At 34.7% G+C, this 72089-nt stretch overlaps 1 protein-coding gene and 1 long non-coding RNA gene across 5 annotated transcripts; one reads left to right on the plus strand and one right to left on the minus strand.

Moving 5' to 3' along the window:
- Positions 1-6529: 6529 nt before the first annotated feature.
- Positions 6530-17292, plus strand: LOC138895044 (uncharacterized). 4 transcript variants are annotated; one of them, XR_011409261.1, is made up of 14 exons: positions 6530-6903; positions 9269-9333; positions 9937-10009; positions 10202-10220; positions 10678-10797; positions 11444-11513; positions 11795-11838; positions 11936-11977; positions 12180-12239; positions 12398-12465; positions 13003-13060; positions 13163-13255; positions 13398-13609; positions 16872-17292. XR_011409261.1 is itself a non-coding variant. In XM_070179751.1 (13 exons), exons 1-12 carry the CDS (start codon positions 6608-6610, stop codon positions 13250-13252), a joined length of 1005 nt encoding a protein of 334 aa, XP_070035852.1. In that variant the 5' UTR covers positions 6530-6607; the 3' UTR covers positions 13253-13255; positions 13333-13657. The 4 variants fall into 4 exon arrangements, 3 of the variants coding, with proteins under 3 accessions (XP_070035852.1, XP_070035853.1, XP_070035854.1); XM_070179751.1 differs by lacking the exon at positions 16872-17292 and having other exon boundaries at positions 13333-13657; XM_070179752.1 differs by lacking the exon at positions 16872-17292 and having other exon boundaries at positions 13398-13657.
- Positions 17293-62216: 44924 nt separating this feature from the next.
- LOC138895189 (uncharacterized) lies at positions 62217-66378 on the minus strand. Its single transcript, XR_011409412.1, has 2 exons — positions 66148-66378; positions 62217-62833 (listed from the first exon to the last, which is right to left on the minus strand). It is a non-coding gene; the product is annotated as an uncharacterized lncRNA (long non-coding RNA).
- Positions 66379-72089: the final 5711 nt, after the last annotated feature.

Genomic DNA, 72089 nt, shown 5'->3' on the forward strand with positions numbered 1-72089 from the left:
TAATATTTGTATTCACAACATCTGAGGCCTCTACATCTAGTCTGGCCGGAAAAGCATAGAACCGAGCTGGAGCGCCAACTGGCTGGCCTCCGCCTGGCCGACCTCCACCTCTAGGACGGCCCCTACCCACATGTCCTCTACATCTTGGTGGTCGGACTACTGGTGGAGCAACTGGTGCGGTAATCATAGGCTGCTGACCCTACTGCACTGATCTACCCCACAGTCTGGGGCAGAATCTTCGTATGTGACTGGGATCCCCGCACTCGTAACAACTTTTCGGTGCGATAAGCTGCTGACTAGAAGTCTGGCCCTGGTGACCTGAATACCCATTAGAAGAACTCTGAATAGCTGGTGGGCGATAAGAACTCTTTGGTATAACACTAAGATAGGGTCGCACTGGAGCACCTCGAGGAGGCGGTGGTGCTAGATATGGGGGCCTGCTGGACTGCCCTCTCACGAACTGACCTTTGCCCCCAGACGGAGCACCTATGAACTCTCCAGAATACCTAAATCTCTTATCTCTAGTAACCTGCTCTCGGCTACGCTGACGTACACCCTCAATCCTCCAGGCTATCTCCACGACTAGCTCATAAGAAGTGCCCATCTCAACCTCTCGAGCCATAGTGGCTTGAATGCCAGTATGTAAACCCACAACAAACCTCCGCACTCTCTCCGCCTCATTAGGAAGTATCATTAAGTGCATGGCGAGATAACTCAGAAAACCTAGGCCTCATAATCGGTCACTGATACCTGACCCTGCTGGAGCTACTCAAACTGAAACCTCAACTCTTCCTTCTGAGGGGGTGGAATATACCTGTCCAAGAAGATACGGGTGAACCTGTCCTAAGTAATTAGAGGAGAATCTGCTGATCTTCCAAGAACATCAGACTGCCACCATCTACGGGCTCTGCCCACTAGCTGAAAAGTAGCAAAGTCTACCCCATGAGACTCTAATATCCTCATGTTGTATAGTCTATCCTTGCACCGATCAATGAAATCCTGGGAATCCTCATGTCGCTCACCCCCAAAGACAGGAGGATGTAGTCTAGTCCATCTGTCCAATAGTTTCTGCGGATCAGCGGCTATAACTGGCTTGGGCTCAGGTGTAGCTGCTGCCACTGGCTGGGCTCCACTCATGGGTAGTGCACCCTGGGTCTGATATATAATATCTGTCTGTCCATGAGCCTATACGGTAGGGGTATGTGCTCCCTTGCCCGCCTGAGATGTGGCTGGGTCTGCCGGAAATAAACCGTCCTGAGTCATATTGTCCATGAACCGCAGCATACGACACATGACATCCTGAAATCCCGGTGTAGATGTGAAATCCACCGGAGCTGGATCTGCCACAGGCACCTCACCCTGTTCCTCAATAATGGGATTCTCTGCTGGACCCACTGGCAGCATAACTGGAACAGTCCTGGGACATCCTCGCCCTCTACCATGGGCTGGAGCCCTCCCTCGGCCTTTGCCTCGGCCTCTAGCAACTGGGGGAGTAGATCTTCCCTGGTCTGGAATCTCATTAGAGCGTGTTCTCACAATCTGTGAGGGAATAAGAGAAGGATATTTAGTACTACATCAATTGCACGATGGAATATGAAGAAAGGTAGTTTCCTAACACCCTATAGCCTCTCGAAGATAAGTACATATGTCTCCGTAATGATCCGCAAGACTCTATTAGGTCTACTCAAAACTTGTGAGACCTACGTGAACCTAGTGCTCTGATACCATGTTGTCAAGACCCAATTTCATATGTAGGTCGTGATGGCGCCCAACACTACAGCTAGGCAAGCCAACCAGTAATTTAAAATAACCAAGAGAATAAGCAACTCTTAATTCAACCAATGTGTATGCCAAGACCTAGTATCACAAGTGTATGAGCATCTAGTAGGTTATACAAAAAATTCAAATACTATCTGAAATGAAAGTAGACATAATAAAAAAAATACAAGAAGAGGCATTGGTAGCTGCAGGACGGCTCAGAAAGGCAGCTCACCACTACGCCCCTGGATAACGAGGATGTGCGATGATAGGTCCTCCACTAGTATCTGTCTCAGATCCAGCACAAAAAGTATAGCAAGTGTAGCATGAGTACGTAAACAACGTGTACCCAGTAAGTATCAAGCCTAATCTCGAAGTGGTAGAGACGAGATGACCGACTTTGACACTCACTAAGGGTCAACAATAATAAATGGAATAAATTATAATTATTCAAATCAGCATGATTCATAGAGTTAACAATAATTTTATTCAATTAGTAGAAATAATAAAAATCCTTCAAATACAACAATTACTAATCTATTAATTGAATCCTTCAATTTCAATAAAATTTCCAATTTATCAAATAGTTTTACAAGCTGCAATTCAATTTCAATAAATTTCCAAACTTATTAAATAGTTTTACAAGCTGCAATAAACTGTCCAAGTATCGTGTAATTATTATTATTATTAAGCACGATTTCTGTCGAGGTCGTTCGGCCCGATCCAGAGTGTCGTGTACACTGCCGAGGGACGTGCGGCACGATCTATAGATGGATCTATCCTGCCGAGGCGTTCGGCCCGCTCCACAAGAAATGAGGACATTTTCTTATGTACCTCCGGAATGAGAGTATATTTATTATAAGATAAATTCAGGAGGAAGAGCAACTTCTCTCAACAATTAATTAATTTAAACAGAAAATTTAAGCATATGAGATTTTTATCCTTTAATATCTTCCCTAACAATTCATAATATATATATATATATATATATATATATATATATATATATATATATTAAACAAAGAATATAATTTACACAAGTAATTCATGCTTTGAGTCCTAAACTACCCGAACTTTAGCATTTAATAGTAGCTACGCACGGACTCTCGTCACCTCGGGTGTATGTAACCCCCACAATTACCAACAATTATTTAATTTAATCACCTATGGGGTAATTTCCCCCTCACAAGATTAGACAAGAAACTTACCTCGTTTTGCTCCAATTTAATCCACTAGTAGGCCTTTTCCTCGATTATCCAACTTCCATTGGCTCGAATCTAACCAAAAATAATTCGATACAATCACTAAAATTTATAGGAATCAATACTATAATGGAATACTACATTTTCAATAAAAATCCCGAAATTATTTAAAAATTCGTCCGTGGGGCCCACATCTCGGAATCCGGTGAAAGTTACGAAATCCGACAACCCATTCAATTACGAGTCCACCCATATCAGTTTCACTCAAATCCAACTCCGAATCGATACCGAAATCTCAAACAATATCTGTTTCTAAAAAGTTCCCAAATTCCAATCTCAAAATACTAATTAAACGGTGAAAACAATGATATATTTGTTTATATAGACCAAATCCAAGTTAGAATCACTTACCCCAATGTCTTTCCTTGAAAATCTATCCAAAATCGGCTCTACTCAAGCTCCAATTTGTTAAAAATGGCGAATGGGACGAATGCCCTCTTTTTATAAAACTGCCCTGACAGCCTTCAAAACTGGTCCTCGAACTGGGCCTCGATCGTGGCTTCGATCAGAGGCTCGAGCCTAAACCTTGGTCATGGCCTCGATCATTTCATCGAGGTTGGGCCTTCGATTAGGGCATCGGGGTTGGGCCTTCGATCAGGGCATCGAGCATGTGCCTTCGATCAGGGCATCGAGCATGGGTCTCGATCCTAGCCCTTGAGCCTTGCCTTCGATCATGTCCTCGAACTGGACCTTTGATCGTGGCTTCGATCTCAAGCTCGAGCCTGAGCCTCGTCAACCCTGGGCTCGATACCTGGGCTCGATATCTGGGCTCGATATCTGCCCAGAATATCCAACAGAAGAGGAAAAATTGCAGCAGCTTTTAAGTCCAACTTTTAATCCGTTAACCATCCGAAACTCACCCGAGGCCCTCGGGACCTCAACCAAATATACTAACAAGTCCTAAAATATCATACGAACTTATTTGAAACCTCAAATCACCAAAAATGATGCTAAAGCCACGAATTACGCTCCAATTCAAGCTTAATGAAACTTAGAATTTCCAACTTCTACATTCGATGTTGAAACCTATCAAATCAATTCCGATTGATCTCAAATTTTGCACACAAGTCATAAATGACATAACGGATCTATGAAAATTTTCGGAACTGGATTCCGACTCCGATATCAAAAAGTCAACTCCCCGCTCAAACTTCCAAACTTAAATTCTTGTTTTTAGCCATTTCAAGCCTAATTTCACTACGGACTTCCAAATAAAATTTCGATCACGCTCCTAAGTCCAAAATCACCATACGAAACTGTTGGAATCATCAAAATTCTATTCCGGGATCGTTTGCACATAATTCGACATCCAGTCACTATTTGAACTTAAACTTTTAATTTTTCATCAAAATTTTATATCTCGGGTTAGGGACCTCGGAATTTGATTCCGGGCATACGCCCAAGTCCCAAATCACGATACAGACTTACCGGAACTGTCAAAACACTAATCCGAGTCTGTTTGCTTAAAATGTTGACCAAAGTCAACTCAGTTGAGTTTTAAAGCTCTAATTCACATTTTAATCCGTTTTTCACATAAACATTTTTCGAAATTTTTTACGAATTGCGCACGCAAGTCAAGGAATGATAAATAGTACTTTTCGATGTCTTAGAATACATAATTAATTATTAAATTTAAAGATGACATTTTGGGTCATCACATTTAGATAGCCAACTAAAATGAGTTTTGAATTAAGGATAATATTTTTGCTCATATTATTATAAAAATAATTATTATTAAAAAAATAAAGGTTTAGAAACTGATAATTTGTAAAAAAAAAAAAGAAGATACAGTTACTTTTAGTAATTAGTAAAATATAGTTAAACCAGATAAAATAGTTTGTAATATAGTATAAATTATTTATAATTTTGCACTTTTTTGGTTTTCCACTCAGGTATCCACCAGTGGTTCGACTAATTCGTATTCGCGCAATGTAAGACCCATTTAAAAAAGAAAATGCTCCCTACCATAATTTTTGTCCGATAATTTTGTATTGCTTTCAAAAATAAAATGTCACTTGGACTGAATTTTCTTTATCTCATTTATGTTTTCATTAAGTGAAAGGTAGCAAGATCAAAATTTGAAAAAATAAAATAAAATTTGAATCGATGATACTTTTCGAACGGTGGTTAGCAAGATCAAAATTGATAAAAATAGCTTTCTTTTAGGGGTTTCCTTTTCTATTAATGTCCTTCTAGTCAAACGAACCATAACCACATAATCCTCGAGTAGTTGTCTGTTAAATTTCTGAGAAAGATAAGAGTTTAGCATCGAAATTATGTCTGTTGCTTTTTATTGTGAAGTCATTCATAATTATTTTAATCAACCTTTCTTTTTAAATTTTCTCCAGGCTTCATTAAGTTCAAATTCGTGCTGAAAATTTTATATTTGAGATAAAACGTTCACTAATAAAGACGATTTCATACACAAATCTCGAATTTGATGCTTCTAGTTAAAGATAAAGACTACTTATCATTCCACCACAATATTTATTAGTCGTTTTAATTGAATTGTTTAGTTAGTTTCTAGTATTTTGTCAAACAACACTTCATTCCAATTTTGAATTGTTTAGTTAATTTTCAATAAAGAAATTGAGCAATACACAAGCTTTAGTTTTGAATTTGTTTCCTCATATTATGCTTTCCACCTTCCAAATATGTGGTCTGTCACCAATATTATTAAGTGATATGAGGTAATTCATATTCAATGTGTTACTCTTGTTTGGGATACAGAATAAGAAAATGGTAAAATTTTAATCTTATTTCTGTTTGACAAAAGAAAAAAGGAAAATAATGGTGGTACTATGAGCCCGTTTGGACATAAGATTTTTTCGAATCAGTTTGGCCATAAAATTTTTAATTTTCACTTGAAAATGAAGTTTTAAATTTTTCGAAAATTTGAAAAACTTCAAAAAACCCGTTTTTCAAAGTTTTCACTCATATCACTCACAAAAATTCAAAAATATCCAAAATTATATTCATATCCAAACACATCTATAATTTTAAAATACTATTTCACTTGAAAAACAATTATTTTTTTTTGGAATTTTACAATTCTTATGTCCAAACGCCCACTAAGTTTTATAGAAAAAAGAAGAATAAGACTTGTAAGTTGAGTATCAAAACTAAAATTTATTCTGTACCAAAAATAAATAAATTTTATTTATAAATTTAAAATGGCAATTACCAAAATCCGAGTTCTTAACAGTAACTTCTATTCAATTATTAGAATTCCAATCAGTAAAAGAAACTAAATATAAAACTTATTATTATTATTATTATTGTTCTTGGTAGGAATTTACCGATGCGAGTATAAATTAGTCCAATCAGTAAAATTCAAAAAGGGGATGAAAAGAATATATTGAGGGTGCTATTTAATTTTTCAGTGATGTAATTATTATAAATATCTTCTAGTTACTAAAAACAGAAAGAAGAAAAAAGGCAAATAAATAAAAGAAATAAAATAATAATTTACCTAAAAACAGTTCACAAAATAAATACTCCATAAACTTCTTAACGGAATTACCTGTTTCATTTTTGGCCACACCAACAGATACTACATACTCGTTTCTGAACTTCGCCGGAAAACCATGGCCGGAGTTCTGAACGTTTCACCGGCTCCAATTCTCCGGCCAATTTCAGTTCACAAACTCTCTAGAAATAACAGAGTCTTTTTAGTAAAATCAATGGCTCAATCTTCAGATAGTTCAAATGGTTCTGTGAGCACTAAAGAGGAATCCAAATCGGATTTTTCATTTTCAGCGCCGCCGAATTTCAAGGCGCCGAAGCCTAAGCCATTTACACCGAGAACTGATAAGATTTTGGACATATTAAGTGCTTCTCTTGCTTTGATTTTTCGCCTTGGTACTGGTGCTCTTGTTTCAGGGTAATGCTTTTTGCTCAATTACTTCATTCAGTTTAATTTCATCTTTAATTACCTCAATTTTTTAGAAATATTGATCTTGTGTTTGTATGAGATAATAAACTCCACCTATGTAAGTTTGGTAGAGTGTAGTTAGTTCCTAGCTCGAATAAAATGAAAGAGTGTTGTAGTAGTAAAAAACAGTAGAGTTTAAGTTACTGTGTGAAAACTATTTATACAATCAAGTCAATAATTAGTTTATTACAGTTAAATTCCTTGATTAGCACTATTTCGTAATATGATAAAAAATTGTAACTAACATGCTATCACAAGTTAAAATTCACTCCTAGTGTAAAAAAAGTTTTTATATTGCCGGTGTATATAACTTAAATCCAAAATAGTAACTATAATGAATCATCTGAATATGAATGGATGCAGAGAATTCTTATAGCTGACTCTAACTAATTTGGGATTTAGGCTAGACTATTGATTTGTATGATTGACGATATGCATATGATTCTAAATTGTAGCGGTATTTGTGAATTGGGGAACATTCAAGTTTTCTGATCACTTGGGAATAGTGTTTCTGAAATTGGAATGACTTATAAGGATAATAAGACTTGTTTTGTCGAGAATTATTACTAAAAAAAATTTCTGAATGCTTTTAGTTTAACTTGAATTTAAGGAGTACAATGTCTGGAGCTAAGTAGTCGCAAGGTATAAGCATTGATATAATTTATTAGGCACTGTGATCACTGTATCTTACAAGAACTTATCATTCTTCTTGGAAGCAGACTGCAACTGACTAGCTACTACAAAAGAATGTCCTGTATAACTTTAAAGTGAGAATATGATTCTCTCATTTCAGCTATTTGTACCTTCAGCGAGGCAGTTAATTCATTTTTTTTTTGATGAAGTAATTTGTAGCGAGGCAGTTAATTCTTCTGACCACCAAATGACTGGACTTCCATAATGGGTAGCAAAGCACACCCAGTACAGCAGATCTGCTTTCTAATATGACATTTTTGTGAAGAAGAGGACATAAATTGTTAAGGAAAAATGAGAGTCAGCTTTTGTGATATACAGTTTTGAATAAAATTTTCTGATGACATTTTATGAAGTCTGCTATTTAATTACTCATACCTTCAGCAAGCCAGGCATTAAAATTCAACATTCCTTATCTTTTTTGTTATTGACGAGAGTAACATCTTCATCCCTTCTTAAAACCAATTTGCAGTAAGGCGCAGCTATCTATCTGTATTTAGAACTACAGATTTCTGTGTGTTATTACTTAATTTGGTTGACTATAAATATATTGTTCACATGACAACAGTAAAGAAAAACCCATGAACATGAAAATTGGAAGGCATGTTGCTTGTAGTATAGAAGTCCAAAATGGCTTGTGGTATGAGGAAAGCAAATAAAGCTGGCTACAATGAAACAAATAAACAATCTGCTAAATGTTAATTTTCTGTGCAGAACAATCAGCGATTAGTTAAGTGTCTGTGGATCTCATTAAAATACAACAACAACAACAACAACAACAACCCAGTAAAATCCCACAAGTGGGGTCTGGGGAGGGTAGTGTGTACGCATACCTTACTCCTACCCCGAGGGAGTAGAGAGGCGATTAGTTAAGTGTCCTTGGATCTCATTAAAATGTGATCCTTTATTTAGTTGAGAAGCATTTTGTCTTAACAAACTTAATGGAACTCATTAGTTAATCAAGAATGACATGTGGCCTATGTAGGGGTATTGATAGTTATAGTACGAGTGTGGAGTGGCTGGTGGAATTTTCAGCACAAGCATGTTATTTTTAGAGTTAATAAGAAGACCTTTGGTTCTTTCTTTTTTTATACTTACTTAGGGGAAGAAATGGGATATCAAATTATTTGCAGAAGGTAATAACCAAAAGTAAGTAGATAGCGAGAGAAGATTCTGTTTTTGGTGAAATTAGTCATGAGTCAAATCCTAGAGATGCATCTGGTGGGGGTATATAGAGCTTGAGAGAAGTGAAATTCAATATGCTTTTATGTGATAAAAGTAATTGGGATAAATGAAGAAGCACACTTACAAAGTTACAGTCAATGATACTTTTCTAAAGTTCAACTACTAAATAGCTGTACGAGACAATTCAAGGTGCTGCTTCAAGATGTGCAAAAACTGAATTGGAGTGTCAAGTTATCTTCATAAGTGGCGTACATAGTTATTCCTGATATGATTTACATGGAAGTCAGAATGCTACTTGCTGTAACATTTTAGTCTTAGGAATGATGAGTCGAAGCTTAATGACATCTTTCTTTTGGGTTTTCTGAAGACCTTTGTATTTATTCTTCTGAATACTGATGTTGATACATTTGGTATGCTTATTCCTTATGTACAACTGCAGGTATTCAGCATCTTTTGTCTCCAAAAATGAGGTTCCAGCTGACCAGTATGCACTTGGAATTGCTGGTTGTTATCATTCACTTTTTTCCTTATTCATTTTCATCCAAAACTTGTTAGGATGGTGTTGAGGGGAATTGGAATCAGTTATTAGACTTTACAACAATTATCAGCAAGTCTTGATACAGATACTAATCATGTGCATATCAGAAAGTAGAGAAGCCAACATGTAAACTTCCAAAAAGCGGAAGTATTAAGAGTATAACCTTTACTTATCTGAACGCACTCCCGCGGAGAAAAAGAAAAATGAATCAAGACCTCATTCTATAAGAAAATAGAAGTACAGGCGAAGCTCCAAGTTGTTGTTCATTAGTTAAATATATGATATGTTTTATTAGTTAAGCGATAGAAGACCATGATTATTTGTATCTTATTATATGTGTTGGTCTGTCAGGAAGTTAAACTTAACCACTTTACTGCTATATCTTATTTTGTCATTGTTGGAAATCCCCTAGTTTCAGCAATACCAAAGGAAATTTTTGGATATATTGCTGGTCGCTGGAAATATCCTTCCCAAGTTTTCCTATTAAAGGCATTGACTAACATTTAATTTGAACTTTTAGAGTATATGGCTTGAATAATTCTTTTCTGAAACTGAGATGTTTATAATAGGCTTCAAGGTGAAGGAAAGTTCAAAAGTAGGTCGTCGACCTGAGAAGCCAATCGAGATATATGAGTTTGAAAGGTATTTTTGCTGGGGAAGTATTTTAATGATCACTGTTACATTCAACTGTCAACATCTATTAATGTCAAATTTATGCGTGTTTCCTTTTAGCTTTTCCTATTTCCTATCCAAGTTTTAGACTTTATTATAGACTTGATTCACCTGTTTCTTCTCTTATGTTGCCTGGCATGGAACATGTGGGGATTTCTTCAGCTGCCCGTTTTGTAGGAAGGTAACTGCAGATGCATTTACTCTTTCTTTCTCCTTCTGATAAGGTTCATAGCTGTAATCTACTCTTCTACTATTGTTATGTGCATTAAAGCTAGAACAGACGGAAACAAGCTTTTATTTATATAAACCCAGTTATTGTTATCAAGCATTTCCAACGTGCCTGCATATATGGGAAGTTCTTTCAATTGTTAAATTGTTGATTAATGGAAGTTTACACTAATATATATAGAACTACTTTAAAAATAATATGTGTAGAACTACTATATTTTTATGCTTTCAACTTTAATTAGCCTGCCAACTCTATGGAGCTTTAGGAAAAGAAAAAAGAATCTTGTGACATTCTGCTTCTGCAGACTGGTACTATATTTTCTTTTGAACATTATACACATTGAACTACTCATTCGATCTTTTTCATTTGTTTTGTCCCTGATTTGTTAAAAGGTGTCAATTTATTGCAGGTTAGGGAAATAGTTGCTGTTTTAGACCTTGATGTCCTCTTTTATCCTTGCCCAAGAAATGGTCCGAACTTCCGTCCCAAAGTTGGTCAGATGGGTGGAAAGCAGCAGTTCCCCTATATGGTTAGATAACTTATCCTATTGCTCCCTGTAGAGAAAATTAGCAGTCAGAAGCTCACACAACCACAAATTTATTGCATGCTTTAAAATGAAATAATTTTTTTTACTTGCCTTTTTTCCTTCACTAAAAATCAACCAATATGTTATTAAATGTGAATTAAAGAGCACCAGGTGTAATTCACCTGCCAAATAAGAATATCTAATACAGTAGATACTTTGAAATAAGTTACTAAAAGTTCTTTTTTATTTCTTACTCCTTCCCGGGAGCTCCCCACTTTGCTCCCTTGGTGACTCGAACCTGCAACGTCAGAGTTGGAGGTTGAGGGTGCTTATCACTTGAGCATCCCTCTCTGGTCGCTAATTTTTTTTTTTTGAAATCTTTATAAGAAAGGTTCTTTTGGAATCTACTCAATGCAATTATTCGATGGCTCCAGATGGTTCAAGACATGCTAAGTAGTTTCTTCCCTGGGCGCTGGTGTCTCTCATGTTGCATTTACTTTTTGCCCATTCTTGAAATGCGAAAATGACTATCTATGCTGTAATTCTACTGAACTTGACTTCTTCAAAATAATATGATTTTTTATTCTATTCGTTGATCATGTCTATCAAAACATTATGGCGTCTAATCATTTGTGTTATTCTGCTGCAGGTTGATCCAAACACTGGAGTTGCAATGTATGAATCAGATGAGATTATTAAGTATTTGGTTAGAAAGTATGGTACGCAGCTGTAATGGCCAACTTATATTGAAAAGACATCTGAATTCTACTTCCTAAAATTACTATTTTAAATTCTTGTTAGTGCATTTAATCTATATATTGGAGCCCATGTAGTTTCTTATTGTTAAAAAATTAGCAACGTTTAGATTTAGGATTGACAGGAATGACAGTTGATTCCAATTGACCCATTTAAGATCATTTGATCTTCGTACTATTTCTCCATCATTCTGGTAAAATCTATTCTTAGTGAGTGCATTAATTAGGTTGATTTCCTTGTGCAGGTGATGGAAATGTCCCACTTATGTTGTCCCTTGGTCTTCTCACTGTAAGCAAACAAACTTATGGTCATCAATGAGTTAGATTAATAGAAAGAGTGTTTAATAGATGTACAATTTATTGAATGTTGGAGCTTGTCCTCTCAGACACTTACTGCAGGCTTTGCCATGATTGGTCGAATGGGAATGGTATATGCCTTTCCTCTCTGCTAATAAGTGTATGTGCTTTTGGTTCTATGACTTCTCGTCCATACAGTTTTATCTCCAAAAGTTAAAAGACTTCCTGAGGACATAAATTTGTTCACAGATTTAGATTTCAGTGTATAGAGTTGGTAGAAAACTATTAATATTGAGAAGAGGACACCAAGTTGATTTGCTGTGATTTTTCCAGGGGTCTTCCTATCGGCCATCTAAACTGCCACCGAAGCCGCTTGAGATATGGGCATACGAGGTTAGCGCATGCTTACTTATAAAGCATTCTGCTGTTAGTTTGGTTTAAATGAATGTTAAGAATTCTATTAGATTTTTTCAATCATCATGTAAAAATAGTTCTTGCTGAATAGTAGATCCATATTACATGACCTACTTGCACTTGTGTCATTTTTCCAGCCTTCTCCATTCTGCAAAGTTGTACGTGAGGTGCTTGTAGAATTAGAGCTTCCCCACATACTTCACAGGTACATGTTACTATGAAATGGATGATGAACAAAATCTATATACTGTGCAATATAGGATGCCGTTGGCATCAAATGATAAGCTGATTAAATTATCTTTTATGAGAATACCATCAAAGCTTATATTATATGAAGTCTTCTATAAGTTCATACATTTGATTTGGTAGGTTTCTGCTCAAAGAATTTAACTTGCTGCTTCAATTATTAAAACCTATTCTTATAATGTTTTTGTCCGAGAACTAGATTAAATGACATAGAAGTGATTTGACATTCATTCGGAGGGGTGGATAGAGGATCCTTCTCTCATCCCAAACAGGAGTATCTGAATCCATTTAGTTCACTTGTCTTTTAAAGTATTTATTTATTGTCAAAAGTGCACTTTGCCACTGGTTTCAAGAATGAGATTCTTCTTATCTAGTTTTTTTCTTTACTCATTTAAAAACAAAAATTAGGATAAAGGTGACATGTCTATTCCTGTATACCCGACAACAATTTCAATGCTTTTGATTTTCTCTGACTGCATTAAACCAAATGGTGCAGTTGTGCTCGTGGTAACCCCAAACGCCAAGTATTATACGAAAGAGTTGGACATTTCCAGGTTATGCTTTGCTTTATGTTAGCTCTACCTTTCGGATGTCTGTTAAGTGTTATGCACACTTCCATAAATAATGTGGAAAACTAATAATGACTTTGTTTTTAGGTCCCATACTTAGAAGATCCAAATACTGGAGTACAAATGTTTGAAAGTGCAGATATTGTGGATTATTTACAGGCAACTTATGCTCTTTAAGGAGTGAGGCTTTCTCCCTTTTTCAATAGTTTAATTTCCTAATTCCTCTGTAACAAATGAACTTTCTGCAATTTGTTCAGCTCTTTCACAACCAAGTTAGAGAGGTCAAATTTGTCTGAACTGCTTTCTTCCTGGATAATTTCAGAGGATAGGAAACCAGCTATGAGGCTCAAAGTTTCTTCTCTTATTAGAGAGACGAAAGATGTCCCATGGGACAGTGATGTTTCATCGACATCCTCATCGAATCTGCGACTTCTGTTGGTAAAAGTAAATGGCATGATACATCCCACAAGAGTGTCCTATGTTGCTTAAACCCAACAGGGAACTTCACTCACTTTTCGCATTGTTATTGATTCAGTATGTTATTATTCCCTTTCGTTGTTAATTGATTTCATTTGTTAGTTAGTCTGATCTAAAAGCTTTTTCATAAAATGCTAAGAGTAGGTAAGCCCAGACTATGCATCCTAAAGTTGAAACCGGTAGGCAGAAGGCCGTTTAGGGGAGTAAACAAGAGTTGAAGCGCTGTTAGGGTAACTGATTGAAGCAGAAAATCATGGTAGTGACTAAAAAAGACGATTAAAATAACTTATTATAATATGATGAATAAGGATAATAGACATAGAGATTAAAAGGAATATGTTTTAGCAAATCATATGATAAGATGAACACTTATCTAATAGACGACGATATTACCTACAAAACACTTATACTTTATATACTAAAAGACATTAATAATGATGTAAGAAGAATAATCTATGAAAAAATATTAGCCTTTGAAATAACAGAAATAATAGACCAAAATTGGACAGAACTAATCATACCAGAAACAGATTTATATGAACTAGACCTATATTTTGATAGCATATAATGAATCATACATATCTACAATACTGGCAACAAACTACAGAAAATATAAATTGTACTTATCCTTGATGATGTTGGTGTTTCATAAGTTAATTGGTTTGGTATACTTGATGTACTTAATCTTTCTTTTACTATTTCTAAGTCTTCTTCCATGTCAATTTCTTTATAACTATATTCATTATTATCAATAACTGTAACTATTCTTTCAAATGGATTTTCTATTTTTATTTTATTAATTTTATTTTTTGCTGCTATTTTATGTTTTGTTGTTAAAACGTATAAGTTTTTACATCTAGCTGTAAATATCTTACTTCCAGGTGTTAATTCTATTCCTGACATTTTCCAGTATAATACTAATGATTTATCTATATTCCTATCGTTTATTGCTATTGAATAATTGGCACTTATTATGAATTTAAATTTTTGGTATATAAGATTTCCTTTATTAGATAACAATTACATACAAGAAAGTAATAGTAAACATACAAGGGTCCCTTTCGTTGTTAATTGATTTCATTTGTTAGTTAGTCTGATCTAAAAGCTTTTTCATAAAATTCTCTTTGTAGTGGAATTAGTCTAATTATTTCTGATATGCATTCTAATACATATTCTATATATTCTATATCTTGGGTTCTTTGATAGTCTTCTATATTATTTTCTATTAGATTTTTTAGTAAATTTATATTTTCTGTAGTTTGTTGCCAGTATTGTAGATATGTATGATTCATTATATGCTATCAAAATATAGGTCTAGTTCATATAAATCTGTTTCTGGTATGATTAGTTCTGTCCAATTTTGGTCTATTATTTCTGTTATTTCAAAGGCTAATATTTTTTCATAGATTATTCTTCTTACATCATTATTAATGTCTTTTAGTATATAAAGTATAAGTGTTTTGTAGGTAATATCATCGTCTATTAGATAAGTGTTCATCTTATCATATGATTTGCTAAAACATATTCCTTTTAATCTCTATGTCTATTATCCTTATTCATCATATTATAATAAGTTATTTTAATCGTCTTTTTTAGTCACTACCATGATTTTCTGCTTCAATCAGTTACCCTAACAGCGCTTCAACTCTTGTTTACTCCCCTAAACGGCCTTCTGCCTACCGGTTTCAACTTTAGGATGCATAGTCTGGGCTTACCTACTCTTAGCATATTTTCATGGCAAACTTACTCAAGATGATTTGTATAACAGTACTATTATATGATGGATAATTATAATCTACATGTATGAGATTATCAGGAATATACTAGTTTAGCTAGTCATGTTTATAGTGTTACATACCTGTTTTTGTAGATTCTTGGTGTCTTCTTGTTGATCTTTCATATTTTCTTGCTGATTCATAGCTTGCTTATCTTCCATAGCTTTCTTGTATTTTATCTTTAAGTATTTTATCTGTAAGTATTTCTTGTGAGAAGAGAAGAGAGAGGAGAGAGAAGCCCTTGGCCTGAAGATGTAGCCTGTTTTATTTCATAAACGAAAGGCTTATTTATAATATTACAAAATGACTTTTACTATTCATGAACGACCTTTACTGTTCATGAATCTGACTCTTGACTCTTACTATTCATGAACGACCTTTACTGTTCATGAAACTGACTCTTGACTCTTACTATTCATGAACGACCTTTACTGTTCATGAAACTGACTCTTACTATTTACTTTACGACTTTTACAAAAAACAAAATAACATAAAGAAAAGAAAGGAATCTAATATTTCTTTCATATTATTTTGTCTGCCATATTTCTTTGTCTAGCTTGTCGTCTTCTTCTTCAGTAATCTTCTTCTTGTTTATTCCAGTTGTACGTCTGGAACAATATTATCTTCTCCTTTGCATTTTGAGCATATGTGATCTGGATATTTGTGACTGATTAACTTGCAATATCTTATTAATAATTCTGGAGAAATAAAATTTGTCCTTATAGCTCTTGTGGTTGTAGATTGTTCTGGCTTCAAAAGACTCAAGACCCATTGTCTTAATTCTTCCATATCTGGTTCTCGTATTTCTCTGCAGTTTGAATATATCATTGTCTGTTCTCTTGAATAATAACTCCAAATAGCATTCTGGTTTAGGTAGTTGTTTGCTAGTTCATTTAGTATAGTGGATATTCCGATAATCCTTTTATTTGCATAAAAGTCTGGAATATTTATTTTTTCTATCTCTTCTTGTTCTTCTATTTTTTCTGGTACTAGCATTTCTCTTGTAAGTCCGATCTTGATAACTTGTATGATGGGTTTTATTTCTTCATATAGTATCTCTGCTGTAGCTGAATAGAATCGTATATAGAATAGTGTTCCTTTGGTTATTCTTTTGTACTGCATAAATGCTCTGTATACTTCTGGTATGGTAGCTATTTCTTGTCCTGTCTGTGTATATACTGTATCTAGTAATCCGTAATTGTAGCAAGTGGCTACTAGTTTTGCATTTGTATTTGGTAATGCTATTAGTTTATTATATCTTGTTAGATAATGAGTAATATAATCTTCATTTGGATTTTGGGTAGTTTGGGATCTTGGATTTTTGTTTAGGAAGTTTTGTATTTTATATATGTTGTCTATATATGTACGGGTTATATGGTTGTATGTCTTTTTGGCTTGGTTTAGGCTTTCTTTGTAGGTGTTTATCTGTGGTGGTAGGAATATTTCTTTCTGGGTATTTTGGATATGTATGAATGGTTTTGAAAATAGATTGTTCATATTTGTATTTGTATATCTAGGTTTAATTTCTTCCTTTTTCTTTGCAGATAAACTGCTAGCTGTGCTGCTTCCTGCAACTGCATTTAACAAACTGTTATGAGTTTTTAGGTGTTTCTCAACGTCACCTTCTAGCTCTGGAATTTTAGAGACTTCCGATCGTCTTATCTCCGCATTTTTCAAGTCATGCTGCTGACCACTAGCTGTTTTCTTTAATATCTGTATCTCTTCTTCTATGCTTTCCACTTTTTTACAAAGTGTAGTCATAGCTAAGAGTATATTTTCCATTGTATTATCTGGTTCAGTTTGGGTAGCTTTGTCTTGATAAGTAATCTGCAACAACATTCTTGTTAGTAGTGATTATTTCAATTGTAAATGTAAAATTTAATATATTTAATACCAGTCTGCGTATTTCTTTTGTTGTAATTGAATCTTGTACTTTTCTGGTTATCCACCATTTAACTTGGGTGTTATCTGTTCTTACAATAAATCTGTTATAGACTATATATGGTTCAAATGCTAATAAACATTTATATAATGCAAATAATTCTTTTCTATTTATTTCCCATCTTTCTTGTGGTTCAGTATAAGATCCTGAATAATATCTGCAATGATGTTCTATTTTTTCTCTATCATATTTATATTTAAGAACTCCTCCATAACTATGATTACTCGAATCTGTTTCTACAATATAAGTAAATTTCTTATTTTCATCTGGGAAGTATAGTTTTGGTAGTTTTTTACACAATATTTTGATCTTTCTTATTTGTTCCTTATCTTTTTCATCAAATCCATATTCTACATCCTTTTTTAGTTTTTTCTGTAGAGGTTTTAGGTTTTCTGCTAATTTAGGTATATATTCTCTTACTTGGTTTACTAGTCCTAAAAATGATTGTAATTTCTTTTTTGTATCTATGTTTTCATCAAGATTGATTATTTTTTGTACTATATGTGTTTGCATTTTTATTCCATTTTTATCTATTTGTATACCTAAAAATTCTATCTGATTCTTCATAATTTCTGCTTTGGTTTTGCTTAAGCTTATGCCAGAGTTTTCTATAATATGTATGAATTTTTCTAATAATCTTATATGTTCATCTTGTGTTCTTGAATATAGTAGTATATCATCTATATATACTATACAATTTTCTAGTTGGTTAAAATAATTGTCCATAAAATGTTGGTATCTTCCTGGTGCATTTTTATATCCAAATGGTAAAACATTCCATTCATAAAATCCTTGTGGTACTGTAAATGCTGTTAGTTTTTTAGATTCATCTTCTAGTTTTAGATGGTAAAATCCTGATTTACAATCAAATTTACTGAAGTAATTATATCCTTGGATTTGTCTTATTTTTAATATCTTATTAGGTATTGGGTAATTATATGTTTTAGTTTTTGCATTTAAGTTTCGGTAATCTATAACCATTCTACTTTTTCCTCTTTTTTGTTCACTATGTTTATTTACTATAAATGCTGGACTTGTATGTTTACTATTACTTTCTTGTATGTAATTGTTATCTAATAATTCTTTTATATGCATTTTGAATTCTGCTAAGTCATCAAAGTTATATTTTAAAGGTTTTTGTGTTATTATGCTGTTTTCTTCTATTAATTCTATTTTTATTTTTGTTTTATGTTTATTCCAACCTTTTAGAGGGTTATCATTATATAATTTTTCTAATTCATTCTGGATTATTTTTACTTTGTCTATTGTAAATATAATAATTTCTAATTGAGTAGTTGTATTTTTACTTATATTTTCTAGTTTTTGTGTGATTTTTTCACTTCCTTTTATCCATTATGTATTTTTTCTTTGTTTATTATTTACTCTTTTTGCTCCTACTTTGTTTTTACATGGTGTGGTAAACCACCAGTGTGTCCTTGTTATTATATGTGGGTATAGTTTATCTAAAAATGGCATTCCTAATAATATATCCTTTGTAGTGAATTCAAAGTTATATATTTCTTCTATAGTTAATATTTTATCCCATATTTGTATTTTTATATTCTTGGCTCTGTAGTTAATCATACTACCTTCATTATTAAATCCTGTTACTACCATAGGTGTTTTTAATTTTTCCCATTTATCTGTTGGTAAACAATTATATTTACATATGTTAGCTTCTGCTCCTGTATCTATCATTGGTGTATAGTATCTATTATAATATCCTTCTACTATGATTTTTGCGAGTATATATATTTTCATTCTTCTGTTCTTTTTATTATTATTTTCTTATCTTTGTGTGTTATGGTTAATTGTTTATCTCCTAGATTGTATGGTTTTACTTTTTCTAACCATTTTATTCCTAATGTAATATTTTCGTTTTCGTTTTCTTGATATATTTTAAATTGTATTATCAAAGGTATTCCTCCAATAATTATTTCTTTTTCTGTTATTTCTTCATTTATTATTAATTCCTTGGGTAATTCAGGGCATAGTTGTTCAGTAGTTATTATTTCAGTTTCTGTTACTAATTCTCTTGTGATATAATTTTCTTCTTGACCTGTATTTATTAATATTTGATATTTTCTTTGTTCCATGATTCCAGTTATATAGTAATGGTATGGATTTATTTTTTCTTTTGTGTTTCTTATTAAGTTTTTTGGGATTATATATTCCCTTCTTGATGTACTTATCCTTGATGATGTTGGTGTTTTATAAGTTAATTGGTTTGGTATACTTGATGTACTTAATCTTTCTTTTACTATTTCTAAGTCTTCTTCCATGTCAATTTCTTTATAACTATATTCATTATTATCAATAACTGTAACTATTCTTTCAAATGGATTTTCTATTTTTATTTTATTAATTTTATTTTTTGCTGCTATTTTATGTTTTGTTGTTAAAACGTATAAGTTTTTACATCTAGCTGTAAATATCTTACTTCCAGGTGTTAATTCTATTCCTGACATTTTCCAGTATAATACTAATGATTTATCTATATTCCTATCGTTTATTGCTATTGAATAATTGGCGCTTATTATGAATTTAAATTTTTGGTATATAAGATTTCCTTTTATTGCACTTATTATGCTTTTTTCTATAGGTTGGATTATTCTATCATCTGCTAAATATATTTCTATAGGGGTATCTATTCCTTCTCTAAAACATGCTTTTATTAATATTTCAGTTCCTCCTAGGTGTACATATTTAATTGGGTTTTTTGCCTTTATATCTTGTATTTCTTTGTTTATTATTCTTTTGTTTATTATTGGTATTTTGGCTTTTCCTTTTGTATATTTACAGTCAATTATATGTTCTTTTTGGCTAACTACGTAGTATTCTTCTTTTTGTCTTTTGAACCAATTTTTTATTGTAGGTACTTCAAATATTTTTTCGACACTGAGGTCTAATTCTTTTCCTTTTATTTGTTCAAATATACTATTATCAAATATAATCTTTTGTTCTGAGGATTCTTCATCTTTATATTCTTCTCGTGTTATTATTTTTATTTCTTTTTCAGTCATTAGGTTTCATCATCTTCTTTAGTTATTTCATCTCCTATTTCATCTTCTATATCTGATATTTCATATACACTATCTTCACTATCTAGTTCATAGTCTATATATTCCATTTGCATATATTCTTCATCATCAATTATGATTTCAGTTATTTGTTTTTTCTTTAAGTTTCTAGGTGCTTTACAGTCTTTAGCTATATGTCCTAATTTTCCACAGTTATAACAAGTACATTCTGTTAATTTCTTTTTTGGTCTAAATGGTCTTTTATTCTGATAATTTTTTACATAATATCTTTTTCGTGGTTTTTTATTTTTATATTTTGACTTGTATTTATTATATTTCTTTGTTTTCCATTTTTATTATAATATTTATCTGTACATCCAAATTGTGGTGCTGTTTTGTTTTTACAACATCTTAAATTTTTTATTAATGTTTTTTCTATTTTTGCTTCTTCTTTATATTTTTCACATATTTGTACAAACCATTGTTGTAGAAATTTTATTCTAGCTCCTAAAGTATCTGTTAATCCTGCTTCATTCCAGTCTTTTATTATTTTAGAGTTAAAAGGTTCTGGTAATTTTGTGAAATATAGTTTTCTTATTTCTTTGCTCTCTTCTGTATTATATGTTCCTTTATAATAATATTCTCTAAATGCACAAGTATATTCGTCTATATAGCACATATTACATATTGCTAATTTTGTTATTAGGTTTCTATTTATTTGTTTTTCCTTATTTTGTTCTTCAATTTCTGTAGTCATGCTACTAAATTCGTTTCTTATAGCTATTTCATATTTGTATAATATTTCTATATTTGTTGTTGCTATTTCACCATTAAATTTTTTATTGCTTCTTAAGGTATCTATACTTTCTCTAGTTAAATTTTGTAACCATAATTTTACCGTTCCTATAAGTGTTCTTTCTATATATCCTGGTGTTTCTGTCATTCCTATTTTATTATCTACCAATTGTTTAGATACATATCCTATCCATAGTTGGATTGTTTTATTTATATCTGCTACGCAATCTAAATCTAAAAAGTTATATTGTTCTGATATTGGTTTTGGTGTCCATTTTTTATTTAATCTACTATCCCATAGTGTATTATATCTATCATGTTGTTCATAATTGGCTGTATAATAATTTGGGTATAATCCTTTTGGATTTTTTACACCTGATGTACTAGGTTTTTCTTCCATTTTTACATCTCCTGTATTTACTTCTACATTTTTTGTTTTTTCTATATTTTCTAAAAGTTCTGTATATGTTTCACTTATTTCGCTTGATTCTGACTCTTGGTCATCTATATTATTATCTATTTCTTCAATTCTGAGGGTTTCTTCTGTTTGTAATATTTGTTTAAATTTATTTATTTCATCTGTTAATTCTATTTCTTTATTCTTTTCTCTTTGCTTGTTTTCATATAGTGCTTTTAACATATTTAACTCTTTTTCTAATGCCATAATCTTTGTATTTTTGGTTTCTTCCAATTCTTGTATTTCTTTGCTTGCTTGTTTCTTAATAATTTCAATTTCTTTTTTCTTATCAATTTCCTCATTTTCTCTACTTATTCTTGTCATAGCTGTTAAGCTATCTTCTAATCTTGCTGTTTCTTTTTCTATCATTAAGTATAATTGGTCTCCTATTTTTTTATATCTTCTACCTAAGTTTGAGAATATTATTTTTATTTTTAATCCGTCTTGGTTTTCATAGGTTTTTTCATCTATTGCAAATTCTTCTTTGTTCATTTTTTAATCTATAGCTCTGATACCATTTTACCATTTTTGGGTCCCTTTCGTTGTTAATTGATTTCATTTGTTAGTTAGTCTGATCTAAAAGCTTTTTCATAAAATTCTCTTTGTAGTGGAATTAGTCTAATTATTTCTGATATGCATTCTAATACATATTCTATATATTCTATATCTTGGGTTCTTTGATAGTCTTCTATATTATTTTCTATTAGATTTTTTAGTAAATTTATATTTTCTGTAGTTTGTTGCCAGTATTGTAGATATGTATGATTCATTATATGCTATCAAAATATAGGTCTAGTTCATATAAATCTGTTTCTGGTATGATTAGTTCTGTCCAATTTTGGTCTATTATTTCTGTTATTTCAAAGGCTAATATTTTTTCATAGATTATTCTTCTTACATCATTATTAATGTCTTTTAGTATATAAAGTATAAGTGTTTTGTAGGTAATATCATCGTCTATTAGATAAGTGTTCATCTTATCATATGATTTGCTAAAACATATTCCTTTTAATCTCTATGTCTATTATCCTTATTCATCATATTATAATAAGTTATTTTAATCGTCTTTTTTAGTCACTACCATGATTTTCTGCTTCAATCAGTTACCCTAACAGCGCTTCAACTCTTGTTTACTCCCCTAAACGGCCTTCTGCCTACCGGTTTCAACTTTAGGATGCATAGTCTGGGCTTACCTACTCTTAGCATATTTTCATGGCAAACTTACTCAAGATGATTTGTATAACAGTACTATTATATGATGGATAATTATAATCTACATGTATGAGATTATCAGGAATATACTAGTTTAGCTAGTCATGTTTATAGTGTTACATACCTGTTTTTGTAGATTCTTGGTGTCTTCTTGTTGATCTTTCATATTTTCTTGCTGATTCATAGCTTGCTTATCTTCCATAGCTTTCCTGTATTTTATCTTTAAGTATTTTATCTGTAAGTATTTCTTGTGAGAAGAGAAGAGAGAGGAGAGAGAAGCCCTTGGCCTGAAGATGTAGCCTGTTTTATTTCATAAACGAAAGGCTTATTTATAATATTACAAAATGACTTTTACTATTCATGAACGACCTTTACTGTTCATGAATCTGACTCTTGACTCTTACTATTCATGAACGACCTTTACTGTTCATGAAACTGACTCTTGACTCTTACTATTCATGAACGACCTTTACTGTTCATGAAACTGACTCTTACTATTTACTTTACGACTTTTACAAAAAACAAAATAACATAAAGAAAAGAAAGGAATCTAATATTTCTTTCATATTATTTTGTCTGCCATATTTCTTTGTCTAGCTTGTCGTCTTCTTCTTCAGTAATCTTCTTCTTGTTTATTCCAGTTGTACGTCTGGAACAATATTATCTTCTCCTTTGCATTTTGAGCATATGTGATCTGGATATTTGTGACTGATTAACTTGCAATATCTTGTTAATAATTCTGGAGAAATAAAATTTGTCCTTATAGCTCTTGTGGTTGTAGATTGTTCTGGCTTCAAAAGACTCAAGACCCATTGTCTTAATTCTTCCATATCTGGTTCTCGTATTTCTCTGCAGTTTGAATATATCATTGTCTGTTCTCTTGAATAATAACTCCAAATAGCATTCTGGTTTAGGTAGTTGTTTGCTAGTTCATTTAGTATAGTGGATATTCCGATAATCCTTTTATTTGCATAAAAGTCTGGAATATTTATTTTTTCTATCTCTTCTTGTTCTTCTATTTTTTCTGGTACTAGCATTTCTCTTGTAAGTCCGATCTTGATAACTTGTATGATGGGTTTTATTTCTTCATATAGTATCTCTGCTGTAGCTGAATAGAATCGTATATAGAATAGTGTTCCTTTGGTTATTCTTTTGTACTGCATAAATGCTCTGTATACTTCTGGTATGGTAGCTATTTCTTGTCCTGTCTGTGTATATACTGTATCTAGTAATCCGTAATTGTAGCAAGTGGCTACTAGTTTTGCATTTGTATTTGGTAATGCTATTAGTTTATTATATCTTGTTAGATAATGAGTAATATAATCTTCATTTGGATTTTGGGTAGTTTGGGATCTTGGATTTTTGTTTAGGAAGTTTTGTATTTTATATATGTTGTCTATATATGTACGGGTTATATGGTTGTATGTCTTTTTGGCTTGGTTTAGGCTTTCTTTGTAGGTGTTTATCTGTGGTGGTAGGAATATTTCTTTCTGGGTATTTTGGATATTTTTCTGTATGAATGGTTTTGAAAATAGATTGTTCATATTTGTATTTGTATATCTAGGTTTAATTTCTTCCTTTTTCTTTGCAGATAAACTGCTAGCTGTGCTGCTTCCTGCAACTGCATTTAACAAACTGTTATGAGTTTTTAGGTGTTTCTCAACGTCACCTTCTAGCTCTGGAATTTTAGAGACTTCCGATCGTCTTATCTCCGCATTTTTCAAGTCATGCTGCTGACCACTAGCTGTTTTCTTTAATATCTGTATCTCTTCTTCTATGCTTTCCACTTTTTTACAAAGTGTAGTCATAGCTAAGAGTATATTTTCCATTGTATTATCTGGTTCAGTTTGGGTAGCTTTGTCTTGATAAGTAATCTGCAACAACATTCTTGTTAGTAGTGATTATTTCAATTGTAAATGTAAAATTTAATATATTTAATACCAGTCTGCGTATTTCTTTTGTTGTAATTGAATCTTGTACTTTTCTGGTTATCCACCATTTAACTTGGGTGTTATCTGTTCTTACAATAAATCTGTTATAGACTATATATGGTTCAAATGCTAATAAACATTTATATAATGCAAATAATTCTTTTCTATTTATTTCCCATCTTTCTTGTGGTTCAGTATAAGATCCTGAATAATATCTGCAATGATGTTCTATTTTTTCTCTATCATATTTATATTTAAGAACTCCTCCATAACTATGATTACTCGAATCTGTTTCTACAATATAAGTAAATTTCTTATTTTCATCTGGGAAGTATAGTTTTGGTAGTTTTTTACACAATATTTTGATCTTTCTTATTTGTTCCTTATCTTTTTCATCAAATCCATATTCTACATCCTTTTTTAGTTTTTTCTGTAGAGGTTTTAGGTTTTCTGCTAATTTAGGTATATATTCTCTTACTTGGTTTACTAGTCCTAAAAATGATTGTAATTTCTTTTTTGTATCTATGTTTTCATCAAGATTGATTATTTTTTGTACTATATGTGTTTGCATTTTTATTCCATTTTTATCTATTTGTATACCTAAAAATTCTATCTGATTCTTCATAATTTCTGCTTTGGTTTTGCTTAAGCTTATGCCAGAGTTTTCTATAATATGTATGAATTTTTCTAATAATCTTATATGTTCATCTTGTGTTCTTGAATATAGTAGTATATCATCTATATATACTATACAATTTTCTAGTTGGTTAAAATAATTGTCCATAAAATGTTGGTATCTTCCTGGTGCATTTTTATATCCAAATGGTAAAACATTCCATTCATAAAATCCTTGTGGTACTGTAAATGCTGTTAGTTTTTTAGATTCATCTTCTAGTTTTAGATGGTAAAATCCTGATTTACAATCAAATTTACTGAAGTAATTATATCCTTGGATTTGTCTTATTTTTAATATCTTATTAGGTATTGGGTAATTATATGTTTTAGTTTTTGCATTTAAGTTTCGGTAATCTATAACCATTCTACTTTTTCCTCTTTTTTGTTCACTATGTTTATTTACTATAAATGCTGGACTTGTATGTTTACTATTACTTTCTTGTATGTAATTGTTATCTAATAATTCTTTTATATGCATTTTGAATTCTGCTAAGTCATCAAAGTTATATTTTAAAGGTTTTTGTGTTATTATGCTGTTTTCTTCTATTAATTCTATTTTTATTTTTGTTTTATGTTTATTCCAACCTTTTAGAGGGTTATCATTATATAATTTTTCTAATTCATTCTGGATTATTTTTACTTTGTCTATTGTAAATATAATAATTTCTAATTGAGTAGTTGTATTTTTACTTATATTTTCTAGTTTTTGTGTGATTTTTTCACTTCCTTTTATCCATTATGTATTTTTTCTTTGTTTATTATTTACTCTTTTTGCTCCTACTTTGTTTTTACATGGTGTGGTAAACCACCAGTGTGTCCTTGTTATTATATGTGGGTATAGTTTATCTAAAAATGGCATTCCTAATAATATATCCTTTGTAGTGAATTCAAAGTTATATATTTCTTCTATAGTTAATATTTTATCCCATATTTGTATTTTTATATTCTTGGCTCTGTAGTTAATCATACTACCTTCATTATTAAATCCTGTTACTACCATAGGTGTTTTTAATTTTTCCCATTTATCTGTTGGTAAACAATTATATTTACATATGTTAGCTTCTGCTCCTGTATCTATCATTGGTGTATAGTATCTATTATAATATCCTTCTACTATGATTTTTGCGAGTATATATATTTTCATTCTTCTGTTCTTTTTATTATTATTTTCTTATCTTTGTGTGTTATGGTTAATTGTTTATCTCCTAGATTGTATGGTTTTACTTTTTCTAACCATTTTATTCCTAATGTAATATTTTCGTTTTCGTTTTCTTGATATATTTTAAATTGTATTATCAAAGGTATTCCTCCAATAATTATTTCTTTTTCTGTTATTTCTTCATTTATTATTAATTCCTTGGGTAATTCAGGGCATAGTTGTTCAGTAGTTATTATTTCAGTTTCTGTTACTAATTCTCTTGTGATATAATTTTCTTCTTGACCTGTATTTATTAATATTTGATATTTTCTTTGTTCCATGATTCCAGTTATATAGTAATGGTATGGATTTATTTTTTCTTTTGTGTTTCTTATTAAGTTTTTTGGGATTATATATTCCCTTCTTGATGTACTTATCCTTGATGATGTTGGTGTTTTATAAGTTAATTGGTTTGGTATACTTGATGTACTTAATCTTTCTTTTACTATTTCTAAGTCTTCTTCCATGTCAATTTCTTTATAACTATATTCATTATTATCAATAACTGTAACTATTCTTTCAAATGGATTTTCTATTTTTATTTTATTAATTTTATTTTTTGCTGCTATTTTATGTTTTGTTGTTAAAACGTATAAGTTTTTACATCTAGCTGTAAATATCTTACTTCCAGGTGTTAATTCTATTCCTGACATTTTCCAGTATAATACTAATGATTTATCTATATTCCTATCGTTTATTGCTATTGAATAATTGGCGCTTATTATGAATTTAAATTTTTGGTATATAAGATTTCCTTTTATTGCACTTATTATGCTTTTTTCTATAGGTTGGATTATTCTATCATCTGCTAAATATATTTCTATAGGGGTATCTATTCCTTCTCTAAAACATGCTTTTATTAATATTTCAGTTCCTCCTAGGTGTACATATTTAATTGGGTTTTTTGCCTTTATATCTTGTATTTCTTTGTTTATTATTCTTTTGTTTATTATTGGTATTTTGGCTTTTCCTTTTGTATATTTACAGTCAATTATATGTTCTTTTTGGCTAACTACGTAGTATTCTTCTTTTTGTCTTTTGAACCAATTTTTTATTGTAGGTACTTCAAATATTTTTTCGACACTGAGGTCTAATTCTTTTCCTTTTATTTGTTCAAATATACTATTATCAAATATAATCTTTTGTTCTGAGGATTCTTCATCTTTATATTCTTCTCGTGTTATTATTTTTATTTCTTTTTCAGTCATTAGGTTTCATCATCTTCTTTAGTTATTTCATCTCCTATTTCATCTTCTATATCTGATATTTCATATACACTATCTTCACTATCTAGTTCATAGTCTATATATTCCATTTGCATATATTCTTCATCATCAATTATGATTTCAGTTATTTATTTTTTCTTTAAGTTTCTAGGTGCTTTACAGTCTTTAGCTATATGTCCTAATTTTCCACAGTTATAACAAGTACATTCTGTTAATTTCTTTTTTGGTCTAAATGGTCTTTTATTCTGATAATTTTTTACATAATATCTTTTTCGTGGTTTTTTATTTTTATATTTTGACTTGTATTTATTATATTTCTTTGTTTTCCATTTTTTATTATAATATTTATCTGTACATCCAAATTGTGGTGCTGTTTTGTTTTTACAACATCTTAAATTTTTTATTAATGTTTTTTCTATTTTTGCTTCTTCTTTATATTTTTCACATATTTGTACAAACCATTGTTGTAGAAATTTTATTCTAGCTCCTAAAGTATCTGTTAATCCTGCTTCATTCCAGTCTTTTATTATTTTAGAGTTAAAAGGTTCTGGTAATTTTGTGAAATATAGTTTTCTTATTTCTTTGCTCTCTTCTGTATTATATGTTCCTTTATAATAATATTCTCTAAATGCACAAGTATATTCGTCTATATAGCACATATTACATATTGCTAATTTTGTTATTAGGTTTCTATTTATTTGTTTTTCCTTATTTTGTTCTTCAATTTCTGTAGTCATGCTACTAAATTCGTTTCTTATAGCTATTTCATATTTGTATAATATTTCTCTATTTGTTGTTGCTATTTCACCATTAAATTTTTTATTGCTTCTTAAGGTATCTATACTTTCTCTAGTTAAATTTTGTAACCATAATTTTACCGTTCCTATAAGTGTTCTTTCTATATATCCTGGTGTTTCTGTCATTCCTATTTTATTATCTACCAATTGTTTAGATACATATCCTATCCATAGTTGGATTGTTTTATTTATATCTGCTACGCAATCTAAATCTAAAAAGTTATATTGTTCTGATATTGGTTTTGGTGTCCATTTTTTATTTAATCTACTATCCCATAGTGTATTATATCTATCATGTTGTTCATAATTGGCTGTATAATAATTTGGGTATAATCCTTTTGGATTTTTTACACCTGATGTACTAGGTTTTTCTTCCATTTTTACATCTCCTGTATTTACTTCTACATTTTTTGTTTTTTCTATATTTTCTAAAAGTTCTGTATATGTTTCACTTATTTCGCTTGATTCTGACTCTTGGTCATCTATATTATTATCTATTTCTTCAATTCTGAGGGTTTCTTCTGTTTGTAATATTTGTTTAAATTTATTTATTTCATCTGTTAATTCTATTTCTTTATTCTTTTCTCTTTGCTTGTTTTCATATAGTGCTTTTAACATATTTAACTCTTTTTCTAATGCCATAATCTTTGTATTTTTGGTTTCTTCCAATTCTTGTATTTCTTTGCTTGCTTGTTTCTTAATAATTTCAATTTCTTTTTTCTTATCAATTTCCTCATTTTCTCTACTTATTCTTGTCATAGCTGTTAAGCTATCTTCTAATCTTGCTGTTTCTTTTTCTATCATTAAGTATAATTGGTCTCCTATTTTTTTATATCTTCTACCTAAGTTTGAGAATATTATTTTTATTTTTAATCCGTCTTGGTTTTCATAGGTTTTTTCATCTATTGCAAATTCTTCTTTGTTCATTTTTTAATCTATAGCTCTGATACCATTTTTGGGTCGTTCATGAATAGTAAAAGTCATTTTGTAATATTATAAATAAGCCTTTCGTTTATGAAATAAAACAGGCTACATCTTCAGGCCAAGGGCTGGAGTTATATTACATGATTCTACTCTAGTGGCTTAATACTTAAATTTAAATGTCATGTGAACCTCCAAAGGTATCAACAATTAAATTAAGTCAGTAAAACGTTATTTATGATTTTGACAATTTCATGTTATGAGAAATAAATATGTTACTTCGTTTATCTCATCTGCCATGATATTTTGATATATATATTTCCTTTTACCCCTTTAGTTATTCTTTACTAAGCGAAATTGTATAGAAATTATTATTCCTCTTAATAGGATAAGATAGCAGTGTGGTTTAAATAAAAAAACTTAGCTCCAAAAGATAAACTCCAAGTTAATTAGGATCTAATTATTTGTAAACATGCCAAACTTAATGGAGTATATGATAGACCAAGAGATGTAAAACGACAGTTTATCATAAACTCTTTCAACCAACCAAAGATAAGTCATAAGCTGATAACACAAAAATCCTGTGAGGACCATGATAAGGTGACTCACAAGTCATAACTTAAGTCTAAATCTCCTCTCAATTATCTTATCTTATTATTGCTAAAGATTGAAAGACTATAAGGTGGGAGAGAAGGCAGAACAACCAATCAACTTATGCTTTTATTTATGCAGAAAAGTTGCAATTGGCTAAGATGGTTATCAAAGAAAATGCACCAAAAATCACATAGACAGAGACTAATAAACTCCAATTTCGTTAGTTCTAATCTCATTTAAACAAAAATGTATCTCTTAGTTTTTGGGATTTTAATTAGATATTAGTATACTCCCATTTAAATAGAAGAATTAGTTGCAGAATCAAATAAGTTCACAATCATACTTTCTCATAGCTTATTGAAATATATTTCGGCTACTTCTACATTCAAATTTGATTTTTCGTCTATTTGCTTTTGCACTAATCTCTACTGCAATCTTTGCCTGAAATATCAATATAATGAATCACATGATCAAACAAAAAAGAAATTAAACAAAAAAGAAAAACACAAACAAATTAATAAAAGCCGACTGCATACACATGCACTCGTTGCTAAAGACTATCAAATACAATAGCATTTATTTTGCTTGGTTTGCGGCCTCTTCCCTAGTAGGCGTTCGGACATAATAATTGTAAAATTTTGAAAAAAAATAAAATAAAATTTTCAATTGAAAATGGTATTTGAAAATTAAAGTTGTGTTTGGACATGAATATAATGTTGGGTTATTTTTGAATTTTTGTGAGTGATATGAAGTGAATTTTGAAAAAGAGTTTTATGGGATTTTTCAAAATTTCAAGAAAAATCAAAGTTCATCTTCAAATAAAAATAAAAAATTTCATGATTAAACACTAATTTCGAAAAAAAAAAAAATAAAAATTTTATGGCCAAACGGACCCTTAGTCTTTTGCCCCCGAAGGTAAGAACTTTTCATGGCCTGGGGAATATAAGGCATGGGTTGTCATTATCTATTAGTTTACGAAATTAATCAATTGATCTATTCATTGCAATTTGGAACGTTTATGGCGCTTTATGGTGAAATAAATAAATTACTCTATTCATTGTAAGTTGATAACTGATGACGCCTTTTCTTCTCCTACTAATTATTAGAGTATACATTGTATTATTAGAGTATACATGTAGTTGGGAATACTAATTAATTAGTTCAGTGTACTAAAGGTACCCCACGCCAAATAGTACAAGATGCATTGTATATTCTAGTTTACTGTTTTTACATCTCTATACATTAATTTGGAATGAATAGTGTAGTTTTAAAGGGTAAAATGGTATATCAGCTTTTGAAGGACATTTAGGTAATCTAACTTTAGACTTTAGGTGTTCGTGCTTATGTCACGACCCGAAATTCCCACATTCGGGACCGTGATGACGCATAACATTTCACTTACTAGGCAAGCCAACGTTAGAATAATTTTAACCATTTTTAACAATTCATTTTAATTAATAATAAAGAAACCAAACAACTGAAATAAAGTCTGAATTAAAGTGAGCAACAAAAATAATAACGATGCCGAAATACCATCCCAGAACTGGTATCACAAGTGTACGAGCTTCTAGAATAATACAAATAAGGGTCTAAATAAAAATAAAGTTGTCTGAAAGAAAGCACACATCTAAGATAAAGTGGAAGGGGGCTTCAGAGTTGCGAACGACGTGCAGCTATACCTCAAGTTTCCTCTGATAGCTGAATCCGAGAAAATCTACAGTACGCCGTTGGGACCAACTCCGGTATCTGCACAAGAAGTGCAGAGTGTAGTATGAGTACAACAGATCCCATGTACTCTGTAAGTGCCGAGCCTAGCCTCGACGAAGTAGTGACGAGGTTAAGGTATCTCGCTTACATTAACCTGTAAGCATTAATAATAGTAATAATAATAATATCAGGAATAGAGGTAAGACAAGTAAGTCATGTCAACAATGGAGGTCAATTCACCAGTCACAACTAATTTTTTCTTTTATCATTCTGTTGCGGCGTGCAACCCGATCCATCAATATAAACTTAAAATAAAATCTGTTGCGGCGTGCAACTCGATCCAACAATATAATCTTTCAAATAAATTTTGTTGCGGCGTGCAACCCGGTCCAAGAATATAAATTAATAATACTTATACGTAAGACTAATTCAATAAATGCCACAATTAATATGAAACTATTAAGCACTAAGGTATACAACAATTATAAATTATGTAGGAAATAAATAGGGGCAAGTAACAAATAAGTATAGAATGAGGGAGGAGATAGGCAATTTAATATTTGAAATGCTAATTATCAAGTAGAAATTATGGCACAAAAATCAAATAAGCAGGTAGCAATTAAGGCATAAAATCAAGCATAATAGTAGGCAATGAAAATAAGAGAATCAATTAATCTCAATTCAAGTGATCACTCGACCACAATTTTGCCTTTCGAATTAGTCTCCAAACCAATCAAACCTAGCAATTTATTTATCAACAATTCAATTGGAGCTTTAGAAATTATTCACAATTCGAAAGAGACTTAATTTAAGTCATTTTTGAAAAAGTCAACCAAAAGTCAACGTGGAACCCACTCTTCGGAATCCGACAAAACTTTATGGAATCCGAACACTTGTTTTGATATGAGTTCAACCATACAAAAATTATCGAATTCCGACATCGGATCACCTTTCAAATCTTTATTTTTTATTTTTGGAAGATTTTATAAAATCCCAATTTTCTTCCATTCAATTCATTATTTGTTGATACAAATAACAATAGATTCGTGTAATTTAACCAAAATTGAGTTAGGAACTCTTACCCCGATATTTTTCTTGAAAATCTCCTAAAAATTGCTTCTCCCCGAGCTTCAAATTGTCAAAAATGGACTAATCTTCTAGAACTTAAGTTCTGCTGCCCAGGTATTTACCCTTCGCGATCGCGAAGAATAAAAATTTCTAGAACATTTTTACTGTATGCGATCGCGACCATTTCCCCGCGATTGCGAAGTACAAACTTCTATTACTCTTCCCAAATTCTTCTCAGACAGCATGTAGTGTATTGGTCATAACGTTTTGTACATAACTCCAAATGATAAATGGTTTGATTTTCTGAAAACTAGACATTAAGGACTACAACTTTTATTTTTGGATCATCTCCAAATTCCTTATAGAGTGCAATATACAAACTTCCAAAATCGAGTCACTGACAGTGTCACGGCCCCAAATTCTCTCCGTAGGATGTCGTGATGACACCTAGTCTCTAAGACTAGGTAAGCCTATCAATGCAGAACAATAATAAATATCTGAAATAAATAAACTACAATTCAAACAATTTCAACTCCCAAAACCCGGTAGAAATAAGTCACAAACTTCTAAGAATTTATTCTCTATGTCTCTATACATCAGAGTCTAAAGCAAATAAAGAAGACAACATAGTAAGATAGAAGGGGACTCCAGAGTCTGCGGTCGCTGGCAGATATACCTCGAAGTCTCCTCGTACAACTAGTTTATTGATGCCTGGTCTGATAAGGTGTACCTGGATCTGCACAAAAAAATGTGCAGAAGTGTAGTATGAGTACACTACAGCGGTACCCAGTAAGTGCCAAGCCTAACCTCGGTAGAGTAGTGACGAGGTCAGGTCAGGTCAGGCCCTACTGGAGAATAACTAATGATATGGTAAAATGTTTAAATAATATAATAAGATAAAATGACAATGGAAATGAATCAAGTAGTATGTCACATTTAATTACACCAAATAATGGCAATTAATATCTCGTGGAAACAAAACAAAATTTCCTTTCAACTTCAAAAAAAAAAAATCACAACAAATAATCAAAGGCAACTGCGGCCATAAATCAATATCAACAAGGACACTCCCGGGGTACTGCCTCGTAGTCCCAAATCATAAATAAATTCACAATATCTCATTTCCTTATCTCATCGCGACATCCTTCACAATTTATTTGAAAGAAAATATTTTTCCCGAAATAGCATCCCGCATTTTAGCCATCCTTATCACACCGCATGACTTCTAGTAGTTTTCCCTACTAGCCACGCGTATCAAACCATCCTTATCTCACTGCATGCGTTTCAATACCCAGACCTTATACCACCGCATGCATATCAATATCACAATATATCACAATTTGCACCTCAAGTGCTCAAATAATTTAACTTGCCAAAATACAACAACAACAACAACAACCCAGTAAAATCTCACTAATAGGGTCTGGGGAGGGTAGTGTGTACGCAGACCTTACCCCTACCCCGAAGGAGTAGAGAGGCTGTTTCCGAAAGACCCTCGGCTCAAAAAAATAAAAAGACAAAATGAAAAAATGACAAAAAGGAAACAATATTAGTATCACAACAACAATCATAGGATAAATAGGAACACCATAATCCAGAAGAAAGATGCAAAGCAAAGGGAGACAATATTAGTAAATATTAGTATCACCACAACAATCATAAGAAAAATAGGAACACCATGAAATCTAGAAGAAAGATGCAAAGCAAAAGCAATAGCTAGTAAATAGGACATGCACTGAAAAGCGAAATAGTAAGCCACAACATTGCCAATAGCTATCATAGACAAAAACCCTACATGGCTAGTCCCACAATGGTACGAAGTAAGGCACGACTCAACTACCTCCTAACCTACAACCCTAATACTCGACCTCCACATCTTCCTATCAAGTGTCATGTCCTCGGAAATCTGGAGCCTCGCCATATCCTGCCTGATCACCTCTCCCCAATACTTTTTAGGTCGCCCTCTACCTCTTCTCGTGCCATCCACAACCAGTTGCTCACACCTCCGTACCGGAGCATCTGGGCTTCTCCTCTGAACATGTCCGAACCATCTAAGCCTCGCTTCCCGCATCTTGTCATCAATGTGAGCCACATGCACCTTCTCCCTGATATCATCATTCCTAATCTTATCTATCCTAGTGTGCTCGCACATCCACCGCAACATCCTCATTTCTGCCACTTTCATCTTTTGGATATGTGAGTTCTTGATGGGCCAACACTCAGCCCCATACATCATGGCCGGTCTAACCACCGCTTTATAAAACTTACCTTTGAGTATCGGTGGCACTCTCTTGTCACACAGGACTCCAGATGCTAACCTCCACTTCATCCATCCTACCCCAATACGGTGTGTGACATCCTCGTCGATCTCCCCTCCCCCCTGGATAACCGAACCAAGGTACTTGAAGCTGCCTCTACTCGGGATGACCTGCGAATCAAGCCTCACATCCACGCCCTCTTCCCCTGGCTCAGCGCTGAACTTACACTCCAGGTATTCCGTCTTCGTCCTGCTCAGCTTGAAACCCTTAGACTCAAGAGCCTGTCTCCAAACCTCCAACCTCTCGTTAACACCGTCTCGCGACTCATCAATCAGAACTATGTCATCGGCGAATAGCATGCACCATGGCACATCCCCTTGAATATGGTGTGTTAACGCGTCCATCACCAGGGAGAATAAGAACGGACTGAGCGCAGAACCTTGGTGTAACCCCATTACAACCGGAAAATGCTCAGAGTCGCCTCCTACTGTCCTAACCCGAGTCTTAGCCCCATCATACATGTCCTTAATCGCCATAATGTAGGGAACCGACACACCTTTTGCCTCCAGGCATCTCCAGAGGATTTCTCTAGGAACCTTGTCATACGCTTTCTCTAGGTCAATAAACACCATGTGCAGATCCTTCTTCCTCTCTCTGTATAGTTCCACCAACCTTCTAACAAGGTGTATAGCTTCTGTAGTCGAACGACCCGGCATGAACCCGAACTGGTTGTCGGATACAGACACTGTCATCCTCACCCTCGCTTCAACCACCCTCTCCCACACTTTCATGGTATGACTCAGTAATTTGATACCCCTATAATTGTTACAACTCTGGATATCACCTTTGTTCTTATACAATGGAACCACCGTACTCCACCTCCACTCATCCGGCATCCTTTTCCCCTTAGAAATGATATTAAATAACCTAGTCAACCACTCCAAACCTGCTCTCCCCACACACTTCCAAAATTCCACCGGAATCTCGTCTGGCCCGGTCGCTCTGTCCCTACTCATCTTACGCATAGCTCCCACGACCTCCTCAACCTCGATACGCCTACAGTATCCAAAGTCACGGTGACTCTCGGAATGCTCTAATTCGCCTAGCACAATATCCCGATCCCCTTCTTCATTCAGAAGTTTATGAAAGTAAGTCTGCTATCTCCTCTTAATCTGGGCATCTTCCATCAATACTCTACCATCTTCGTCCTTGATGCTTCTCACTTGGTCCAAATCCCGAGCCTTCCTCTCTCTCAACTTGGCCAGCCGGAATAACTTCTTTTCCCCACCTAATAACTTGCCAAAATAATTTAACAAAAATATTTTTTCACAATAAAGAGCTCACAGCTCATGCCAAAATAAATCATCAATAATAGTTTTCTACAATAAAGAGCTCACGACTCCATCACAATGAGTACGAAAATCTTACAAAACTATTCAGGAATAAATAATTCAGGAAAATAATATTTCAAAATCTTCAATACGTTGCTTCAATATCAAATTTAAAAATGTCAAATACTTCATATTAATAATATTTAATTTAAAGAAAATCAATTATCAAATAATGCACAGAATAAAAGAAACCAAGTTTCAACTAAACAGGTAAAATAATTAGCAGGAAAATGTCAAACAAATTTAAGGTATATATTTCAGATCAATGATGAAGAATATAACAAGATAAAATAATTTAATAAATACGCAATAATGATCTACACAATTTAAAAATATAATCTTTCACATTTAGCCCGTGTACATACTCGTCACCTCATGTACACGACTTTCAACACATTTCAATAATCACATCAATACCAATCCTAGGGGAAATTTTTCCCACACAGGGTTAGACAAGTCATTTAACTCGACTTGCTCCAATTTAATCACGTAGTATGCCTTTTCCTCTATTTTCCCACTCCAATCGACTCGTATCTAGTCATAATTAATTCGATACAGTCAACAAAAATTATAAAATCAATTCCATAAGAAAATACTATATTTTTCAATAAAATCCGAAATTAACTAAAAAATGGCCCGTGGGGGCCACGTCTCGGAATCCCGCAAAAGTTACGAAGTACAAACGCCCATTCAACCACGAGTCCAACCATACCATTTTTACTAAAATCCAACATCAACTTGACCTCCAAATCTCAAATTCTCATTTTGAAATCCCTAGGCCCAAATCCTCTAATTTCACCCCAAAAACATGTAATCTATTCAAAATATTCAATGATAATCCAATATAATTGACTAACAATGATCACATGTGACTTACCTCAAGATTTCTGGTGATTTCTCGCTCAAAAATCGCCTCACCCGCTTTTGGAAATGTCAAAAATGACAAAATTTCTCGGACCCTTCTGTTTTGTACACTGCCTAGTGCTTTCGCACATGCGGACAAAATTCTCGCACATGCGGTCCCGCATCTGCGGAAATTGCTTAGCCCAGCTGCCTTCACTTCTGCAAGCTTTTGACTGCATCTGCGCCTTCGCAGGTGCGGAAAATTCCATCGCACCTGCAGGCCTGCCCGCACCTGCGCCCTTCCTCTCGCTTTTGCGCAACATGAGCCGCATCTGCGGCCAATTTCTCGCAGGTGCGATTACACCAGAAGACATAAATGTTTCCCAGATTTCTTCTAAGTCCGAATTTGATCCGTTAACCATCCGAAATTCACCCGAGACCCTCGGGACCTTAACCAAATATACCAACATATCCTAAAACATTATACGAACTTAGTCGAAACTGTAAATCACATCAAACAACGCTAAAATCACAAATCACACCCCAATTCAAGCTTAATGAAACTTAAGAATTTCCAAACCTATCAAATCAAGTCCGTTTGACCTCAAATTTTGCACACAAGTCATAAATGACATAACAGAGCTGTGAAAATTTTCAGAAATGGATTCCGACTCCGATATCAAAAAGTCAACTCCCCGGTCAAACTTCCAAGCTTAAATTCTTATTTTAGCCATTTCAAGCCTAATTTCACTACGGACTTCCAAATAAAATTTCGATCACGCTCCTAAGTCCAAAATACCATACAGAGCTGTTGAAATCATCAAAATTCTATTCCGGGGTCGTTTGCACATAATTCGATAACAGGTCACTATTTGAACTTAAACTTTTAATATTTTATCAAAATTCCATATCTCGGGCTAGGGACCTCGGAATTTGATTCCGGGCATATGCCCAAGTCTCAAATCACGATACGGACCTATCGGAACTGTCAAACCACTGATTCGAGTCCGTTTGCTCAAAATGTTGATCAAAGTCAACTTAGTTGAGTTTTAAAGCTCTAATTCATACTTTAATTTATTTTTCACATAAAAACTTTTCGAAAAATTTTACGGACTCCGCACGCAAGTCGAGTAATGATAAATAGTACTTTTTGATGTCTTAGAACACAGAATTAATTATTAACTTTAAAGATGACATTTTGGGTCATCACATTCTCCACCGCTAAAACAAACGTTCGTCCTCGAACGGAGTTAGAAAAATAACCTGAGCTGGTGAATAAGTGTGGATAACATCAGGCATATCATGCTCGATCTCCCAAGTCGCCTCTTCGATCGGATGACCCCTCCACTGAACCTTCACGGAAGCAATGTTCTTTGATCTCAGCTTTCGAACCTGCCTATCCAAAATAGCCACTGGTTCCTCAACATAAGATAGATCCTTGTCCAACTGAACCAAACTGAAGTCTAACACATGAGACAGATCGCCGTGATATTTCTGAAGCATGGAAACATGGAATACCGGATGAACCGCAGAGAGACTAGGTGGTAGTGCAAGTTTGTAAGCCACCTCTCCAACTCTCTCAAGAATCTCAAAAGGCCAAATATACCTAGGGCTCAACTTTCCCTTCTTCCCGAACCTCATCACACCCTTCATAGGCAAAACCCGGAGCAATACCCGCTCACTAACCATGAATGCAACATCACGAACCTTCCAATTCGCATAACTCTTCTGTCTAGATTGGGATGTAAGAAGCTGATCCTGAATCAACTTAACCTTTTCCAAGGCATCCTGAACCAAGCTGTACCCAATAGTCTAGCCTCCCCCGGTTCGAACCAACCCACTGGAGACCGGTACCGCCTACCATACAAGGCCTCATACGGAGCCATCTGAATGCTCGACTGATAACTGTTGTTGTAAGAAAACTCCGCAAGTGGTAAGAACTGATCCCAAGCACCCCCAAAATCTATCACACATGTACGAAGCATATCTGCCAGTATTTGAATAGTGTGTTCGGACTGCCCGTCCGTCTGAGGGTGAAATGCTATACTCAACTCTACCTGAGTACCCAACTCACGCTGTACTGCCCTCCAGAACCGTGATGTAAACTGCGTACCTCGGTTAGAGATGATAGATACCGGTACGCCATGGAGTCTGACAATCTCGCGAATATAGACCTGAGCCAGCTGCTCCAAAGAGTAAGTAGTAACCACAGGAATGAAATGAGCTGACTTGGTCAATCTATCCACAATCACCCAAGCTGCATCGAACTTCCTCTGAGTCCGTGGGAGCCCAACAATGAAATCCATAGTGATCCTCTTCCATTTCTATTCTGGAATCTCTAACTTCTGAAGCAATCCACCCGGTCGCTGATGCTCATATTTCACCTGTTGACAATTTAGACACCGAGCTACATACTCCACTATGTTTTTCTTCATCCGTCTCCACCAATAGTGATGTCTCAAGTCCTGATGCATCTTTGCAGCACCCGGATGAATGGAGTACTGCGAACTGTGAGCCTCCTGGAGAATCAACTCATGCAAGCCATCTACATGTACACATAGCCTGCCCTGCATCCGTAGTACACCGTCATCTCCAATAGTGACTTCCTTGGCATCACCGTGCTGAATTGTATCCTTAAGGACAAGAAAATGGGGGTCATCATACTGACGCTCCCTGATACGATCATAAAGAGAAGACTGAGAAACCACACAAGCCAAAACTCGGCTCGGCTCGGAAACATCCAACCTGACAAACTGGTTGGCTAAGGCCTGAACATCCAAGGCTAAAGGCCTCTCTGCTACCGGTAAATATGCTAAGCTGCCCAAACTCTCCGCCTTACGACTCAAGGCATCGACCACTACATTGGCCTTCCCAGGATGATAGAGAATGGTGATATCATAATCCTTAAGAAACTCCAACCATCTCCGCTTCCGCAAATTAAGATCCTTCTATTTAAACAGATGTCTTAGACTCCAGTGATTGGTGTAGACCTCGCAATGGACACCGTATAAGTAATGCCACCAAATCTTCAAGGCATGAACAATAGCTACTAATTCAAGGTCATGTACATGATAATTCTTCTCATGCACCTTTAACTGTCTGAACGCGTAGGGAATCACCCTACCGTCTTGCATCAACACTGTGCCAAGACCAATACGCGACATGTCATAATACACAATATAAGACCCTATACATGTAGGTAATACCAATACTGGGGCTGTAGTCAAAGTTGTCTTGAGAGTTTGGAAGCTCTCCTCACATTCCTCGGTCCACCTGAACGAAGCACCCTTCCGGGTCAATTTGGTCATAGATGCAGCAATAGAAGAGGAAATCAATATGTCAACACAACAACAAATCTAACAACTTCATTTTCCAATTAAGACGATGAAGAAAAAGAAACTCTAATCAGTAGCATAAAGAGAACATCGCATAACTCACTGCTGTAAAACACCATAAACTACCTTAAAACCTGTTTACAAATACCGTGTAAATCCACTGTCACCTTTGTTTCACATCAACTAAGAAGAAGAAAAAGGAAGAGGAAAAAAAAATCTGAAGTTAAATGAAGACATCAAATATGACGCCTTATAAAATATTTACCCAAATTTGTCCCTTAACTATGGGAGCATCTTTGGTCCGACTAACATAAATGGATTAAAAACTAACGGACATAATAGGGTTCATAACTGGATAACTGGTTTTCAACAGCTACAACAGAGTCTCCATCTCCAATGATAGTGGTGTCGCTCCGTTCTCACTTAGTTCTGCAAGCTTCTTTGCAGTTGCCTATCACTATTTTAACATGCTTTTTTATTAAACTCTTCAGTTACAAAGTTGGGGTGGGATTAATCTACATAATTAAAAGAAGAAAAAGTTTACTAACAAGTAAAGTTTTAGTTGGTATTAAAGTCCTAGATATTAGGAAAATAATTAAATGACTATTCCTAAATAGTATGAAATTAATTAAATGAATATTTATAGATATTAGAAAAATAATTAAATGACTATTTTGTCTAGTGTAAACTTTAGTTTTGAAGGGTAAAAAAAGCGAACGACATTTTGCTAATAGTTTTCGTGCTTTTAATATATTAATAATAATAATAATAATAATAATAGTAGTAGTAGTAATAGTAGTAGTAGCAGTAATAGATATAGATTAGTGGATAGTGAAAGAGCTCCATAGGTTTTTCAGCGGTGTCCTAAGTCCTAACTTTCAGCGTTTACAGTCTCCTAACATGTATTTTTTGAGCCTTTTCTTTTTTTAATTTTCAAATATTATACATAAAGATACCATTATATATTTAATAATTTTGGTTATGCTCTAGGATCAAAATAACACTTTTGAACTAATTGAAGGTTAAAATGTTCTTTGTCAAATAACGCTGGTACTACAACTGGAATTAAATAATAGCACAGGGACGATATATGGTTTCGGGAAGGAGTCTTTTTGTTTTCACGCAAGGAACATAACTATAGGAGCTAAGCTAAATGATGCTAAAAGTAGTGTTTATTTGATTAAGCTTTTAGGATCCTAAAAGTATGTTTTTTTTTTTGTTAAAAAAGTACTGTTTTAGAAATTTATGGTGTTTGGCCAAAGCAGAGAAATGCTTTTGAGCACACCAGAAATAAGTTTTATACTTTTGTGAAGAAGCTACAAATCTAGCTTCTTCTAAAAGTAGAGGCAGAAGTAAAAAATTAATTTTTTAAAACAAAAATATCCTTGCCAAAAATTTATATTTTTCATATTATCCCTTATTAATTTAATTTTTTTATTTTTCTTTTTTGTTTCTACCATCAATTTTTCTATTCTTCTCTTATTCTTCTTTGAAATAGTCTCTCTACTATAAATAGATCTCTTCTTTTATTCATAGTGTAGATTTTTAATTTATAATGAAATGTATATTGATATGTTTGAATCATCGTGTAAATAACAAGTAGTACCATATACCCAATATTATTTCTTTGAATAACTATATTCTATATTCTATATTGATTAAAATATTTAACATATATCTTTACTTTATGTTTTATAAATTCGATTCTCTGTTACAAATAATACTAATTGTAAATTAAACATTTATTGTCCTTTTTCATAATTTGATACTATCTCTGTTCCAGTTTACGTGAACCTATTTTCTTTTTGGTGCGTTTAAAAAAGAATGACTCATTTCAAAATTTAGAAATAATTTTGCTTAAACTTACAATTCTACCCTTAATAAGAAACTTTTATAACCACACAAATACTCTGGGATCCATTTTGAATTGTTTAGAATCATAAATTTCAAAAGTCTTTATTTTTTTTTAAATTTTGTGTCCAGTCAAACAAGTTCATCCTAAATTGAATAGGAGGAAGCCCTACTTTTTGAAAAAGGTACGCCAATCACCCTCAGGTTCCAAAAGAATATCACCCACAAAAGTATCAGTCATCATCGTAGTTTTAGTTTTTATCTGTGACAGCACCTGCTTATTTTGTATCTCGAGGATGGAGTTCTCCACTTCGTTTTCATCTCCAGTTTCTTTTCGAAAAAGTGACCTTGTTTGAGAAATTTTAGTGGCTTCAATTTCATCGCTTTATGGGTCCTTTGAGGGATAACACAGACCTTTAAGTCCTCCTCGCATGGCCAATCCCTGGGATGCCTTGTCCTTGGAAATATATATCTGATGCCCGCATTCACATCTTCGATACAGCATCTTGAATCTCAGCTTGCACATATTTTCACTAAATCTCTTGCTTGTTCTTGTATTAGTTATATCTATAATAAGCTCGGTACATATGATTTATATGCACCAGCTTGAGGGGAGTATTAAATAGTTAGTCATGTATAGTGTCCCACGTCGGGAAGTAGATACCTATTATTATATAATCACGTTGCACAACACTTTAGATAATTAATATAAAACTTTTCAGTGCTATACTTCTCACATATATATTTTTCACATATTTATAGTTTTCTTCAATTTTTATACAATTTTACCTATTTATAAATATTTACATAAAATATTAAAAATTAAATACCTATGAGGCTTACGCCTCTTGACTCGGACTTATGCCTCGCTGAGTCATTTGTAAAACGTCTCGCATTACGCCCATGTCTCTAATCTCGATTTTGAGGAATTTGTGTCAATCTTGAAAAGATACTCCCCATGTCTGAACACGAGATGGGGGATGATGAGCTTACTATTTCTGAATTGGAACCTGATGAAGAAAGTGATTGGGCCATCGTTTGTGCAGAAGCTGGAGATTATTTGAAAGATGATGGTAACAAAAGATTAAAGGAAGAGATAGCTTGCAGTTGACTCTCCTGTTGACATTTTAGTGTTACCTTGGTACAAGATGATCCCAGTTCACAGAGGAGATTAAATCAGATCGAGGCTTCCAGGTGGGTTAGAATAAACATGGGGAAGTTGTGTAAGCAGTTGGGTATTATTAATTCAATGGGTTCTAAATTAAGAAGAATTGAGGAGATTGATCAGCTTCAGTTTTTGGAGGAAGCTACATCTGTAATGAATTTTAAGAAAGAGTCTTTGAATGAGGAATTGGAAGAAGTTGCACAAGCGGAAGAGATATTTTGGAGGCAAAATTCAATATATTTGTGGGTTAAACATAGAGACATGAATATGAGATTTTTTCATAGATTGGCTTATGCTCATAAAAGATAGAACAATATTGATAGCCTTGAAGTCAATAGGAGGATATCAAAAGATAAAAATGAGATAAAATGCCATATCCTTAATTAGTATAAACAACTTTTCTTATAGAGTAAGGAGTGAAGGCCTTCTTGGTTTTGATGACAAGCTGCCAACTCTATTGGAGGACGAAAAGGATTGGTTGTAGAAACCATTTATGGAAGAGGAAGTTGCAGAGGTGATGAAATTGTTTGATGGGGATAAAACCCCTGGTCCAGATGGTTTTAATATGATTTTTTTTAAAGTGTCGGCACATAGTTAAAGGCGATATAATGAAGACCTTTGAGGTGTTCTACAAGGAAGGTAATTTTGAAAAGAGTTTCAATGCTACCTTTATAGCACTTATTCCAAAAATAAATGGTGATATTAATATTAAAGACTTCAGGCCAATAGGTTTACTTAGGAGCATATATAAACTTATTTTTTAAAGTCCTCACTGAAAGATTGAAGAAGGTGATGAATATATTAATTTTCGGGAATTAAAATGTCTTTATAAAAGGTAGGCAAATAGTAGATGTTGCATTGTTGGCAAATGAATGTATTAAACATCATTTGAGGAAAGGAAAGCAGGAGTAATATGTAAGCTTGACCTAGAAAAAGCCTATGACCATGTTAATTGATCATGTCTGCTGAATGCATTGAGGATGATGAACTTTGGTGAGAAATTAATTTACTGGATTAAGTTTGTATATCTACAACAAGATTTTCCATATTAATTAATAGCGACCCAGGAAATTTTTTCAGGGTTCAAAGGCGATCCCCTGTCCCCTCAGCTCTTTTTATTAGTGATAGAGATTTTTAGTATTATGCTTAAAAGAGCAACTGAAAATGGTTGGTTAGAGGGATTCTGCTTGGAAGGGGCTGACGGAAAAAATAAAATAAAATATCTCATATTTTATATGCAAATGACACTTTGCTACTTTGCGGAGCTCAGAGAGTACAATTTCTGCACTTGAGAGTGGTATTATTGGCTTTGGAGGCTGTCTCGGGGCTCAAAATTAATCTCTCAGAAACCAGTATCTTCCATATCAATGCTACTAGTAGTATTGAGACACTGGGAGATATGTTGGGGTGCAAGACTGAAAGGTATCTGACTACTTATTTGGACCTTCCTCTAGGTTCAAAGCTGAAAAATAATGACATATGACAAAGTGTCATTGAAAAATGTGAAAAGAAGTTAGTTCATGTGATGACTCAAAAGGTCATTTTATATTTTAGAACTCGAATCTGCACTCTTAAGACTTAAAAATCTCATTTTTATCATCCTCGATTTGCGTGCGCAGTCCGACCATGTTTTCGGAAAGCTTTTATATTGAAAATTGATGAAAATAAGAATTTATGCCTTAAAAGTTGATTTTAGTTGATTTCGGTCAATATTTTTACTAAATAGGCTCGGATCCTTGTTTTGATGGTCCCTGTGGGTCCGTATCGAATTATGGGACCTGGGCGTATGCCCTGAATCGAATTCAGAGGTCCCTAACTCGAGTTATGACTTTTTGATGAAAATTAAAAGTCTGAAAAATTATTATTTTTAAGAATTGGTTGATGTTTAGCCTTGTTGATACCGGGTCCGTATTTTTTGTTTCGGTGTCCGGAATAGGTCCAATATAATATTTATGGATTATCTGTGAAATTTGGTGAGAAACGAAGTTGATTTGACGTGATTCGGATGTCCAGTTGAGAAGATAGAAATTTTAAAAGTGTTCTAGAGAATGTCATTTGATTTGGTGCTAAATTCTTAGTTCTAGGTGTTATTTTGGTGATTTAATCGCGCGAGCAAGTTTTTATGATGGTTTTAGACTTGTGTGCATATTTGGTTTGGAGCCACGAGGGCTCGGGTGAGTTTCGGATAGGCTACGGGATGTTTTGGACTTAAAAAATATGGTATTTTTGATGTATCTGGTGTCTGCTATGTTGTGCTTCGCGATCGCGTAGTCACTCTCGCGATCGCGAAGGGGAAACTGAATTGGGGAAGATTTACTCTACGCGAACGCGAGACCATGGTCGCGAACGCGGAGCATTGCGGGGAGTTGCTCTACGCGAACGCGACCCGTCTAACGCGAATGCGTAGCTTTAGCTAGGCTGGGCAGGGGACCTGGGGAAGCTCTACGCGAACGCGAGCTATTTCACGCGAACGCGAAGGCAAGGCGGGCTAATCCTTTGCGAACGGGTAAAGCCTCCCGTGATCATGTAAGTCCTTTGGAGGCTGCTCTTCGCGAATGCGACAGTGTTCACGCGATCGTGATGAAAACTATCGCTCAACACTTAACAGAATCCAAACACTGGATTTAGCCAAAAAAATTATTTTTCTCAAAAACCAAACGGTGTGAGGTAATTTTTCAAGAGCCATTTTCCCCTAAAGTGTTGGTAAGTGATTCTAAACCATTTTCTTTCCATTACCCATTACATTCATGAATTATCAACCTAAAATCTAGAGTTTTCATGGTAGAATTAGGGGTTAGGGTAGAAACTAGGGATTTCGGAAATTTGAGAATTTAGACCTCAATTTGAGGCCGGATTCCAAAACCAATTACGTATTCGGACTCGGGGGTGAATGGGTAAATGAATTTTAGTCTGAACCTTGGGTTTTGACCAAGTGGGCCCGGGGTCGATAATTCGACTTTTTTGGAGAAAAATTTGGAAAATTTAATTTATGCTATATAATTGATTTCTTTAGCAATATTTGATATTATTGAGTCATTTTTGAATAGATACGAGTGGTTTGGAGGTGAATTAGAAAGGAAAAACTGTGATTGAGAATTAAGTGGCCTTCAGAGCGAGGTAAGTGTTGTGTCTAACCCTGACTTGATGGAATTAGGAATCTTAGATTACTTCCTAAGTGAAATTCATGTGAGCGGTGTATATGTGAGGTGACGAGTACTTTTGCGCCGCCAATTTACCTATTTTCCATGCTTCGCTATTTTTCTTATATTATCTATTTCCTATGTCTAATTGTTACGTGTTATATTAGTGTTGTTCAATCTATCGTTCTTATCATGTTTACGGATTTTTGGTGATAATTGAGTTTTTATTTCAAAGTTGAGATTGATATTATGGAACCAAATATTGAAGTAAGGTTTGTACTTGTTATTCTATCTCCCTGTTGTTATTTATGCATTGCATTATGGTAAGGGAGAGTGTTAATGCACGAAGGGTGATGCCGTGCCATATTGTGAGTGTTAATGCACGAAGGGTGATGTTTTGCCATATTGTGAGTGTTAATGCACGAAGGGTGATGTCGTGCCATGATATGAGAGTTAATGCACGAAGGGTGATGCCGTGTCGTTCTTATTGATTTTATGGTGAGATTGAGAGTAAAAGCACGAAGGGTGATGCCATGCATTTTTTCTTTACTGTATTCACTATTCATGTTGATTCATGGTATATTGACTGCTCCGGTTATCATTCTGTTGTATTTCTTTATCTCGTATTCCCTTCAGCATGTTCCCCTCCCGACATTTCATGTTTAGTTCTTCATTTCTGTTATTTGTATATACACTGTTAAATTGTACAAGTTGATTTATAGGTGCCTTGCCTTAGCCTTTTCACTACTTCGTCGAGGTTAGGCTCGACACTTACTAGTACATGGGGTCGATTGTACTGATATTGTACTCTGCACTTTCTGTGCAGATTTTGGTACCGGCTCAGGTTGATCGAGATTTTATTTGCTATTGGTCCGTTGTCCGGAGACTCAAGATAGATCTGTCGACGTACACAGACCTTGAAGTCCCCGTCTATCTTCTCTGTCCTACTGTTTCTTTCATTCAGACAGTTGTATTTTTTTCAGACTATTACTTGTAGAAAATTCTAGAATGCTCTTAAATTATGACTCAAGATCCGGGTGGTAGTAATTAATACAGTTTTATAATATTCCGCACTTATCATATTTTATCTTAGTTAATTATTGTTATTTACTTAATGAAAATAAGGAATTGGTTTAATAATTTTCTAACGTTGGCTTGCCTAGCAAGTGAAATGTTAGGCGCCATCACGGTTCCATCGGTGAAAAATTCCGGGTCGTGACAGTTCCTTGAAAAAATAGTATCTTTCTTTCGGTGGGATATTGACTTTGGTCAATAGTGTGTTGAGTGGCATTCGAACGTATTTAATATCTATGTTTCTCATTCCAGTCAAGGTGGAAAAGAAGATTGATAGAATTAGAAATGAGTTTTTATGGAACAGGTAATGTTAATAGAAAGAAGATGCATTTAGTTAAGTGGAACACTGTGAAGAGGGATAAAGAGGGAGGTGGACTTGGAGTTAAAAACCTTAGATTCCATAACAAAAGTTTGCTCTGCAAATGATTGTGGAGTCTATATGGAAGGATGTAATTGACATCAAATACGGGAGAAATGGATATTGGGCTCCTAAACTTGTGAAATCTCCTAATTGTATTCTTTACAACAAACTGTTGTAGGTCCCAATCAAGACTAACTGCACAAGATAAACAAATTCTGATAATGTTTATTTTTGCAACAGGAGCAATTGTCGCTTGATAATCCACTCCATAAGTCTGAGTGAATCCCTTAGCCACCGATCGTTCTTTGAATCTTCAATCGAGTTATCAACTTTGTGCTTCGCATTGAAGATCCATTTGCATCCAACTAACTTCTTGTCTTGTGGTGAAGTGACAACTTCCCAAGTTTTATTTTTTGACAAGGCCTTCATTTCTTCAATCATAACTTGTTTCCATTTAGGGCCTGCAAAAATTTCCCTCCAATTTTGGGAAATTGACACACTAGAAATAGACAAGGCAAAGGCTCTATAAGAGGGAGACAAAAAATTATAGGAGATAAAATTAGATAAAGGGTGTTCGGCGGTGCAAGATCTGATTCCTTTTTTTCCCCTCATAAGGTAAAGATTTTATTAATAAAGGTACCAATATGGTACAAAGGTTACATCAAGAACAGCCAAACACCTGCAACAGTAGAACTTCAATTACAAGTTTCCTAACAAATCCACAAACTCTAAATATTGATCCGCACTTTCAACTAAACGTCGTTTACACCAAAAAAATAACTTTTGCATACAATTTATTTTAATTCTAGAGATATGAATCCTCTTATTCTCAAAGCAAGCATTGGTCCTTTTCAAATGGTCCAGAAGATGCATAAAAGAATGGTTTTCCAAAGTTGCTTCTTACTACTTATTATCTTCTGTCCGTGCCAGCTAAACACTAATGATTTTATGTCTGAAGGCATAGTCCAAGAAACACCACACAAATTCAAGAAAAACTCCCAGCACTGGTTAGCAATTTTACAATGGATAAATAGATGGTTAACATTTTCCAACTCTTCTTCACATAAATAACACCTGTTACTTTGACTAAATCCTCTCTTTTATAGATTATCTTACATAAAACAAGCTTCTCTGATGGCAATCAACCCAAAACAATCCACTTTGGTAAGTGCTCTGGTTCTCCATAATATTTTTCAAGGTCAATTGGAATCATAAGAATAAGATTGTTTATGGAGAAGGTTATAACAACTTTTAACAGAGTATTGCATATCACTACTTGTTGTCCATACCAATCAATCCTCTTTGTTTTGCTCTATCACTGTTGTGCTCAACAATTGGAGTATCTGTCCCACTTCATCCATCTCCCAATCATTAAAACCTCTTCTGGAGTTTAATTGCCAGCCATTTGTGGAGTAAAACTCGGCAACATGTCCATCTTTGCTAATAGAGCAATTATATAGGCTTGAAAATCTGTTACTTAACCTCACATGCCCCACCCATACTTTAGTCCAGAATCCGATTTTACCTCCATTTACCAGCTTCAGTCTTGTGTGTTGTTGAAATTCATTCCACAACTTATTAATATTGCTCCATATACTGCCCTTTGGCCCTTTGTAGAACTGTGAACAGTTGCAGGCCTCCCTGTATCCTTCTTCACATATTTGGCATCTATAAGTTTTTTTCAAGTGCTTTCCTTTCTATCATTGTATCTCCGCAATTATATAGTAAACTCTTATTGTGCATTCTCAAGTTTCTAACCCCCATACCTTCTCCCTTTTTAGCAGTTATTACCTTTTGCAATTTTACCAAATGTAACTTCTTTCTATCTGCATTTCTTTCCCATAAGAATTTACTCCTCATAGTATTTAACTTCTTTTCCACATTTCAAGGTAAACGGAATAGAGACATCAAATAAGTTGGAATTCCATCGAACACACTACTAACCAAAGTAAGTCTGCCTCCCAATGACAAAAATTGCTTTCTCCACGGAGTCAACTTACTGGAACATCTATCCAGAACTCCTTGCCAGATCCTTTATTCTTCTTTTTAGCACCCAGGGGAAGTTCCAAATAAACTGTAGGTAAATTCTCCACCTTACATCCCATTACATCTGCTAATTCCTCTATACAGTGATATGCGTTAATGCTGAACAAACTACTCTTGGCAAGATTCACCTTTAATCTTGACACAACTTTAAAGGCTAAAAGAACCCCCCTTAAGTACAAATATTTTTCTTTCTCTGCACCATAAATCATCAAGGTATCATCTGCATAGAGGATATGTGTAATATCACAGCTAACACCACCCGTTCTTCTGATATTCAAACCTCTGATCTAGCCCATTAGTTCTCTTTTCAGCTTATTACTGGGAATTTCCATTTCCAACACAAAAAGATATGGAGAGAAAAGACCCCCTGTCTTATCCCCCTAGTAGATTTAAAAAAACCTTGAAGGTTTCTATTGATAAGAACTTAGAATCTTATTCTGGTGAAGCAATAGTCAATCCAACTTATCCACTTTCCCCCAAAGTTCATTTTTCTTAGGATATCTAGTAGGCATGCCCAGTTAACATGGTCATATGCCTTCTCAAGATCTAATTTGCATAACACCCCGTGTCTTTTAATTTTGAGAAAATATTTCACACATTCATTTGTAACCATTGATGCATCAACAATCTGTCTCCCTCTTATAAATGCATTTTGATTATCTAATGTCAAATTCCCTATCACCAGCTTGAGTCTTTCTACTAGCACTTTAGCAATGATTTTCTATACAGACCCCAATAAGCTGATTGGTCTGAAATCCTTTATTTCTACTGCCTCTCTCTCTTTTGGTATCAAAGCAGTGAAAGTTGCATTCAAGCTATTAGTAAAATTTGCTTCCTGAAAGAACTAATCTATTATATTCCACATATAATACCTGACTATACTCTAACACTTTTGAAAGAAATGTAGATTGAAACCATCTGGACATGGTGCCTTATCTCCTTTAAATAGCTTTATAACCCTTTCCACCTTTTGCAATGTGACAACCCTCTGAATTTAGTCTTTTTCTTCATCTGATAGTTTATTTAAATCATCCCCAATCCACTTTGGTCTCCAATGTTCAGATTCACTAAAAAGGCTTATTGTAAAACCCCACAATATGGTCCTTTATCAACTTTTCATCTTCAAATAATTCTCCTTCAATGACAATATAGTCAATACAATTATGCCTTTTGTGTGCATTTGCCTTCCTGTGAAAAACAATTGTATTACTATCTCCATGTTCAATTCATAAACATCTGAATTTTTGTCTCCAATAGATTTCTTTTACTTTTGCAATTGCTTCTAGTTTGCTGCTTATAGCATATCTTTCAACCTCTATTTGATTAGAATTCTCATTCACTTGTCCTCCTTGATCCAGAGTTTCCGGTTTCAATAAGGCCTTAGATAGAATCGCTTATCCTCCTTGATCCAGAGCTTCCAGTTTAGCTTTTCTATCTGCTAAGTTTTCATAAATTTTCTTGTTTAATCTTTTCAAGTCTTCTTTCAGAAACATCAATTTCTTTACCAGAACTTCATCAGCTCTGCCTTGAACACTATATGATTTCCACCATTTCTCCACTAGGTCAATAAAATCTTTATGTTCCAACCACCTATCTTCAACATAATAGGACAGTGATATGAAGTTACCCTAGGAAGTACTCTTTGTTTTATCAGCTTGAATTATTCATCCCATCTTTCAGAGAGTAAGAACCTGTCAATTCTAGAAGCACTTTGATTATTTTCTCCCCTAAACCATGTGAAAGTATCTCCATGAAGTGGATGATCTAGTAAAAGATAGATCATTGATGATTCAGGAAAACTCCATTATGGCTCTAGCATTTCTTGTATTACCTTTCTTCTCTTCTCCAAATCTAACAACACTAAAGACACCCCCCCCCCTCCCCCCAATTGCCCAAGGTTGAGAAATCAACCCAGAAATTGCAGCCAACTCTTTCCACAATTCTCTTCTCTTCTTCCTATCACAAGGTGCATATACTCCCGTAAATATGACTTGAGATCCCGTACTCTTTTTTTCCAGTAAAGTTGTGATTGAGTGATGTCCCACGTGCTTTTATTTGAAAATCCATCTCTTCTTATCCCAATACACCACAATTCCTCCACTATTTCCTTGGATCTCCTATTCAATCCATTCCGTCCACCTAGACCCCCCACTTCATTAATATCTACCTGATTCATACCTTTCATTTTAGTTTCAAAAAGATAAACAATGTCAACACCCCATTTACTTAGAAGTAGATCTAACTCTCTTGTTTTCTCTTTGTCATTCATACCTCTAATATTCTAACAAATTATTCTCATCTTCACTGGGAAATAGATAGTACCCTCCTACCCTTTGCTCTACCACCATCAGCTCCACTAGAACTGGATTCACCCTTGAATTTGATCCTGAATTCCAGTAACTTCCTCTGTCTCTCTCATATCTTTTACCAGGAGAAGAAATGCATTGTACAGAAGAGGATTCAGGTTTCTTTGGCCTTCCATTTCAATACGCAGCAGTAAATCTAGCAACCTTTCTTCTGTCTCTGTTGAATTAACACTCAGTTGCTTGCTAATTCTGACCATGTTCCTTTTAACCCATCTTGAGGGTTCGATTTGATTTAGCCTCTCCTTCATATTAGGGTTTACTTTTTCATATCATGGAAGCATTAAAATTTCCTGGGCAGTCTCAAGTTCTATCTCTTTCTCATTATTGAGTTGAACATGAAAATCTGTTAGTGCTTCTTCAAAGTCATTGTCTGAATACCCTCCTTGTATATTGTTCATGTCCTCCACCACAGTGTTATACATATCTGCTTCTAATAAATTACCTTTAATGTACTCCCCCACAGTATTGTATGTATCTGCTTTAATTAAATTTCCTTCAAAGTTCTCCTCCACTAGATTTTGCCAATTGCCTATTAACCCATCACTGATTCTCTCTGTATCTCCACCTGTATTGTTGAGCTCTTCCATGTTCTCTGTTCCCTTCTCACTCATTACTTTATTATATATTGCTTCGACTTCAACAACTAAAGGGTCGAAGGAATTAGATACCATGGGCTCCCCTAAAACAGTAGATATATGTGACTGTATAACTTGGTCATAAGCTATGGGCCTATAAACCCGTCTACCATTTTGCCCTCCACATATAATACCTCTTCTTCCAGAAAACTTATTGAGTATTGGGCCGCTAACCTTACCCGCATGTGAGAAATTATTATTGGGCATTCTTTTCTTGTTATTCCTCTCTATAATAACTTCTGGCCCATTCCCTGTATAATTCTGCCTACCCCTTATTCTATCCGAAACATTATTAGGGTTTTGATTAATATTAGTCACCCCTATTAATTTCTCCCTTTCATGCGTGGCATTAAATATTCCATTGGGACCACGTTGCGACGCCTCGGTTCCTCCATGGTAGGGCTGGCAAGTGGGCCGGTCCCAGGCCTAAACGGGCCAAGTGGGCCGGTCCAAACGGTCCCGGACCCGGTCCCAAATTAAACGGGCCAAACGGTCCCGGGATAAATGAGCTTTTTGTAGGGACCGGCCCGGGACTGTTTGGTCCCGGACTAAACGGTCCCGGCCCGTGGGCTAAACGGGCTAAGTGGGCCCAACATATATATATATATATATATATATATATATATATATATATATATATATATATATATTTTTTTTTAAAAAAAATTTAAATAGATATTAGAGATAAAAGAATATTAAAAAAAAATCTAAGGCAATGCTTTGTAAATTTTATTATAGAATTGTGACCTAAATTTTATTTAACATCCTAAATTTTAATATTCAATATTTAATATCTAATATATATGGTATATAAGATGTATATATAGTATATCGATATAAGATGTATATATAGTATGTATATATATATATATATATATATATATATATATATATATATATATATATATATATATATATATATATAAAAGCTATATTCGATAAGCTATATATATATATCTTATATACTATATATAAGATGTATTAGTATATAAGATGTATATATAGTATAGTATAGTATATATATTAAATGTATAAAAAGTTTGGGATTAAAACAAAGTTGGGGGAGGGGGTTAAATGTCTATTTTATAAATAGCCAACAGCTATTTTTGACAGCCCAACGACTATATTTTTAAAAAAAAATGTTTTTTTTTTTTAAAAAAAAATAGCCGTTGGGACCGTTTGGCCTGCTAAGGGACCGGTCCCGGTCCCTGGCGAGCTAAATGGTCCCGGGCCTGGCGGGCCCAAATCATAGGACCGGCCCACGAGACCGGCCCAAGCCCACTAAAACCCCGTTTGGCCCGTTTGACCCGCGGTCCCTGGCTGGTCTCGGGCCTGGACCGGCCCACTTGCCACACATACTCCATGGTGATTTTTTGTAAACTATACATGGGCGAGGTTCCTCATTCCGAATGTTAACAACATTCCGGCAAGGCTCTTAATTCCAATGATACTCAATAGCATTCCGATCAAATTTTTTCACCCAAGAGCATGTTTCCACACACAGCGGCATACTAAAAATCAGATCATCAATTACAATATCTATTGTCACTGGCAAATTAATACCAGAGAACTTTACACAGATTCTTGCCCATTTTAAAGATGCTTTCCGACCACACATGAGCTCGAAATCCCATTAATTTAATACAAATGTTTTTCGGTTTATAATTTCTCCGATAGCAAATTGAAACAGGGAACCACCACTCCAGATAAATTTCAGCATCATTATACATCTATTTTCCCATCTTGATTCTTTCAGCTTCTATTCTTGACAGAAATTCAAACAGAAAATATTCATTACTCACTTCCTTAACAATTATGCCAGCCGAAATTTTCCATGTATTGGATGCCATTGTTGTAGGTCTCTGCAACTTGGATAGTTTTGCATATTACCCCTGAAAATGCTCAAGAGGCACTTTTGTAAATACCCCACTCTACTTTTAACGGAGGATGTATCAATAAAGAACTGATGCGATTTCAAATCAATATCCTTTAGAATCGTGACATTATCCTTAGGCCAATCTTCTAATCAAGCTATCCGAATGTAGCTCTCATCCCTTTTGATTTATCATTACCTACCCTAGGTATTTCTCCTTTATCCATAAATGTGATGATTTTTTTCGTGTAAAAAAGCCAGCCGACATTATCATCAAATTATGGGATGATTATAGTGGATGATATGAGTATAATATTCTTCCTTTCACCTCTCAAGCCTCCTTTATGTATCGACATAATTCCTTTAAGTTGTATCTGTCCAGAGATACTCTACTGATAAAGTTACTACACCTTTCCACCCCTTAATACCATCCTTCACTGATTTTTACAACCTCAAAAGACTTGTGTCCCGCAACAAACACAAGTTTTCTACCCATACTCCCTTGTTACACTTCTCTACATTTGCTTAAGTTACTCACTGAATATGTAGATTAATTAAATACAAGGTAAGAAGCTGACACAAGAACAACAGAGAAAGAGGACCAAAATTATGATAAGAAATTTGATGTTGAGTAGAGAAATATGATTAAAGAAAGAGAAAATAATATTTTTGAAACATGAAGAAAGAATTAGAAGCATCAGATGTTGCCAGAGATGATTAACGAAAAGGAGAAATAGAAAGTCGCACAAGTCTCAAGAGAGAGAAAAACATTCTTACCTTGTATTTCTTGAACTTACCCATCTGACTCTTCTTTGTGAGCAATAGGCACATCTAACTCATTAGAAAATATAGGTAACTTACTAGTACAAGAAGGTTCAGTTTCGCTAGATTGCACCCCTGAACTGACAAAAGATCTCGTAGAGAATTTTATTTGAAGACATGATTTCTTCAGAAACTATCTCCTTGAATGTCTCTATATTTTCTGGCTTATCAAAAGGAAATCTAAAGAAAATTGCTCAAAAATAATCTGTCTCAACGAAACCTTAACGGAAAAATCAAAATTAGTAGGGATAGGCTCAGAATATTCCAGCGACCCCAACATAATAAAAAATTCCAAAAAAATAAAGCCAATCAGAAGGAGTTTGTGTGGCAGAAAACGGCTAAGAGAGAAAAAACTCGACATCTTTGATAAAAATGGAACCCTAATGCTGCAAGGGAAATAACTCACCTAAAAAGGGTAGCAATGGTTCTCATACCATGTAGATTTTGAGAAGAAGAAAAAGCGTTTTGTATTAGTGTGTATTTCTTACACCCCTAAGCAAATATATTTATACACTAGGTCTTATGACTATTTTAACAAGGAAAATAAATTACAATCAATTTACAATCAATTATAGTCAATCAGAATAAAATTAAATCTTTCCTAATAATTAAGCTAATCATCATAATTAAATCTTTCCTAATAATTAAGCGAATCAACAGCCTCAGAACTTCAAGGCTTTATTGTGCTGCTGAAAATATATGAACACAGATCAGAGAAGAAAGAAGATTTGGAGGGCTATTCCCTTATGCATTGCTTGGACTGTTTGGTTGGAAAGGAATATGAGGTACTTTGAAGGAAAAAAAGAGCATTTATCCTTGGTCAAGAAAAACTGGTAATGTTGGCAAAGTGAAAACATTGTATTGAAATTTTTCAGCAGATAAGAGGGGAAAATCAAACTCATTTTACATTCATTCAGTTAAAAGAAAAGCAAATATTTTCTCTCTCTTCGAACCCTAACTTCAGTATCTTCACTTGCTTCGATCTTAGACCTTAATATGGTATCAGAGCCATGGCGTTCAAGATCTGTTGCTCCGTCGATGTGCAGTGTTATTAGTAAAGTTTTCCCTACCGAATTGCATCCTGATTCTGGAATTCGTCGGAGATCGGAATCTAGGGTTTTGCGAGATAAAAATTATTTATGAAAAGGAGTTTTTTTTCAAATCACCGCTATGATCCTTTTGATTTGGACTACGTCGACCTATTTCAGCTCATCTTCTCAACTATTTCGGTCTGTTTCTTCATTTTTTGTCAAGATTGTCCCCTTCCGGTAGCGAACGGTGCTTTTGGTAACATCGTTTCATCTCCCTAGCTCCTTGTTATCTCGTTGTTGTTATTCTTTACCCTGCATGTATAATTTCTGTCTTAGAAACTTCAGTTGCTGAATTTTGTTTCACCATTATTAGTAGTCTGGTCTTATTTGTTGTTTGTTTGGTTGGTTGTCAATATGACAAATAATTCTGAGATTCCAGCCGATAGTGTAGGAACCTCATCCCATATTATTTTTCATCCGGATGACTACACCCATCCATGTCACCCACTGTATGTCCATCCCTCTGATGTTCTGGGTGCTTCTCTAGTTTCTGTTCCCTTTGATGGGTCTGGTTATTCTAGCTGACATAGCACTATCCTAGTAGCCTTGTCTGTTTGTAATAATTAAATTGGATTTCATAAATGGTTCATCTGTCAAGCCACCTGCCGGGTCCCCTTTGGCAAGGCAATGGGAGAGATGCAATGATTTAGTCATCTCCTGGTTGACAAACTCTCTTACCAAAGAAATCTCTCGTAGTGTTGAGTACTCTGAGTTAGCCAAAGACATTTGGAGTGAACTTGAGGAGAGATATGGAAAGGTTGGTGGAGCTAGGTTGTTTGAACTTAAGAAGGAGTTGTCACACATATTTCAAGGCTCACCAGATATAGCCTCTTATTTTAACACCATAAAACAACTCTGGGATGAGATATCTTCCATTTCTGTCAACCATTTATCTGTTTGTACATGTGGGGGTAACAAGAAAGCTGATGAAGAACATAAACTTTATCAGTTCTTGATGGGACTTAATGATACTTATCTTCAAGTGAGGAGCAACATAGTCATGATGAAGCCCTTGCCCTCAATGAACACTGTGTACACTATTTTTTTGGCTGATGAAAACCAGAGACAAGTATCATCTGCATCTCAATTCACCAATAATTCTGCCTCCTTTAATGTTGGGGTTTCCAAACAGAGTTTCCCATCCAAGGTCAATTTTGACTCTCCCAGACCACAAAATTCTCATTCAAAGTTTAACTTAGAGTCTCAAAGGTCGCTTTTAATATGCAAGTACTGTCAGAAACCAGGGCATGCTATTGACAAATGCTACAAATTACATGGCTTCCCTCCCAATTTCAAGTTCACTAAAGGAGCCGGTTCTAGAAAAGTAGCTGCACATGTTGAAATTGATCATTATGGTGATGATGGGATTCATGGTGGTACTGTTGCACAATCTGAGTCTCCCCAAGCTTCTGCAGTTCCTGGTTTAACTAAAGATCAGTACTCTCAACTCATGATGTTGTTGCAGCAGTCTCATCTTTCCACTCCATCTTCTCCTCTTACCCTCTTGGCATCTGCCAATTTTGCTGGTATGCTTCTGCCTGAGAATGGTTCAGTTAGAACTTGCTTGCTTACTAAAATAGACAATGTTATTTGGATTATAGATTCTGGAGCCTCAGATCACATAACCTCTGATAAATCCCTTCTTTTTAACATACAAACATTATCTGTTCCTTACCTAGTGTCTCTTCCAAATGGTTACAAAGTTAAAGTTCATAATGTAGGCTCTTTAGCTTTGTTTCCTGATCTCATTCTTCACAATGTGCTTTACATTCCTAGCTTTAAATACACTCTTATTTCTGTATACAAGCTTGTTGCTAAACCTGGTTACATGGTTCAGTTTATCAACACTGGCTGTACTTTTCAGGGCCCTTCTCTGAATAAGCCAGTGGTACTTGGTAGACTTGACAGTGGATTGTACAAGTTATTTCAACTCCCAATGATTTCAAATTTTTTGTTTTCTGATTCATCTCTTCCTGCTGTTTCTCTTTGTAATGTTTCAACTGTTGTTCCTTCTAATAATTGTTCTAGTATTTCTGGTAGTAGTACAAGTTTGTCTCTTAGTTCTGCTGAGATGTCTGATGATGTGCATATTAATAAAGTGAAGAAAGATGATGTTGTTTGGCACTATAGACTAGGGCATCTACCTTTTTCTAAAATGAAGAATGTACCTGATCTTGGAACCAAATTGTCATCTAAACAATCTTTCATTTGTCCCATTTGTCTTTTAGCTAAACAAACGAGGTTACTTTTCCCTGATAGTTCTATAAAGTCAAACACACCATTCTAATTGCTTCACATTGACACTTGGGGACCTTATCATACCATTACATATTCTAGTTTCAGATATTTTCTAACCATTGTTGATGATCATACTAGAGCTACTTGGACTCACCTTTTGGGTGCCAAGAGAAATGCCTTTGACATCCTAAAGGCCTTTATTGCCATGGTAGAAACTCAATTCCACACTAAAGTCTAAACTGTTAGGAGTGACAATGCTCTAGAATTAGGGTTCAGCTTGTCTGGGTATCAATTCTTTACTGAGAAAGGTATTGTGCATCAGACCTCTTGTCCTCATACCCCTCAACAAAATGGGGTGTTGGAAAGAAAACATAGATATCTGCTTAAGACTGCCAAGGCATTACTGTTTCAATCTCACCTTCCCCTTAAATTTTGGGGAGACTGTATTCTCATTGCTACTTATTTGCTAAACAGATTTCCATCCCCTTTACTAAATCACAAAAGCCCTTATGAGTTACTCTATGGCAAATTGCCTGTTTATACTCATCTTAGAGCTTTTGGTTGTCTTTGCTATTCCACTGTTCCCAAGCACCTTAGAGATAAATTTTAACCTAGAGTTGTACCCTGTGTGTTTGTGGGATATCCCTTTGCTAAGAAAGGATACAAGTTATATAATATGGAGACTCACTCCTGTTTTGTGTCTAGAGATGTTATATTTCATGAACATATTTTTTCATTCCTTAAATCACCCACAAATTCTTCCAGCTTCTGTCATTTTCCTTTTTCTGCATGTTTTGATGATTCTCCTTCTACTACTACTTCTTTCCATTCTGTTTCTCCTATATCTTCTACTTCCACCTCTTCCTCTTCTCTTCCTACTCCTCCTGCCTCTTCTCCTCCTGCCCCTTCATCTAATTCTCCTCCTTTATTCTCACAGCCTTCTGCCTCCATCTCTCCTTCTCCTGTTCCTCTTTTCCATTCCACTTCTTTTCCTCCTCCTGCTCCCAGGAGGTCTTCTAGAGTTCACAAGCAACCTGAGTATCTTAAGAGCTATGTCTGTCAGTTTACTAGCTCCACTTCTGAATTCTTTTCTAGTCTAGTCAAGCAACATGTTTCTGAACCTTATGCCTATTCTCAGGCAGCAGCTGTCCCTGAATGACAGGCTGCTATGAGATAGGAATTTGAAGCTTTGGAGACTAATAAAACCTGGGATATATTTGAGTTGCCTTTTGGAAAGAAACCAATTGGATGCAAATGGGTCTATAAGGTTAAATACAAAGCTAGTGGTTCCATTAAAAGATATAAAGCAAGGTTAGTGGTCAGGGGTGAGACCCAAGTTGAAGGAATTGACTTTCATGAGACATTTTTTCCTGTTGTAAAGATGTCCATCATTAAAACTCTCATTGATATGGCAGTTAAGAAAAACTAGCCTCTCTTCCAACTTGATGTTAATAATTCTTTCTTGCATAGTAATTTGGATGAGGAAGTTTACATGAAATTACCTCCTGGATTGTCTGTTCCCTCTACCTCCTCTTCTGCCACACTTGTTTGTAAGCTGAAAAAATCTCTATATGGCTTGAGACAGGCTTCCAGGCAGTGGTATGCTAAACTGTCACAAGCCTTACAGTCCAGAGAGTATACTCATACCCTCAATGATTATTCTCTATTCACCAGAGGTTCTGGGGATTCTCTTATCATCTTGGTTGTGTATGTAGATGATATTATTCTTACTGGGACTGATTTGGGCGAGGTTTCTGCCTTAAAGGCTTTTCTTCATGATCAGTTTAAAATCAAAGATTGAGGTTTTCTTAATTACTTCCTTGGTATTGAGGTACTATATTCTTCTTCTAGGGTTTTATTGCGTCAAAGGAAGTGTATTCATGATCTTATAAAAGAGTTTCATTGTGATATCTGCACTCGTGTCATTTCTCCTCTTGCATGAGAAACTTAAAGCTAAAGTAGGGGATCCTTTACCTAATCCTGAGGTTTACAGAAGCCTAGTCGGGAGGTTGAATTTTTTAACCCATGCTAGGCCTGATTTGTCTTTTGTTGTCCAACATTTAAGCCAGTTTATGCAGCATCCTTGTGCTCCTCATATGAAGGCAGCTCTTCACTTATTGAGGTACATTAATGGTACTTCAGATTATGGTATTTTCTTCAACAATTGACCAGACCTTTCTCTTCAAGTTTTTTGTGACAGTGATTAGGGCACTTGCCCTGATAGTAGAACATCAGTTACTGGTTTTTGCATTTTGTTGGGTGGTAGTTTAGTGAAGGCTTCATATCATCCTAGTTATTGGGGTCGCTACGCTAATGGGTTGAAAAGGGATAATTTCATTAGCTTTACCTGGTGTGTTTATGACCAGCTGATCCAGATTAAGGAGAACACATATAAATAGGCCAAAACTTCTCTATTTGTCATCTCTCAAGCGTCAGATTATTCTCAAAGCAGTGTTGATTTGAGAAAGCACGTAAATAGGCCGGTTCTCCATTTGTCATCTCTCAGGCATGCATCAGATTAGTCGCAAAGCAGTACTGTTGATTTGAGGATTTAAGCTACTAGTATTTAGCTGATCTATATAATGTAAGAAGGGTGTGATGTAAGAGAAATGCTATGATGTATAAATGTAACAAGGATGTGATAGAGAAACAACCTGTTAATGTTGGAGCTGGTTGTTTGAAACAAGACTCCATGACCGAGAAAGTTGAAGATGAAGAAGAAGAGACAAGGAAAGAGAAATTGGAGCTTTGGTCTGCACGAAATAAAACTTGGTCACATTGACCAAAACTCTTTATCTCCTTTTAATACAAAGTAGCTGTCCATTATCCACTTTTCACTTTAGTGCATGTGAGCACGTGACCCACAAATAAGGATAGTACATTTATTGAATAAAGTAGCTGTTTTTATATTCTTTTATATACTATGTAAATAAGAATGTAAAGGCACGGGGTAAAGCAGAAACTTCTTTCCATCACTATATTTTCCTTTTCAATATTCTTACATGGTATCAGAGCAGTGAAAGCTCGATCTATCAGTGGTCTTCCTCATCTTCATATCAATTGTAAACAATGTCGGATAACACTGCAAACACAGTGTCTCTGAACACCACTGGAGGAATCCCCACCATCGACTCAAACCATGCATATTTTCTTCATTCTTCTGATGCACCGGGAATGTCTCTTGTCAACACAACTTTTGATGGAAAAGGATTCCAAGGATGGAGAAGGTCTGTGCTTATAGCACTATCTGCTAAAAACAAAATAAGATTCATCAATGGTGCTTGCCCTGCTCCAGCTCTCACTTCCAGAGACTATCAGCCTTGGAGCAAGTGTATTGACATGGTAACATCCTGGTTGCTCAACTCATTGTCCAAAGACATAGGAGACAATATCATTTACTCTCAATCTGCTAAAGATCTCTGGACCAGCCTTGAACATAGGTTTGGTCAGTCAAATGGAGCTAAGCTCTATCACCTGAGGAAGGAATTATCAAGGTTAGTACAGGGAACTAGTGACATAGCAAGCTACTTTACAAAACTCAAACGTTTATAGGATGAATTGGATTCACTTAATTGTGATGTGAAGTGCAGTTGTTTGTGTGTCTGTGAAGGGAAGCAAAAATTAGAAAAGTCACTAGATGATGAAAGGCTTATTCAGTTTCTTATGGGTTTAAATCATAGTTATGGCCAAGCAAGGGGAACCATCCTAATAATGAACCCCCTACCAAGCACAAACCATGCATATTCCCTAGTATTGCAAGATGAAAGCCAGAAAGAAGTTTTTTCTAACCCACTCATTTCTCCAAATTCTTCATCTTTCATGGAAACAAATCAAAACGACTTTGCACAAAGGAGTGCAAGGAAGATGCAAAGGAACCAAATGCAACATCAAAAGTTTGGGAACAACATCCAAAAAGTGACTAACTCTACTCAAAGGAACACAACTTTCAAGGGAAAGAAAACTAAGTTTAACCCTAATGTAACATGCAGTCATTGCAAGAAAGTAGGTCATACTGTCAGTGATTGCTACATAATTATAGGTTTCCCAGAAGACTTTGAATTCACATAGGGAAATCAAGTTCACGCCAGAAGCAATGGAGCATTTCAAATTGAAGAATCAGATCAGAACATCAGCAATCAAAATGAAGTACTCAATCAACACCTCTCACATGATCAATTTTCACAGCTGGTACAACTAATCAAGCAGGTTAAAGGTGCAGATTCAGGAAATTCTGAAATAAATATCAATGCAAATGCTGTGGCTGGTACTATTGCTAGATATTCTGGAACTTGTCTTTTAGTTTTTAATTCTAGTTCATGGATTATTGATTCTGGAGCATCTGAACACATGTGTTTTGACTCAAATGCCTTTATTTCCTTGACACTTCTCCCAGTTCCATTAAACATAAATCTGCCTAATTCTTTCAAAGTCATTGTCACTCACATAGGAAGAATATCTATTCTTCCTGATTTCATTTTAGAAAATGTATTACATGTACCTAGTTTCAGATACAATCTATTATCTGTTAACAAGTTTTGTTTACAATTTCATTCTATCCTCTTTTTTACCTCTAGTAACTGTATGTTGCAGGGGCTTTTAGTGAAGAGGGCACAAGTTTTTGGTAAGGCAAGAGATGGGCTCTACCTTTTGGAACCAAGTGGAGTTAGAAATAGCACAAGTCTGGTACCACCTTCAGTTTTAAATCAAAATGTCTTTAGTCAATTGTCAGTCTTATCTGCAAGCTCAGTTTTAGATGTAAGCCTTTGGCACATTAGGTTAGGGCATTTGTCCTTTTCAGCAATAAAACATCTCAGTTTTATTTCTTTACCTTTTAACTTTGATTGTTTCTGTCAAATTTGTCCTAAAGCTATGCAAACCAGAATTCCTTTTCCATTAAGTCAAATTAAATCAACAAGGGCGTTTGAGTTAATCCATGTAGATGTTTGGGGGCCTTACAAGGAGTCAACTTACAATGGTTTTAAGTATTTTTTGACAGTTGTAGATGATTATAGTAGGGCAGTTTGGACTTTCCTTATGAGCACCAAAAGCAATGCTTTTGGACTCCTTAAAATTTTTCTCACAATGGTGGAAAGACAGTTTGGTGTAAAGGTACAAAAAATAAGAACACATAATGCTTTTGAACTTGGGAAAGGTTCTCAGGAGGCAGCATTTTTAGCCTCTCAAGGAGTGCTACATCAAACATTGTGTGTGGCAACCCCTCAACGGAATGGAGTGGTTGAGAGGAAGCACAGACATCTTCTGGAAATTACAAGGGCTTTGTTGTTTCAATCTAATCTTCCTCTTTCTTATTGGGGAGAATGTGTACTAACTGCAACATATTTGATCAATAGGTTACCTTCTAGAGTGCTTAAAGGAAGGACACCTTATTTTGTTCTATTCAAACAAAAACCCTCTTATGAACCATTGAAGTGTTTTGTTTGTCTTTGCTTTGTATCTACTTTGACTAGCGGAAGAGGTAAGTTTGACCCAAGGGCAAAGCCCTGTGTGTTCTTAGGTTATCCCTTGGGGCAGAAAGGTTATAAAGTTTTAGAGTTGGATACAAGAAGAGTAAGTGTATCTAGAGATGTATACTTCTATGAAAATCAGTACCCTTTTGCCTCTACTACTACACCTACATATTCCTTTTTTCCTGTTACATCATCCCTAGAACATAGTGTAGACTCATCATCAGAACATATAAAGGATGAGCCCGTTATTCCTAGCTCACCCTTACCTTCACTGCCTACCTTTTCAAACCCAAGCAACTCTAGCACTCTTCCTTCAACCTCAGGTACAAGTTCTATTTCCCAACCTAGATCATTTCCTTATTCACCATTACCTATATCCCTTCCTGAAGTCAGGAAATCCACTAGAATATATAATCCACCCTCATATCTCCAGAAATATGTGTGCAACTCAATCTTTCTCACAGACCTCACAAACTCTTGCTTCACTGCACCAATCCAGCCCATGGTTCTACCCTTCACAGCTCTTTCTCCTATCAATCAGTCTATACTTAATTCCACTTCCTACCTTGTTGAACCTACTTCTTACTCACATGCATCTTTACACCCAGGGTAGCGGGAAGTAATGGAAAAAGAATTAGAAGCTCTAGAACTTAACAAAACCTGGGAGGTTGTGCCTTTATCTAGTGGAAAGAAAGCTCTTCCTTGCAAATGGGTCTACAAAGTGAAATACAAGTTTGATGGATATTTGGAAAGATTCAAAGCTCGTTTGGTTATTAGGGGAGATATTCAAAGAGAAGGGATAGACTTTACTGAGACTTTTTTCCCAGTTGTAAAAATGACAACAATTAGGTGCTTACTTGTTATTGCAGTGAAAAAGGGATGGAAGGTGTCACAACTAGATGTGAATAATGCCTTCTTGCATGGGGATTTGCAAGAAGAAGTGTTTATGAAATTTCCAGCAGGGACAACACCACCTTCACCCAATCATGTCTATCTTTTGAAAAAATCACTATATGGACTGTGGCAAGCCTCAAGGCAGTGGTATGCAAGGCTCACTGCAGCCCTAAATTTTAAAGGATATTCACATTCTTTAAATGATTATTTCTTATTTTTTAAACAATCAGCAGGAAGGATTACCATAGTTGCAGTTTATGTTGATGATATTCTAATCACAGGGGATGACTCTACTGAGCAGGCAGACCTCAAATCTTTCCTTCACTCTGAATTTAAAATAAAGGACCTAGGGGATGCACATTATTTTTTGGGATTTGAGATTATAAGAGAAGCACATGGAATAATTTTGACTCAAAGGCGTTTTACCTTAGATCTCTTGTCTGAATTTGATTGCATGAGCATGCGCCCAGTTTCTTCTCCCTTGAATCCTACTCAGAAATTGCGAGTAGAGGCAGGGACTTTGCTCCAAGATCCCACTTATTATCGTCGGTTGTTAGGAAAGTTGAATTTTCTAACACACACCAGGCCGGACTTATCCTTTGCGGTGCAAAATCTTAGCCAATTCATGCAAACACCCCGTCAACCCCATTTAGATGCTGCATTTCATTGCCTCAGGTATCTCCTCAAGGACCCAGGATTAGGGGCTTTTCTGAATTCAAAGCCTAATTATCAGCTCCTTGCTTTCTGTGATTCCGATTGGGGATCTTGTCCTCAATCTCGCAAGTCCATTAGCGGGTTGTTCATCAGCTTTGGGGGTTCTCCCGTCTCTTGGAAATCAAAGAAACAAACCTCAGTATCATTATCCTCTGCTGAAGCAGAGTATAGATCTATGCGGAGAGTCACAGCAGAGGTTACCTGGTTAGTTCGTCTATTGACTGATCTTTCGATTTCCCCTCCATTGCCAATAGATCTCTTCTCCGACAGTCAGGCCGCCATTCACATCACGAAAAACCTGATTTTTCACGAGCGTACCAAGCATGTGGAGTTAGATTGTCACTTTGTCCGACAACAATTTCTGGCCGGAATCATCTCTCTTTCTTACATTCCTTCACGTTCTCAGGTGGCTGACATTTTTACTAAACCCTTAGCAGGACCGGTACACAACTCCATTATTAGCAAGTTGGGTGTGGTTACACCCCCTTCAACTTGAGGGGGAGGGGGGGTGTTGGAGCTGGTTGTTTGAAACAAGACTCCATGACCGAGAAAGTTGAAGATGAAGAAGAAGAGACAAGGAAAGAGAAATTGGAGCTTTGGTCTGCACGAAGTAAAACTTGGTCACATTGACCAAAACTCTTTATCTCCTTTTGATACAAAGCAGCTGTCCATTGTCCACTTTTCACTTTAGTGCATGTGAGCACGTGACCCACAAATAAGGATAGTACATTTATTGAATAAAGTAGCTGTTTTTATATTCTTTTATATACTATGTAAATAAGAATGTAAAGGTACGGGGTAAAGCAAAAACTTCTTTCCATCACTATCTCCACTTTTCACTTTAGTGCATGTGAGCACGTGACCCACAAATAAGAATAGTATATTTATTGAATAAAGTAGCTGTTTTTATATTTTTTGTATACTATGTAAATAAGAATGTAAAGTCACGCGGTAAAGCAGAAACTTTCTTTCCATCACTTTCTTTTCGTTTTCAATATTCTTACAGTTAACAACCTTTTCTCTTTTTAAACTGCAAGAACCTGTAGCATATTTCTGCATTACTCTTAAAAACAGCTTTATAGCTAAGTACTAATTAGTATGTTGTTTTATCTCTCTTCTCGATATGGTTCGATTTACGCTTTTTGTATTACGCTTATTACAAGTGCATTCTTGATATCCGTGGGATGGTGGGAAGACAGCACTGATGGATAGAGAACTTAATATATAGCTCCAGGTTACGGCTGAGAATTAAAACTCTTTCTTGGCACTGCGATAGTTATGTCTCTGCTGACCGGAGTACATTTTGAATGATAGGACCACAAAATTAGCCTAAATAATTCTTGTCCTTGTAAATCTGCCAACAAGAATTAACAAAAAGAAGCAACTAAGTATAGTTGAACCGATAAACCATTTACCAGAGGAACACTTAAATTTGTCAACAGTTTTCAAGTCATTAAGATTTCAGTTTGATTGTTCCAAAGGACAATATGGCTATCTTTGCTCACTTCGACAATTGTTTAAAGTGAATTATTTGCGACCCACTGCAAAACCCTGATACACTCCCTTTAAGGAAGACCGTCAGTACATTGATCTTTTCTCCAACATTTTTTTCTAAGTTAATGATTTTTTGAATTTACTGACTTGACTAATCCAGATTTTAGCACTCTCTGCTAAAGACACCTCATTTAGAAGGTTTGAACCGAAAACCTCACGGTAAAGGAAAAAAATCCTTTATTATTCTGCCACACTTTTCAATAAAGGGTTTATCTATTAGTCTTACCTAACAGTTATGAAAGAAGTATAGGTGTTAAAAGTAATTAAAGTGTAAAGCTAAAGGTATTAGCCCCTATGGACATACAAGATTAAATTTTATGCTAGACATGTCTGATATAAATACTCATAACTAACAGTGAACTAGGCTAATCACACTAGGATGAATAAGATAAATAATACATAAAGTAAACCCATACCTCCCTTTAAAGTTCTAAAATTGTACCGACATTTTAATGTTCAAAAAAGAAAAATATTGCAAGCATATTTGAATGGCGTGTATCAACCCTCTTTCTGATGGCGTCCTCTTAGCAAAGCTCTCAATGTAAATAGCGGTATCCCACAAAAAAAAAATGTTAGTCTAAGTTTATACCACCTTAGTTTTGGTGGTGAAATTTTATTTAAAAGGTATGCAATAAGTAATAAATTCTCTTTATTGTGCATCAATATTTTAGGATAATAGAATGTACCTTTCATTTGCTGCTAAAAGGTTATATTTATCAACAAACTAGTTCATGTTTGCACGTGTATCCCGAGTCATGTAATACTCGTGTGAGTTTGTGAATATAATATTATTAAAATAAAAAAAATGACGTTTTTCTTGACTGAATATTTTTCTTCATATGTAAATATACATAGATAATATATGATAATTAATAAAAATAAAAGTATTAGAAGAATTATGGATCAAAATTATAAAGGCAAGAATAGAAATCAAATTTTGGATGTGGTTATGGTAGCACAGGTTACTTTTATATAAGAAAAAAAATACTAAAATTGATATATGTATTGACACCCAACAATAATGTTTTTTTTGACAAACCACATTCAAAAATCTAATTAGTTCATAGTATATTTCACTGTAAAAAAACACTACTATTGACAAATACAACATTCAAAAATCTAATTAGTTCATTGTCAAGACCCAAAATCCACCTAGTCGTGATGACACCTAACTCAACCCGTCAAGTAAGCCAATTAACAACTATCCGGTTTAAATGAGATTTATTAGAAAAAGAAATGATAATAAAAACTGCTTTTATACAAGAATTCCCAAGCACTGGTTGTACAAATCATGAGCTTCTAAGATTTAGAGTTTACAATGCTAGTATGAAATAAATACATCATCTGTTCGAATATACATAAACAGATTTTTATAAGTCTAGGCCTACCATGAATAAGAGGCAGTTGTAACTGGAACGCAGGTACATCTTCAAATCCAGCTCCCGCCGTGCACAACAATATCAGCATCCAACATCTGCACGCAAGGTGTAGAAGTATAATATGAGTACAACCAACCCCATGTACTCAATAAGTAACAAACTTAATCTTAGGTTGAAAGTAGTGGCGAGCTCGAACAAATGTCGGAGTCCAACACCAATAGCCAACAACAGTTCATAACAACACAATAAAAGTGATAAAAGAAGTAACTGAGAGATGTAGTGCTTAGCTAGTTCACAGTTCTAGAAAATAGGCATGCTTTTCAAGTATGTCACTGAAAGCCCAAATCTTTTACCGAAATTATCAAAATATGAGTACGATTGTAAAACTGTGATTTTTCCCAAAACTTTTCAACAATAGACAAGATATTTCATTATCAAATAACGCGAAGAAAAATACATCTCTACATCTACATGTCAATGTATATGAGAAGTCATGAATGACGTGATACTGTACAATATGAGAAAAATGCATCTCTATGCCTGTATGTCAAGTGTGCATGTCAAATGCGATGCAACTCAGTGATAAAATCATATGCATACTTTCAGAGTATCAATTTACTCAGTCCTCCCAGTCACTCAGTCCTCCCAGTCATTCAGTCCTCACAGTCACTCAATCCTCCCAATCGCTCGACACTCGCACTCGGCACTCGCACTCAGTAGGTACATACGCTCCCTGGGGGTGTGTTCAAACTCCGGAGGGGCTCCTTCAGCCCAAGCACAATAACAAGCCAATCATGCCATAAATTAATAAAATATGTTGTGGCGTGCAGCCCGATCCCATCATAAATCAATAATACTTGTTGCAGTATGCAGCCCGATCCATTAATATCATCACCATCAGGCCTTCAGCCTCACTCAATCAACAATCTCACCAGTCTCTCGGGCTCACAATGTCATAAAAAATTAGCCCAAAATGATGATGTGATGTATCAATGAATGATAACAGAGACTGAGATATGCTATGCAAATGAATGTGTATGAACGAGTATGTAACTGCAATGTAAGCAAATAACTCAACAGCAGAAATGACCTCAGTGGGTCCGAACAAGATAAGCATATAGCTAAGACATGGTTTCTGACATGGATCACAGCTTAATTACTCTAGCACGTAGAGACTTCATGGATACAAATAAGATTAGGTAACTACACAGTACCACAGAAATAACCGATTCACAATTCACACGGTGCACGCTCACACGCCCGTCACCTAGCATGTGCTTCATCTCAATACCAAACACATATAACGTATATTCAGGGGTTCATACCCTCAGCACCAAGTTTAAAAGTGTTACTTACCTTGAACAAGCCAAACCAAATACCGAGCAAGCCAAGCGATGCTCCAAAAATGCCATCTTGCGCGTACCGACCTCCGAACTGCTCGAAACTAGCCAAAAGCAACTCATATACATCAAATAATGCCAAAGGAAACAAACCCAATCGATAAAAGTCGAATCTTTAATCAAAAGTCCAAAATCAACCCAAAGGTCCAACCCGGACCCACGCCTCTTAACTTGACAAAACTTATAATATCCGATAACCCATTCAATTACGAGTCCAACCATACTATTTTCACTCAAATCCAACTCCAATCGACGTTCAAAACTCAAAAACTCGCTCTATGAAGCTTTAGGCTAAAATCTCCAATTTTCTCTTTTAAACTCATAACCCAATTACCAAAAATGAAGATATCAAAATATGATAAAAAAACACTTACCCCAATCCTTGTGATGAAATTTTCCTCCAAAATCACCTCAATGCGAGTCCCACATATAAAAATATGATAAAAGAACCCACACCCTGATATATAGCTTCTGCCCAGCGTTTTCACTTTTGCGAACAAAGGGCATCTTCTGCGGCGTCTCTTTTGCGACCATATTCCTACTTCTGTAGAAAACCCTGGAGTTCTGGTCTTCCACACCTGCGCAACAGGCACCGCTTTTGCACAAGCACAGGTGCAAGACAAGACACACTTCTGCGCACTCAACCGCTTCTGCGATGATCCCCATCAAAGCTTCTTTCGCTTCTGTGACCAACTGTCCACATCTGCGGACTCGCACCTGTGTCCATTCTTCCGCGGATACGGAAACACCAGAACCAACAGCCTTAGCCAAATGCAACACGCGACGAAATGGTCTGAACCTCGTCCGAAACTTGCCCGAGCCCCTCGGGACCCCGTCCAAATATACTAACAAGTCTCATAACATAATACGGACCTAGCCGAGGCCTAAAAATCACACATAACAACATCGAAATGACGAATTGTAACTCAAATCGAACTTAAATGAACTTGAACTTTCAACTTCCAAAACTAGCGTCGAAACATATCAAATCTACTCGGAATGAACCCAATTTTTGCTCACAAGTCCCAAATAACATAACAAAACTATTCTAATTCCCGGAACCACAATCCGAATAAGATATCCTCAAAGTCAACTTCCGGTCAAACTTATAAACTTTCCAACCCTTCAAATTTTCAACTTTCGCCAATTAGTGTTGAATCCTTCTAGAAATATCCAATTGCAAATCCGGGCATACGCCCGAGTCCAAAATCACCATCCGGACCTAATGGAACCATCAAAACTCCAATCCGAGCTCAAATGCTAAAAATTCAAACTTGGTCAACTATTCCAACTTAAAGCTTCAATGGTGAAATTCATTCTT

The sequence above is a fragment of the Nicotiana tomentosiformis genome, chromosome 7 (assembly GCF_000390325.3).
Source record: "Nicotiana tomentosiformis chromosome 7, ASM39032v3, whole genome shotgun sequence".
NCBI classification, from domain to species: Eukaryota; Viridiplantae; Streptophyta; class Magnoliopsida; order Solanales; family Solanaceae; genus Nicotiana; species Nicotiana tomentosiformis.

Bases quoted from the DNA above. Each gene is read 5' to 3' on its own strand.
- LOC138895044 (XM_070179751.1), top strand. From the start codon at position 6,608: ATGGCCGGAGTTCTGAACGTTTCACCGGCTCCAATTCTCCGGCCAATT. The intron at 10,798-11,443 runs GTTAGATAACTT...ATTCTGCTGCAG, and splicing joins AGCAGCAGTTCCCCTATATG to GTTGATCCAAACACTGGAGT. The intron at 13,061-13,162 runs GTTATGCTTTGC...CTTTGTTTTTAG, and splicing joins AAAGAGTTGGACATTTCCAG to GTCCCATACTTAGAAGATCC.